A 72089-nucleotide genomic window follows, 5' to 3' on the forward strand; every position below is an offset into this window, starting at 1 on the left:
ATGTGACCTGTAAAACCAAATATAATTACACCCTTGTTTGTTTTTACTAGTAAATCAAATGCCTTCTTTTTCATTGAGTTCAGATGTTTCCTGCTGCATAGTAATGGCCTAAGATTTTATTTTATGTGGAGCAGGTGGCTCATACCGAAAAACCGCCCCTGCTTTCATGGTGGGAAAGATTTATTGCCTCCAAATCCCAGCTCTGAATGTTTGCAATCGACTAATAGCCACTGTTATAACCTCATTGAAAAATACAAAATCACAAGGAAGATCAACTATGTCAAAGAGGGGGAAACCAAACAGCTGAGCTCTGTGGGCTTATGAACTCATTCTTCTGAATATGGGACATCAGTTTCTATAGAAGAAGGTCAGGTTGTTTTTTGAATTAAATCCACCCATCTTTACCTTCAAAAATGTTGTCAAGAATGTCCTGACAGATACTTATTTCCTAGATCTAGAGTAGAAGGTGCTTCCTCATAATTGTTCTACATTTTTTTTTATTTTTAACAGCTTTATATATTATGCTTTTTATTGAACTGAAAAAAGTAGTCTAGAGTCTGTGAGACCATATGCCTTGTTAAGGATTTTATAACCTTCCAATTTCTAAAAACAATATAGATTATAGTGTGGCGATCAGTCGGTCATACCACATGGCATTTTAATTTAAATACCAGGTCAGGACCTCTACTGGTATAAATCAGCAGAACTTCATTGACTTTCATGGACTCAGGCAGACTTACATTGGGGAAGATCTTGCCCAAATAATATGAAAAATAATGGCAAAATGCTTTACTAAAAAGAGAGACTAGGGTTTGCTAGAAACAAAACAAATGCATTGCTAGTCTGTGAATATTATGATTCTTATTAAGGTCCTGCCACTCCACTACATGGAGTAATACATTAATTTCAGTGGGGATTCTTGGGGAATAAGGGGCTACTCAGTAGAGCTTATTGAAAAAAGAATTGGCAGAAGTTCCATTGAAAAATACTGTATTGTTGAAATCAAAACATTTTGCGTCAATGTGTCGATTTCAACTAAAATTTTAATGGGAAAATATTTAAAATAGTTTTGGCTTTTTAGTTTCATTCGGATAATATTGAAAAGTTTCATTTAGATAAGATAAAACATTTTGGTGTTGACTTTAGTTTTGTTTGGTTTTGGTTTTATTTTTATGTCAAATACTATATTTATCATATTTACTATGATATTACAATATAATGTTCCGACATTATCCAAATGAAATGTTTTGATGTTTCCAAATCCATTTTTAGAATTTTCATTCCACAGAAACTCATGAAATTTTGACTTATTCCAATTTGGAATGAAAACAAATTTCTAAATGTCAGAATTTCCTGTAGAATGGAAATTCCATTTCCCAACCAGATCTACCCCATAATGTAAGGAAGAAGGGAGGGGGCAAAATCTGCCCAGTACTGTACTTTTAAGGGAATAGCAATGCTAAGGGACCCATTTTATTGTAGAGCAACCTCTCTCAACTGTTTGTCACTCCCTACTTAAGGCTGTCACCCTGGTCAAACTTTTCTTTGCCCAGGACCTTGCTGAATACTTCAAGGAGAAAGCTGATAAGATCTGGCAGGATCTTTCCCCTTCTAAACTCTTCTTCTCTCCAGTCACTGTGGTTACTTGCTTGCCTTCTACTTTCAATCCCCCTAGCCAATTCCCTTCCAATTATTCACTTCCCTTATCTCAGCTCTCACCCCCTGCTTGCTCCACTCCTTCAACTTCTTGTCCTTTCATGCTTTTGTTTCTTCCATCCTTAAACTAAGATACCCTTAACTCCTCCTGTGTCCTCACCTACCATCATGATTCCCTCCTGTTTCTTCTTCACCTCTGAACTCATGGAGGAGGCTAATTAAATCCATTAGATTGATTTCCTCTCCTCTAACGTGCTCAAATGTAGTGTCTGCCCCATCCCTCAACTGATACTGTTCTTACCAAAATCTGCAACAATCTCGTTTTAGCCAATCCCATGGTCTGTCCTCCACCATTGTGCCCTTGACCTAGGATTGCCAGTTTTGGTTGGATGTATTCCTGGAGGTTCCATCACATAACATAATCTTTCATTAAAGATTAATCTTCAATTCCTGGAGACTCCAGAAGAATCCTGGAGGCTTGGAAACCCTACCTTAACCTCGCTGATGCCTTTGAAGCTATTGATTCAAGACAATGATATTTAAGCTACTTACATCCAATGCTGTGTTTTGCTAGTCCCTCTTGCATCTAGCTCAATCCCTCTGTGTTAACATCAATGCTGCTGTTCCACTGGGGACAACCCAAGACAAGAAGGAGGGGTGTAACAAATAGATTTTACGCTTTGACCTTTGTCTCCATCCTCCCTGTGCAATCACAGCTTGCATGCATGGATTGTCTTTTGGATGAAGATCCATTTCATGGTGTTAAAAAAAATCCGTTTTCTTTGAACAACCAAACACCAGGCAAAATGGTCAAAGTGCAGAGCGATTTGTGTCTTATTCTTCAATTCAGTGAAACATCCTAATCCACTGGTTCTGCTTTATGGGTTAAACATTTTGCACAGCTCTGCAAGCTTCAGGGGGTTGCCCTTGACAAAGGAGATATCATGTTGTCTCTCTGTTAGATCCATTTGGGGCTTCTGTTGAAGTACACAATGTGATACTTTCTCCACCCTCCCCCCAAATCAGACCAAAATGCCACCTTCCCCACTGTCTTTCTAATAATAACCTCAGACTTCAAATCATCAAGCTGTCATCCATGAGTATGAAATATATATCAAATACAGGGCATCTTCATGCCTGTGACAGTCCTGGTAGCATACTTCTTTGAAATGAAATCAAGCCAGCTACATACTCTTTACTTTTGTTTGGAAAGAATCTAGTTGATTCTAGAAAACTATTTTTATTTGACAATTTTTTACCTCCCTTGAACTTATATTTGAGGTTGCACCAGAATCGGAATAAACTCATTTATCTTGGTGTTTGGGTTTCTTTCCCCTCTCTCTGGCCTCAGTGAGCCATTTATGATGTTTGGCACACAAGTTTTGGAAGGAAAATAAACTCTCATACTCGAGGGTAGAATCCAATCTTTAAATATAGGAGAAAACATTCTCTGGGAACAGGTTAGCCCATTGCTACCTGATGTGAGATTTCTTGCATCTTCTTCTGAAACATCTGGCGCTGATCACTGATAGAGACATGATACTGGACTAGATGGATCGCAGGTCACTGGTCGGATCCAGTAGGTCCATTCCTATCTGTGCTGGTCTTCTGACACCATGGCCAGTCTTCAGGAACAGAAACACTGTGTATCCTGGGTACTTCGACAGCCCTCTTACCATAATATCTGAGCACATCATAATCTTTAATGTATTTATCCTCCCAGCACTCCTGTGAGGTTGGAAAGTTCTATTGTGGTGGCTGCCAACTTGGCTGACACACTCGGGATTGAACCAGGAAACCTGGGAGCTAAAAGCATGGGCTGTTACAGCTTTCTAGCTGGGGACTGTAATAGTTCATGTTCTCTGCAGATCGGGACATGTAGCACATGCTCACCAGTGGGTTACACTAGTATGCCCATTGTACAGGAAGTCTGTGGTAAAACTGAACCTTGGTCTCCTGAGTAGCACCCTAAGCACTGGACCATCCTTACTCATGGTATAGAGATATCTAGGCAATGAATTATTTTGGCTACATAAACAGCTTATTTCAATTGGTCTATTTTATAACATGTATCTAGTTGTGGACATAAGGACCAAAGACATTCTCTGATTGTAACAGAGTTATGCGAATGATGACTATCATCCATAGCGTTTGTGTATTTTTATAATCACATTTACTATGGCAAACTGAAATAGGAACAAACTGAGCTTGGGAAGGGGATGAGTGAAAATTCTGTGCAACTCAAGTGACTTAGGGCTTGTACATGCTACCACGTATGTCGATGTAACTTACATCGCTCGAGGATTTGAATAAGTCACACCGACCTAAATGTCACTCTGGACAGTGCTATGTAGGTGGAAGAACTGCTCCTTCCTCTCCCAAAGGTGGTTTTATTAGACTGATGGTAGAGCTCTCTCCCGCTGGCATAGAGCGACCTCACCGGATGTAAGCACTGTAGTGTAGCCAAAGCCTTTATTTAATTCCATCCCATAACTACATGTGCAAATGCAGGGCTTGATACAGAAATGGCTATTTGAGGTTCTGTGGTGTGTTAGGCAAAAGGTCAAATTAGATTATTGTAATGGTCCCTTCTCGCTTTAAAGTCTATGGATCTATGTCCCAGCTCTTTATACCCTGCTGTGCATAGAACAGTCTTGGCTTTTGCTCTCCCTTTACAAAGAGGGAACCCTTCACCACCAAGCTGAAGCAATACCAGTTGGTTCTCATTCTCTTCATGATTCAGTTAAAAAAAATGTCCTGTTTTTGTTTCTTAAACGCTCCCTAGATTTGTCCCACTTGCATTTTTCAATTACTTGTCCCTTTAAACTCCTCTTCTTAGTCAATTTGCTTATCTGGCACTAGTCCTTTTCCACAGTATGGTGAGTGCTGGTATTAGAGCCTTTCCCTCCTGCCATCTGGAACACATTTCCGGGCTTTTATCAGCTCTCCATTTCTTTTCTAGTCTCATCTGAAAACATATTTGCTCATCATTGCTGGACCTCTCAACTTCTCTCTTCTTCGTTGGGGCCTGATCCTGCATTCCTGGCATACCCAGAACCCCTCACTGACAACAATGAAGACAAGGAAAGGGTTTATTACACTCCTGGGCTCCTATCCTGCTTTGGAGCCATGTAAGTGAATCCTTGTGCTTGTGCACAGGCACAAAAGCTGCCCATGTAAATCTAGCTAGAGGACTGGGTACTTACCAATTATTTAATTCTCATTGTCTTTTAATTCTGTAAAGACTTCTGAATGGTGGCCCTAATGCACCATGGTACGTGCCTTAATTCCACAAATAGTCCCATGAAAATTAGGAGGGGGGCTGTTCGCATGATGAAATTTACACATGATTAAGTGTCTTGTTGAATGGTAACCAAAGCTTGCAAAAAAGACACTGCACAAAGCAGTGGTTGTACTGCGTAGTTTATTTTAGGGACATGATCTGAAGTTTTGAGGATGTGGGTCCATTTTCTAGTTCTACAAAGTAATATCTTCCCCATCTTCATCCATATTCCAACACTAATAAACAGATGGTCAAATTAAAGAGACCCTATCAGCCAGAAAATTAAATGAATTAGAAATTCACCAGAGATTAGTTCTCCAAACTATTCCTTCCTCCATTAAAATAAATAAAGCTACCTACACTCCTTACGCATCCCACCCTTTTCTTCCAAAAATACAATGTGATAAAATAATTAAGCTGATGGGAACTCTCCTGTTGGTATTAGATACAGCCTCTGTTGGGAAATAGAATAAGACAGCAGCTGCTTATTATAGAAAAAGATATTTCATTACATTAAATATATCTGTTTAAGGGGGGAAAAGTCAGACTTTGAACGTACTGGATCAATGATTACAATGGAATGAAACAGACTACAATAGAAAACTGCATTTTATATTGTGAGGAAAAAAAGAATCCAATGTTTTTTTTTCTTCTTGTTGTACAATATTTGGGTTATAATACAGTATACAAAGGAGAGAGGATAGCCTAGTAGTTAAAGCACAACACTACCAATCAGAAGAGAGCGTCTCCAATTGGGGCGGTGGAAGAGGGATTGTTATGTACATTTGCACCCCCTCAGTTCTGGCAGGCTGCATGTTAGCTCAGTTTCCCAGCATGTTACGACAGTCAGAGGAGTGCAGTTACTTTCACCTCTACCAAGGGTAGGGTGACCAGACAGCAAGTGTGAAAAATCTGGACGGGGGCGGGGGGATAATAGGAGTCTATATAAGAAAAAGACCCAAAAATCGGGACTGTCCCTATAAAATTGGGACATCCGATCACCCTAACCAAGGGCCCCAAGGAACTGATAAGGAAATTGAGGATCAGTGGGGTGCAAGGACCCCCTGACAGTGCCCCTTTCCACTAATTATTTCCCCTACACTCATCACAGGGCGTAGTGGTGATGTACAATATGCTAAACCAACTCTATGCTACTCTAGGATCCCCTCCCCCATTGCATGCAACCAGTCACTCCAGTGTTAGCGCTGCTTTGTGCCACGGGTCTGAAGCAAAGCAGCTGCACACAGTCCAGAATGTGGGTCACCGGTTCTATTTCTGGCTCTGAAACTGACCTGCTATATGACCTTAGTACTTGCCCTTTCTGTGTCTCAGTTTCCTCTTCTGCAGAATGAGGTAATGTGACTTACTTGCCACATACCTGGCTGATGTAAGGCTGAATTCATTAGTAGTTGCAAATTCTCTGAGGAAGATGCTTGCAATGGGAAGAACATAATTATTTATGTTGTGAAATAAACCGTCTGGATGTCTATCTGAGCCAAATGGAGTCTAAGAGTGAAATGCCTGCAAGCTGCATGGAAACTATTTAAAAACACTATGATAGAGGCGTTAACTAAATGTGTACCCCCCCCTCAAAAAAAAAAACAGTAAGAGGGCCAAAAAAAATGCCACCATGGCTAAACAACAGAGTAAAAGAAACGGCTAGATGCAAAAAGATATCCTTTAAATATTGGAAGTCAAATTTTACTGAGGAAAATAGAAAGGAACATAAATTCTGACAAGTCAAGTGTAAAACTATAATTAGGCAGGCCAAAAAAATGTGAAGAGCAATTAGCAAAAGAAATAAAACCTAACAGCATTTTTTAAAGTATATCACAATTGTTGTGAACTGGAATGTAGACAGTCTGGCCTAGTAGTCAGAGTAGGAGTTGGGTCTAGTGGGCAGAGCAGGCGTCCATTTTGGGGAACAAAGCCAAGGGTCAGCACCAGAGTCAACTGCCAGTTACGAGAGTCAGGGGTCGAACCAGAGTCAGAACCAGGAATCAAAGCTCAGGATCAGAGCGGAGCTCAGATACCAAATGACAAAGCCAAGGGTCAAGCCAGAGTCAGGATCAGAAGTCAGAGGCTGGGGTCAGAGTCAGATACCAGGATTAGAGATGAGGCGTAAAAGCAGGAGGAAAGGCAAGGATCAAACATGGAACAGGAGCATGGTGGGAACAGGAGCGAAGGTAAGGATGAGGCAGAAAAAGAGCAGGAATTGGGTTATAATTGGGTTTAGGAGGCAGGCACAAGTAGGATCCAGTGCAGCCACAACAGAAAACCACCTTCTTGCTCAGACAAACTTGCTGTTCCTTCTTCTGGCTTAAATAGCATAGATGGACCAATCTGTGGATCCAGGTGAATTTTCAATCAGAGCTCCTATGTGTGGTGCTTTGGCTGGGGTTATAGTCCTAGTGGCTTTTAACCCATCAGGTTTCAGTAGACATTAGGTAGAGGCCAGGATGCGGGGGCTGTCTGGAGACTCCCTAGCCTGGGTTCAAGACCTGGAACATTGCAGGAAGTCTGCCAAGCAATCTATGGGGCCATAGACAATCGAGGTGCTAAAGGAACACCCAGGGAAGACATGGCTGTTGCAGAGAAGCTAAATGAATTATTTGCATCAGTCTTCACTGCAGAGGATATGAGGGAGGTTCCCACACCCGAGCCATTCTTTTTAGGTAAAAATCAGAGGAATTGCCTCACATTGAGGTGTTAGTAGAAGAGGTTTTGGAACAAACTGATATATTAAAGAGTAATAAGTCACCAAGACCAGATGGTATTCACCCAAGAGTTCTGAAGAAACTCAAATATGAAATTACAGAACTTACTAATGGTGGTATGTAACCTATTGCTTAGATCACCCTCTCTACCAGATGACTGGAGGATAGCTAATGTAACACTGATTTTTAAAAAGGAGCTCCAGAGGTGATCCTGGCCATTACAATTCAGTATCAGGCAAACAATTTGAAACTATAGTAAAGAACAAGGTTATGATACGCATAGATGAACTTGATATGTTGAGGAAGAATCAACATGACTTTTTAAAAGAGAAATCATGCCTCACCAATCTATTAGAATTCTATGAGGGTGTCAACAAGCATGTGGACAAGGGTGCTTCAGTGGATATAATATATTTGGACTTTCAGAAAGTCTTTGAGAAGGTCTAAAACCAGAGGCTCTTAGGCAAAGTAAGCAAGTTATGGGATAAGAGGGAAGGTCCTTTTATGGATAGGTAACTAATTAAAAGATAGGAAACAAAGAGTAGGAATTAATGGTCAGTTTTCACAGTGGAGAGAGGTAAACAGTAGGGTTCTCCTAAGGAACTGTACTGAGACCAGTGCTGTCCAATGAATTAATAAATGATCTAGAAAAGGGGGTAAACAATGAGGTGGCAAAGTTTTCAGACAATATTCAAGCTAGTTAGGTCCTAAACTGACTTGAAATGGTACAAAGGGATCTCAGAAAACTGGGTGACTGGGCAACAAATTGGCAGATAAAATTCAATGTTGATAAATGCAAAGTATCGTACATTGGAAAACATAATCCCAACTATACATGCAAAACGATGGGGTCTAAATTATCTGTTACCACTCAAGAAAGAGATATTGGAGTCATCATGGATAGTTCTCTGAAAACTTCTGCTTAATGTACATCAGCAGTGAAAAAGCTAACAGAATGTTAGGAACCATTAAGGAAGGGATCGATAAGAAGACAGAAAATATAATGTCATTATATAAATCCATGGTCTGCTCACACCTTGAGTACTGCATGCAGTTCTGGTTGCCCCATCTCAAAAAAGATACATTAAAATTGGAAAAGGTACAAAGAAGGGCAACAAAAATTATTAGAGGTATGAAAAAGCTTCCATCTGAAGAGAGATTAAAAATACTGGAACTGTTCATTTTAGAAAATAGATGAGTAAGTGTGGCTATGACAAAGGTGTTTAAAATCATGAGTGGTGTGGAGAAAGTGAACAGGGAAATGTAATTTACACCTTCATATAACACAAGAACCAGGGATCACCAAAGGTGGGCCTGGACGACAGGGGATGGATCACTCGATAACTGCACTGTTCTGTTCATTCCCTCTGATGTATCTAGCATGGGCCACTGTCAGAAGACAGGATACTGGGCTAGGTGGATGATTGATCTGACCTAGTGTGGCCATTCTTGTGTTCTTAACTGGAGGCTTAGCTACAGCTATAGTAACTTCTTATGCTAGCGACTTTATGGGAGCTTGTTACTGTGCCTTCCCCATTTAAAGAAAATATATTTTACATGCTCTTTGAAGGAGGGATAGCTCAGTGCTTTGAGCATTGGCCTCCTAAACCCAGGGTTGTGAGTTCGATCCTTGAGAGGGCCATTTAGGGATATGGGGCAAAAATCTGTTGGATGATTTAATTGGGGATTGGTCTTCCTTTGAGCAGCGAGTTGGACTAGATGATCTCCTGAGGTCCCTTCTAACCCTGATATTCTATGAAATCTAACGGCAATTCTATAAGGATGTGCCTAGCCGTGTGCTTTTTCAAAAATGACAAATCCCAGGCCCACTATTTGACAGAACACCCTGTAGTATGATTGCTTCTGCCTTACTGTATTGTTTCTGCTTCACATAATCGTGGTTTCTAATGATTTCACGCGGAGCCAACCAAGAATGAGTTTTGGGCTTCATTCATAGAAGTTACTGTAGAGGTAACGGGCCTGATCTTGATCTCATTGAAATCAATATTAAACTTCCATTGTAACACTACCTGTATCATTACAAATTCAAAATTCAGGCCAGCTTCATCAAGGAATTGCAAATATTTCAGTGAACACAAGTCAAGAGATCTTGGGCACAATATTAAGCAAACTTTGCCAGATTTAGGATTTGGTATCTCCTGAGCCTGAATCAGAGTAAAACTTGGCAGTTTTGGTTGAGTTTCAGTTCGAGGTTGTAGAAGGGTAATGTTATGGAAACAGTTTATATTATTGGAGTTTTTATTTGGAGTTTCCACTAGAGGGCACTAATGTTTATAACTGCAGTACAGGAATTCTAACTTGTGTAATATCTATGTGTTTAATCCAGAACTGGGGTCTTTTCGTATTGATGGAGCATCTGATCAATAGCTCCTCAGTGAGAACAACCTTGAATTTATGAGATGAATCTCTTCTAGAAAAAAACAAGTGAGCACCTGCAGTAGGAAGCAAGACCATTCCCTGTAAACCCCCCCCCCCCCCCCCAGGAACTAATTTCTGCTTTTAATTTTCTTCAAACACGCATATAGAGATACATATATAGTATAACCATGATGCATTACATGCAACGTGGGTCAGTATCCACTGATTCCTGTTACATACAGTTCCATTTTTTTCCTCCAATGTGCTGTTCTTTGCCTTGTCACTCTAAAGGCTCTTAAAAACAAAAGCAGTACAAGAAATAAAACTAGCAGACTCTAACAGCCTTTATAAGGAATGGACAGAGGGACTGTGTTCAGCTTGTGAAAGAAGGGAATCCACCATATGGACAGAATGTATTATCTGCCCAGGGTCTACTGTACATGTCACGTAACAAGTCTAAGCTCTCTGAAGTATTTTGCCATATGATCCGATATGGATATTATGAACAAAGGGAAGGAGCTAGCTTTGTCCGCAGTGCAATAACAACAGAGACTTGGAGATAGTTTCTCAGAGCAATCAAGCGACATTAATCCAACAACATTTTCTTCATGTCAGCTGGGCAACACAGAAGTTGAAGCATGGTAAAGCCAAAGAAACAGACATGGGATATTTACTAGTTCTATTTATTATGGTTAACGTAGCATAATGATTGGGCCCCTGTTGCGCTAGGGGCTATACAGACATAGAGTAAGAGCCAGTCCCTGGTTCAAGACCTTACGATCTAAATAGACAAGACAGAAAGTATTATTACCCTCATTTTACAGATGGACAAAGATATTAAACAAACGTTGTTAAAGACCATATTGGAAACTTGGGGTAAAGCCTTTATTTGAACTCATATCTCTTGAGTTACAGGCCTGTGCTTTAACCACAAGACCATCCTTCTTATTTGCTGCAACTTCATTTGAATAGCATATCAACCTGCCACAGTTGCAACCTCTAGCGTGAACTACCAGCTTAGTATGTATATAGGAATGATTCATAATCTGATACAATCACTTATTCAGCAGAGGGCAGAATAACCAATTTATTAAAAAAAATGCATAGAACAGTTTATGGCATGGAGGACATGTAATGGCAAATCAGTGACAACCTTAATCTTGCATGATCTGTCTGATATACAACAGAAAATAAAATTATGCTAATATAGGAGCGGTTGCAGCTACATATGATTTCTATGAACCCACTGCAGATACATTTTCTTGGCATAAGTGAAATAAACAAATAGAAATGAAAAACTGGAATGCACTAAACTTGCTTTAAAAATGAGGAATCTGAGTTTTCTATTTTCAATAATATGTATTGAAAAGGACAGCCAAGGAAACAAATGGACAGGATCTCATTGTTAGTGTGTTTTGGAAGGGCTCATGTTGAATGGTACAAGTAGAGCTGTAGTTGGATAGAGTGATGCAAGTGCATTAGTGCATATCACCAAGTTCCAGGTACCGTTGTTTCCAATTGCCAGCAGAACATGATGTGCAAAATCATACACACAATGTTCCCTCTCATTTTTTACATCCAGGTGCAGAATGAGTTTTGTTATGTGCACCAATATGGAGGTGATATGTGGTGGGGGTGAGGACGAGGGGTTTGGAGTGTTAGAGGGGGCTCAGGGCTGGGGCAGAGGGTTGGGGTGTGAGGTGTGGGTGAGGGCTCTGGCTGGGGGTGCAGGCTCTGGGGTGGGGCTGGGCATGAGGGGTTTGGGGTCTGGGGCAGAGTTTTGAGGTGCAGGGGGGTGAGGGCTCTGGCTGTGGCTGCAGGCTCTGGGATGGGCCGGGGATGAGGAGTATGGGGTGCAGGCTGCCCTGGGGCTGTGGTAGGGAGAGAGGACTGCCCCTAGCCCTCTCCCTGGCTGCACCAGCTCAGGGCCTGGAGCCGGGGGAGAGGTGCCTCTCCCCTTCTGTGTGGCCCTTGATAGCTTGCTGCATGGCCACGCAGCTTAGAGGGAACTTAGCTGACCCCACCGCAGACAATGAGGTGGCTCCAGTGTTACATCAATGTGGGATCAGAATTCGGCCCTCTGTTTGCAGCTTTGCATTGCACTGGGTAGGGTGCTGCAGATGGCATCATTTCTGATGTAGAGATGTGGCCCAAAGATCCAAGACCCAGCATGGAATGCTACGGCTTGATTCATACAAAGCTAGTCAATATAGGGAGCAATGCATTGCATTCTGGGAGCTGTAGTCTCCTGGGTTATTAATGACAAAGGTTGTGGGGGAAGCAGGCTTTGGTAGAAAGTGGTCTTTCCTGCTTTGCATTTTTATGTTTCTGAAGAAAGTCAGGGGAAAATGCTCTTGGGAATCTGTTGGAATAAAAAAAAAAATCAAGGCCTTGTTCTCTCTCTGTAGAAAATGTGGGAATCTTTTGATACTATTTTAATGAACAATGTTTGACTCAGTTTACCCACTAAGTATAAAGAGGTTGATTCCTACTCTGGAGATAGGAGGAGTGAGGCATAGTTAGCTGTCGCCTAGACAAATGGGTCTGTCTGGGTGAAAACCAGAGACATTAACAAGAGCTGGCTGGAATTAACACCTTTAAATGGAAGATTCAATGACTGGACCATCAACTCCTAATGGCCCTCAGCAAAGAACAAGTTACTTGCTCCATCCTCTCTGGGGGGAATCAGAATGCAATGTCAAGTACAGAAGAACACAGGAATGAGGTGTGACCAGAATTTTTTTTTTATTTTTTTTTTTAAAGGTTGCTGTTGAGAGCACAGGGACAGACAGAGAGAGATGATGGATTCCAGGAGAGCCGGGGATATTGGAGCAGTTGCTTTTGTCTCTGTGTCTTAAGCTTCGTGTTTCCATCCTAACCTGACCTAAGGACTCTCAGATGCTGTATTCCAGTTGACTAATAAATGCTCCCTTGTTTTGAAAAGGCTGTGCTGTGTCACTGCAGAGACTTACTAGTTGCATTGCTCCCTGAAATTTCTAAGCAGGAGTCTGAACTTAGCTGGGCTCATTGTTGAGAGCACACGGAGAGAAACAGGAGTGCTGAGGCCACAAGGCCCAGTCTCGGAGTTGGAGTGCTGCAGAGTCTGAAAGGCAAACCTTTGGGCTTGCCAGAGAAAGAGGAGACCTCCCAAGAGACTGTATGAAGTCTGGGGCAGCACACACCTGCGGAACCGTGACACCCTTGCACTGACCTTACAGCACTGAAACTCCATTTAAGTTAATGAAAATGCATCAGCGTAAAACATGAGTAATGGAGAAGAGAGCTGGGCCTTAAACTTCTGTTACTAAAACAGAAGAACTGATGGCCATGAGTCCCCTCTTAGCCAGGATCAGGTGTGGCTCCACTGTAGTCAGTGTAATGATCACACTGGTATGAAACTGGTGCGAGTGGGAAGAGAATCAAAGCTGAAGTTTGCATTGCTATGCAGTTATAGGACATACTAATTCATTTTCTTATTGGTGGAGCTGCTCTCTCTTTAGCACAGAGCAGCATTGGTTAGCCCTAGGGCCCGAGCAAATTCACGGTCCATTTTGGTCAATTTCATGGTTATAGGATTGCAAAAATTGTAAATTTCATGATTTCAGGTATTTAAATCTGAAATTTTATGGTGTTGCAACTCTAGGGGTCCTGACCCAAAATAGGGCAGGGGGGGGGGTCACAAGATTATTGTAGGGAGGTCGTGGTATTGCCACTCTTACTTCTGCACTGCTGCCAGGGTGCGAAGGATTCCTACATAGATTAAGAACCCCAGCTGGCTGTCCCAGTCAGAGTTCCTTCTTTCCTAGTGCTGGGATACTATTAAAAGCAACTAAATATCGAGATCCTAAAATTGAGATACCCCCTCAAAATGCATTAATAGGAAAATTTATAATACATTTTCTTTGTAATGATTCACAAGCAAAACTGGACTTTGAACGAAAAACCCATGTTTAAAGAAGATAAGAAATGTTGACATCAAAGAATCATTGTGTGCTCTCCAAACTCTCCTCCCCAAATAGATGAAGGGAATAACATATACTGACTTAGAACATTAAAGTATAAAAATGAAGGACTGTTAAATGGTAAAATTATAAGTTTTGTTAATTATATTTTAACGAGCTGTAATTATGGATAGTGAGTACAAATGAGGTAACATTTAGGCCAAGGTCTTGCTGGCAAAAGTGTAGTTTTGCCAGTTCTTCTTTTACAAAGAATTGCTGATCTTAAAAATACAGAACAATGACAACATATTGTGCTGGAAGTTTTGAGGTAAAAACACACAAACCTGTAACAAAACAAACCCCTTTTTTTCTGGGCAAACCTAGGGCAGAGTGACATAAAAATGACACGATGCAGAAACTGCAAAACCATAAGGAAAAAAGCAGAAGCTGGGTAATTGAAGCTTGCACAGGTGTAATGCATGGCCTACCTAAACCCAAAGGGTTGATGTGCTAAAAGCAAATTGGATGCAGATTAAGTAATCTGTAATATAGAAATGTATAAGGGACCTAATGAACATGGGCCCAAACTGGAGAAACACTGGACCAGAAACTGAAGGATGTCACTGAAGGACCAGACCAAGGGAACAGAGAAGGTGGTGACTATCATGGAAAATGGAAGGACTTCCTGGTACTTTGGTAACAAGGGCCCATTTACCAATTTTGTCTTGTCTGTTATTATTTGTCTGGCATAAATGCATTTCCAGGCACTATAAGTGACCATAGTTCTGTCCGAAATTGTATAAATAAAGGCAAAAATTGATTAAGCCTAAATTGGGTGTGCTTGTGACTCAGTTTCCCAACTTTTACCCCCCAATACTAGCATCCATGATAAACCCATCAATACTCCTCTGGTGCAGCGTGTGTACAAATCCCATCATAGTCCCCCAGCTTCTCCTTCCTTCTGCTATTATTTAAGCATTCCAGGTTACAGTGCATTTGAAAGTTTCTATGCTGAAACAGCATTGCACCATCCCTCATGGCAGAGGGACTGGTTTACAAGCCAGTGACTGATGGGGCAACCATCTGGTGCGATTTCCTTATCTGTCATGTGTGTACTGTACAAGACAGTGTGGGATTTTTACACAGTTGAGTGGGCACGGAAGAGAAAAGCTAAAATAAAGGAAAATGTGGCTGATCAACCTACCTGGAAATTAATTAAACAATTAAAATTGAGACACTGTGGACTAAATAACCAAGGCTAATATCTACAGTGCACAGCATGAGATCTCAGCTCATTTAGTGCATTAAGAATCTCATTTAGACACGTAAATCACATCAAGCATGCACGGAATGAATGTTGCCCTATTCAGTAGGGATGGTAGTGGGAAAGACGGTGATGGAAACCTCTCTCCCTATCCTATGTGTCCACCATCCAGAAGCAGGACCTACACCCACCACTTTCTTTGAGAATTAAGGATCTGATTGTGCAAGGTGCTGAGCATTCTGCAATGGGAATTGAATATGCTCAGCACCTTATCAAAGGCAAAATTTGGGGAGCAAAACTTTTGGCTGCGACGTTTGGGGGCAAAAAACACAGATTAGGCGACACCAAAATATTTAGCAAATTTGTGTTGACTTTGCCAAATTGTTTCGGGGTGGTGAAGGGGTTTCTTTTCTACATTTATTTTTATTTTTTTGTTCAAAATGACTTTTTGTTTCAAAATTTCCTTTAATTTTTCTTTTAAAAATAATTTCTTTAAAAAACCGGTCAGGATCAAAATTTTAATTTTGTCAAAATGAAGTGCTTCATTTGACCCAAATCTTTTTTTTTTTATTTTATTTTAGCTGAAAATTTTGGAAATATCCAGTTTTGGTTTGCCCCAAAATGTTTTTTTCCTTACATTTTTTGGACTTGCCAAATCTGACGTTTGGGGCCTAGGCGATGGGCCTGTCTAACATGGCTACTGGTAGGCCACATCCCCCCAGAGTATGTGCTGTGCTAACATGAAGATGTAGGCTGCCCCCCCACATCCCCTTCTACTCATGAGAATTGATCCAAAGTCCATTGAAATTAGTCAATTGACTTCAATGGGCTTTGGATCAAGCCTCTACAATGTTGGCAAAGTGGCTATTTGTCTGAGCAACAGTAATGTTTTCTGCAGGCTGCTTTGCTCTCCTCCCTGCCACAAATGCACTGAACAGTCATGTCCTGCCCTGGCTTGGGGACCCTCCTCGTGTCTTGTTCCCCTTTTGTGCTGCCATGAGCAAGGGCAGGATGCTTTCCCAACACCACTTCTGTAGAACATAAGAACATAAGAATGGCCGTACTGGGTCAGACCAAAGGTCCATCTAGCCCAGTATCCTGTCTTCTGACAGTGGCCAATGCCAGGTGCCCCAGAGGGAGTGAACCTAACAGGTAATGATCAAGTGATCTCTCTCCTGCCATCCACCTCCAACCTCTGACAAACAGAGGCTAGGGACACCATTCCTTACCCATCCTGGCTAATAGCCATTAATGGACTTTACCTCCATGAATTTATCTAGTTCTCTTTTAATTCCAGTTATAGTCCTAGCCTTCACAACCTTCTCAGGCAAGGTGTTCCACAAGTTGACTGTGCGCTGTGTGAAGAAGAACCACTGTTAAGACAATCCCCTGAAAAACCACAGAAGGCTTCATTCAAAATCCCCCTGTCCCGAATGCAAGCCTGATGGCAAACAAACTTTAGCTACCATGGGAATAACTGAGCTTAGCTATGCCATTAACTGCTTATCCACTGTGTCAGTGTTTTTGGTGTGATCCTGCTAAAAGCATTCATCTTCCCCGGATTGCATTCTATAACATCACTTTCTAAATTGCAGCTTTGGAAAATTGAAATCATTAGATGTAAGGTGTATCCATGAAGCTCCTTCCACAAATTGACTGTAAATTGTGACTCGTTATCTGCAATATTATCTGTCTGCTGAACTGGAGATATCTTGGCTACTTAAAAAATAATAAAAAGAAGCCTTCTGTGGTTTTTCAGGGGATTGTCTTAAGAGTGGCCTTCCATGGAGACTTAACATATTTTCATGATTGTTTGAGTGTGTGATCAAACAAAAATTGGGACTCAGGAGATCTGGTTTCTCTCCCTAACTCTGCCACAGGCATTCTGCATCACCTTGAACAAGACACTAAAGTTTTCTGTGTCTCTGTTAGTTTGTGAAATAGTGATCATAGTGGTGGTGACAATCCGGATCCCTCAGTGGTTTTACAATACTTGGTGAATGTTTGTAAAGTATATTGAGCTCTTCAAAGGTAAAGTGCTAAAGTACATTAGGTCTGATCTGCAGCTGGTATAAAATCATGTAGCTCCCTTGAAGTCATTTATGTCACCAATTTACACCAACTGAGGATCTGGTCCATATATAACAGGTTTTAAAAATTGTCTAGTTGATCAAACCCGTTGTTTATGTAAAATCCCGAACTGCATCCCTATGCACGAATCAATAGACAGATTATGAATTAGTAACTGTCAGAACAGTAAAAGCTAAAACCAACTTTAAAATGACAGCATTTTCATGCAGTTAAGGTGCATACACGGTATAAAGGTCAAGAGTTTGGAGAAGATCATTAAAAAAGGAATAAAAAGCATCAGACATTACTTCTGAGTCATGCAGTTCATGTCTAATAGACTATTCATTTAGATGTGAGTCCTTTGTTCTCATTCTCAAATAATGTTTTTCTGAACGTTGTCGGAACTGAGCTTTGGAAAGTTCAGTCTGATGACTGCTGTTATATAATTCTGCCTTGCTGTTTCTTACCTTCCACCATCACTATCCCTCTGAGGTTCTCTACAGATCTGAGACCTGATGTAACATTGTGAATGATGTCCCCAAATTATTCTCCATTAACACCCTTTGCACACCTTAACATGCCACTTCCTGTCCTTCCAGCAAGGGAGGATTAAAAGCAGGCCAATTTAAGATAGACTTCCCCCAGTTTAAGGAGGATGTCCCATCTAGGAAGGCTGGAGATTGCCGCTAGGTTAAGGACACTGGGTTAAAGATCAGTTGAAAGGGGTCACTGTTAATGTAAGGTTTCAGAGTAGCAGCCGTGTTAGTCTGTATCCGCAAAAAGAACAGGAGTACTTGTGGCACCTTAGAGACTAACAAATTTATTATGCTCTAATAAATAAATTAAGTACTCATGTTCTTTTTACTGTTAATGTAAGGTGCTCCCAGGCTTTCTCTCTCTTAGGATTTTTTCTGAGGTGCCTCTTAATGTGGTATCAACCTGGGAATCACAGGAACTTCAGAGGAAGGTGTAAGTATCCCATAATAGGCAGTGTGATAGGCTGGATCACAGAAACCTCCTGGGAGCTGCCACCTGATGTGCCAAGACTACCTCTGCTCCTGTTTCCCCTGCCAGCTCAGGACTCCAGCACCCTGTCTTGCTGAGCCAGACACTTCTGTCTGCTCCAACAAAGACCCAGGGTCTGAATTACTTGCCCCAAAGCTGCAGGTTTACCTGAAAACAGCTCACAGAAGTGTGCTTGTCTTTAGCACTCAGATGCCCAACTCCCAATGGGGTCTAAACCCAAATAAATCCGTTTTACCCTGTGTAAAGCTTATGCAGGGTAAACTCATAAATTGTTCGCCCTCTATAACACTGATAGAGAGATATGCACAGTTGTTTGCTCCCCCAGGTATTAATACATACTCTGAGTTAATTAATAAGTAAAAAGTGATTTTATTAGATACAGAAAGTAGGATTTAAGTGGTTCCAAGTAGTAACAGACAGAACAAAGTAAGTCACCAAGCAAAATAAAATAAAATGCGCAAATCTATGTCTAATCAAACATGGCACAATGTCAACAAAGAATTCTACTGCTTTGGCAGCAACACTTTGATACCAGAGAGAGACAGATCTGATGGTTAACTCTGAGGCCTAGTAACCAGGAGTTCTGATTCTCTTCTGGTGCCTCCCTCTTAATGGATTAAAGCTTGTTCTTTATCTATATAATGAGATAACCAATACTTCCCTTCCTCACAGGAATTCTCAGAGTTGCTGAGGCTTAATTAATGAATGCTTGTAAAGCACTTTGATGACAAGCACTATATAAGTACTATCATTATTAGCAATAGAAACAATTTGAGTGATAAATCTAATACCTTTGTATTGAAATGGGACTCTAACTAAAAGAGCTGTTGTATGTTAAAATAATTCTTGAGAGAGGCAAGGTGGGCGAGGTAATATCTTTTATTGGACCAACTTCTGTTGGTGGAAGAGACAATCTTTTGAGCTCTAGTGAGCTCTTCTTCAAGTATCTTTCTCCAACAGATGTCAGTGCAATAAAATATATTATCTCATCTGCTTTGCCTCTCTCATATCCCCGGACCAACATGGCTACAACAGTGCTGTAAACAAACAAACAAAATAATGCTTGAAACCGATGATTGACTAGAGTGGTATATATGTGCCTATAACATAGAAGGTAAACTCTGTGGGGCAGGGAACTCCTTGTGTGTGTTTGTCCCATGCCCTCTATAATGGAATCCTGACTGAGTGCTCTGGTTACTGCTGTAATACAAATCATAAATAATAATATCTGGCACTGATATGTTTGTAATAATTCCTTTATAGTTATTTGACCCAGCATATATTTTCTAATCTAAATTAAATGCATGTTTAGTAAAAGCCACCTTAAAGTGTCACCACAGGATCTTTTTATTACACTGCACCCTGATTAATTATTGCTGTGTCTTTGACACAATGTAATTTTTCCGGGATTAATGGACTCTGCCCGTCGGTGTACTAGAGCTCCACCATATTTCAATAATGGCTAATATGTTAGTTACATTGAAGTTTCCCCAGAAGACTCAATTTAAAAAATAACATTGGGCATGTTTAGTCTTAAGAAAACAAAAATGAGGGAGGACCTGATAAGTCTTCAGATATATTAAGGTCTGTTATAATAAGGACTGTGATCAGTTGTTCTCCGTGTCCACTGAAGGTAGGACAAGAAGTAATGGTCTTAATCTTCCACAAGGAGATACAGGTTAGATATTAGGGAAAACTTTCAAAGTATAAGGATAGTTTGGTACTGGACTAGACTTCCAAAGGAGGTTGTGGAAACCCCACCATTGGAGATTTTTAAGAATAGATTTGATAAACACCTGTAAGGAATGGTCTAGGGTTACTTGGCAGGGCCTCAGCGCAGGGACCTGGACCTGAAGACTTTTTAAGATCCCTTCCAGCCCTACATTTCTTTGATTCCATGATGTTAACTTGCTTATCAGGCTTTATAATATTAAAATAGTCCATCTGAATATTTTGTTTTGAACTGATTGTTTCAATAAGATGAAAGGAGATTATTTGACACTTCATTTTAAAAGTAGGTAGATGGTGGGTTTCTGGTGGGCAGTAGGATAATGCAGATGCAAAAACCATCATGGTTTTAATTATTTATTTGCAGTAGCCCCCACTATGCGCTACGCGGTTTTCACACATTTTGGAAGGATGGTCCCTGTTCTGGGTAGCCTTATTTCCCACAATGCTTTGCCCATGCTGTCTGAGAACTGCATTTTGCAAATGGATCTAATGAAGGCCTCATACTGAAATATTGCCAAGTGCATCGAATTTTCGCCAACCTTAAAATGGGCACCATGTAAAAAGAGTAGCATTATGCAGTGACAGCCACCAATCAGCTTTCATTTGCAGAGTGCTTCCTCTACCATCTGTAGAATAATATGCATAACAGGGTACCGAGTAGAAATTGGAAGTAGATACTGCTGTCTCCCCCCAACAGGCTATAACTTTATAGGCAGCAATAACTTCCCTGACGCACGAAATGTATTATATCACCTGTATTTTATGGAATTTGGCCCAACTGGTTTGTAATTTAAATGCATGGGCTTACCATCAAAATGGCTTCTAAACCAATGAAATGCCAACAGAGGAATAAATCCAACACATAGCCATTGATTCACAGCCTTGCAGCACTATAAACAAGCTGCAGAAAGTCTAATAGGATAACATATGAAAAGACCAATTCAGGGAGTCGCTACTCACATACCTAGCAAAGTGTCTCTCGTAAAGATAAAAAAGGCATGTTTTCTGAGTTGTAAACAATTAAAGAAAGAGTAATAGTTGTTTCTGTTTATATACCACTTTGAGCTCAGTAGTAAACTGGCCTACATCCCCAAGCAGGTGAGTACAGCCACCCACAAAAGCCCCCTTACCTTTCATAGAATATCAGGATTAGAAGGGACCTCAGGAGGTCATCTAGTCCAACCCCCTGCTCAAAGGGGGACCAATCCCCAGATTTTTGCCCCAGATCCTTTGGCCTCCTCAAGGATTGAACTCACAACTCTAGGTTTAGTAGGCCAATGCTCAAATCACTGAGCTATCCCTCCCCCCCTTTATGGGTTGTCTGCGTTGCTGATTGCAACATGGGTGGAAGAGCTGACAAAGAGATATTACTCTCCCACCTAGAAGATAGGGACAGGACATGAGCAGGGCTTCAATTCCACAACCTCCTAAGCACCAGCCATTGCAGCTGATCCATTGTGGGCTAGTCCACTAAAAAGCTGATCTGCTCCCGTGCCAGTGTAGCTGCATGCTGCCCCTTACTCAGGCTGGACTGCAAAGTTGCCAGAGTAGCCCCTTATAATGTGGATTCTTAAACCCTTGTCAAGGCTGCTTCCCCACTCTGAACTTTAGGGTACAAATGTGGGGGCCTGCATGAAAACTTCTAAGCTTGACTACCAGCTTAGATCTGGTCCGCTGCCACCACTCCCAAAGTGCTAATTCCCTTCCCTTGGTAGCCTTGAGAGACTCTTCACCAATTCCCTAGTGAATACAGATCCAAACCCCTTGGATCTTAAAACAAGGAGAAATTAACCATTCCCCTCCTTTCTCCCACCAACTCCTGGTGGATCAAGATCCAACCCCCTTGGATCTAAAAACAAGGAAAAATCAATCAGGTTCTTAAAAAGAAGGCTTTTAATTAAAGAAAAAGGTAAAAATCATCTCTGTAAAATCAGGATGGAAAATAACTTTACAGGGTAATCAAACTTAAAGAGCTCAGAGGACCCCCCTCTAGCCTTAGGTTCAAAGTACAGCAAACAGAGATAAACACTCTAGCAACAAGGTACATTTACAAGTTGAGAAAACAAAGATAAAAACTGACATGCCTTGCCTGGCTGTTTATTTACAAGTTTGAAATATGAGAGACTTGTTCAGAAAGCTTTGGAGAGCCTGGATTGATGTCTGGTCCCTCTCAGTCCCAAGAGCGAACAACCCCCAAAACAAAGAGCACAAACAAAAGCCTTCCCCCCACCAAGATTTGAAAGTATCATGTCCCCTTATTGGTCCTTTGGGTCAGGTGTCAGCCAGGTTACCTGAGCTTCTTAACCCTTTACAGGTAAAAGGATTTTTGGAGTCCCTGGCCAGGAGGGATTTTATAGTATTGTACCCAGGAGGGCTGTTACCCTTCCCTTTATAGTTATGACAACCCTCTAAAAACATTCCTGTATGTAAACCCTGGGTAAACGAGGCAGCAGTGGAGCCCAGGAGCCCTGATTTCCAGTAAAGTTGCTATATACATGAAGATATATTGCTTTCCTGGCCTCTAATTGTGTGTGCTGAGATCTTTTGGAAACTCTGGTCTTAGGTCCAGCTTTAGTAGCTCATGCTTTAGTTGTTCATGTTCAGGATTCAGTCTCTGACAGCAACCAAGCTGACGGTAGTTACCCCATACTTAAGCTTAACTCTGGTTTTACACAGACTGCTGGTATCACAAAAGATATTAGCAGTTTGGCATCGAAGAGCATACAAAATAATAATAATGACCCATCCATCAAGGGCAGCACAGCAAAACGTAGTTTGGCATGATACCGATAATTAATCTTATAAATACCTTGGTGTATGAGATGCCCATCAGCAAAATGACAAATTGATCAAAGAGAAGGTTACTCGGGAATGCAAATAAAGAAGGCTCTCAGTCTTTGTCGAGTGCTGCTTCTTGCCTACTGATAGCTGAATAGAAAGGAAATGAAAGAAATATTCTTTTGACTATAGGATCAAAACCACAAAGAATCAAAAACTATATGGCAAAAGAACCTGGAGTGAGCATCTCTGGCACTCTCTGATACACATGCAATGTACAAGGACGCCACTAATTAAAGGAGAAGAATCTCTGGGGAAGGTTTATTGTTAAACTTAATTAGATGTGGAGTATGAATGGGTTGACACAGGGATGAATCCAGCACAGCATACGAAGGGCATAGTGATGCCAGACTGGATCATCTACCCTGGAAACAGCTGTGAAATGGGACTGGATGGTCTTGTGGCTTAGATGCTGGCCTAGGTTTTAGGAGATGTGCGTATAGTTCTCGGCTCTACTCACAGCTTAATTTGTGGCAGGGCTTGCCTCTTCTGTCAGTGGCATTTAGTAAGGCAAGCAATTCTTCACTTGCAGGCAAGGCAAGACCTCACACGTACCAGATGTGTGAGGTCACACCGTATGAAGGATGCCATTTTGTAGAACAAAATGTTGTCCTCCATGTGACATGACCTCTCACATACAATGCATGCAAGATAACGCTGTGTGGAGGACACCACTTCATTCTAGAAACGGGATTATCTTTGTTGCTTGAGGCCCTGCTCCTCTTTCTTTACAAAGGAAGCACTGGGTCTAGTATAAACTTCCTGTTTGACCTTTATCACTTAATTTCTCTGTGCCTTGATTTCCCCATCTGAAAAAATAAACTCCTGACTTCACAGGGGTAGTGAGGATAAATTCCCTCACTGAGATTTTCAAAGCAGTGTAGCAGATTTAGTCACATATCTTCCATTAACTTCAAGGTGTGGCTGTATGAAGGTGTTTGACATATTCTCTCTATCCCTTCCTACTGCTAATTCATAAAACTGGTCGAGAATTTTCCTTCAAAAATGCAACATCAAAATTCAAATTTTCTGATTTTTTTTCAATCTTCTATCAGAAACGTAAAAACAAAACATTTTATTTGGGTAGGGTCGACCCCATGCTAAACATTTCAGTTTGTTGAACCAAATCAAAGTATTTTTGCATCCGGTTAGTTTGCTGCTGCTGTGCTTCATAGGAGTTGTAATTTGGGTGCCTCACGCTCTAATTCTCCTTCATGGGCTGAGGTTCCTGGGAGGACTACATCTCCGATGATCCAATATAGCCTACCTAATAGTTGACATGACTCTGTGCAGCATAGCAATCATGTGAACACAGTCCACCATAGGGGATGTAGTCAGGCCAAGGAGCCCAGCCCATAGAAGAGAAAGGAGACATGAGTCTCCTGAGCTATGGTTCCCAGGAGGCACCACAGCAGTTCATGGGACAAGGATTAAAGGAGTAAAGTCAAGCACAGCCAAAACACAATGTTTCCGTTTGGGAATAGGGAGCGATGAGTACTTCCCCAGGTGGGAGACCCAGTATCCAGTCCCCTTGCTTCAACTTTTTAAACTGATTTCTCCAGAGTCACTCAACAGCAGAGATTGAGCAAGCCCCCTGTCAGAAAATGATAGTCCACTGACTAAGGCACTCACCTGAAAGGTGTCAGAGCCTAGGTCAGATCCCATCTGCTCCACAGGGAATGCGGGGGGAGGGAATTGAATCCGGATCTCCCCCATCCCAGCTGAGTACCAGAACCCCTGGGCTAAAGTTATAAAGGAGCGTCTCCTCCACCGACACTGTTTTGTGTACGCTCGTCTGTAGGGGCCCGATCCCATAGGTGAAGTCTGAACGCACTTACAGAATCAGGCCCTGCAGGAGAGTTAGGCAGAGAAATTCCTTTCTTTGGACCCTGCCCATCACTGGGGCAGAGGATCACACTGGGGTTTAGGCATGTCTGGCACGGGGCTGCAATGCATATGCTCAGAGGCAGAAACATAGGCACCCAGGGAACTTTTGCTGCAGAAGTGTTGGCACCGAGTGAGTTTAGGCAGCCGAGCGGGAGCACTGTGAATCCCAACAGGGCCCTATTCTGGGATTTAGGTGCCTAAAGTGGCAGTTAGACAACTTAATCCTTTTGTGAATCTATCCTGAAATGACTTGGCTTAAGGAGGTTCCAGTACTGAGGGGCTTTCCAAATGGCCCTTGTTAGTTTAGCCGTGAGGGGGAAGAGTAAGAGACAAAATTCAGATGCGTGAGCCGATCATTGAATTGTGTTATGTGGAAAGAAAATATCTTAGCACCCTAGGGACTTTTGACAATGAACTGGCCTTGAACAAGGGAGAAGAATTTTATTCTACAGAAAAAGACAAGCTAGGAAACACTACACAGTGAGAATCTAAATATAGGACATACTCGTTTAGCCATAAAAAAGATCTTATCAACATGTTGGCACAAAGACAGTCCGATAGCTGAGCAGAGAGCAACAAATGCCTCCAACCCCAAACTATTGAAGGAGCTACATTGCTAGACTCGTTATGTCATCTCTGCCAACGGGAACTTGAATCAGTCGGACATCTCATTTCTATCTCTTCTGCATTTGGCAAGCCAGGCTGCGCTGGCTAACGAGCATATGAGTTAAGACTCTATTACAACATTTTGAAAAGGGGATGGAGCTTGATCTTGAACCCCACCGTCAAGGACACTGCAATGGCCTAAGGAATTTCCTTTCCTTGTAAATGCCCCTGAAAATGATACAACTGCTGTGTTGATACAGCCAGTACAGATGGAACTGAATGCATGGAATTACTGGGACTGGTCCAAACACCACTGAAGCTGCTGAATCAGACCCTATGTTTTACAATATGAAACTGCAACACCATTCTGGTAATTGTTGTGCTGACTTCACTTCATTCTACAGTGGCTAAAGCAAATCCTCCCAATGTTTTACTACAGAGAAAATCCCACCCCTCTTCCATGGTTGTGGGGTTGTAGTTTATACTTGGTGCCCAATGAAAACAAGATTTGGGAACTTGTTTACTGTGTGTGGACCCCTTGTGTGGTGCAGGGAGGTGGGGTGGGATTTAGAAGATGACGGTGAGATTTTCAAAGGGCTCACAGGAGTGAAGTACCCAAATCGCTGTTAAATTTGGGTTCCTAACTGCCTTAGGCTCCTTTGACCCTTTTACACACCTTCATGGACTGCAGTTGTTCCTTCTACTTCAGCCCTCCAGATGCCATAGCCCATGATCCATCCAGCTGAGCACCAGTCCATCAGCAGGCAATCCAAGGTGCCAGACTTCGTCATCAACAGCTAATTGATTCGTCCACCATTTTTTCCCCCAATTCACTTGCTTTAATACCAACATTCAGATTTACATGCCTGCCCTAACTCACCATCTACTCTGATTCCTTCCTCCTCATTCATACCTCTGTGGCCTTGTCTTCATTAGAAAAACAAAAATTTGTTCTTACCATGTTTTATCTAACACCAGGTAACTAACCTAATGCTGTCCCCTAGTCTTTACTGTGACCGGCTAACATGTGTGAAAACAACTGCCTCGTCTTCACTAGGATTTTGCTACATGTTAGTTACCATGTGTTAGCTGACAACCATACACTCTTTTCCTCGGTATGGATGTACTACTGACCTTTCCTCTTTCCCTTGGCTTTCCCATTCTTATCCTCAACTCCTACACAAAGGGGGATATAATAGAGGTATATAAAATCATGAGTGGTGTGGAGAAAGTGGATAAGGAAAAGTTATTTACTTGTTCCCATAATATAAGAACTAGGGGCCACCAAATTAAATTAATGGGCAGCAGGTTTAAAACAAATAAAAGGAAGTTCTTCTTTACACAGTGCAGTCAACCCGTGGAACTCCTTGCCTGAGGAGGCTGTGAAGGCTAGGACTATAACAGGGTTTAAAAGAACTAGATAAATTCATGGAGGTTAAGTCCATTAATGGCTATTAGCCAGGATGGGTAAGGAATGGTGTCCCTAGCCTCTGTTTGTCAGAGGGTGGAGATGGATGGCAGGAGAGAGATCACTTGATCATTACCTGTTAGGTTCACTCCCTCTGGGGCTCCTGGCATTAGCCACTGTCAGTAGACAGGATACTGGGCTGGATGGACCTTTGGTCTGACCCAGTATGGCCATTCTTATGTTCTTATGAGTAAGGAGGTGTATAGATCCCTTTACTTCCTAGCATGGTCTATTTGCATTTGGGTACAACCATAGCAGGGTCATCACTAAACCTCCCATGCAGGTGAGTGTGGAATGGGCAGGGGTGGGGGAAGGGCTGGAGCCTTGATTCGGCTTCTGCAGTGCACCAGCCAGCTCAGGAGATGAGTGAATCTGTGCCAGGCATAGGGTTTTTTTGAGTAAAGCAAAACTTTGCCGTTGAAGAGTAAATTTGCCAAAAAAATTAATTTTGGGCAACAAACTATTTACACATTAGGGTTGAATTTGGCAAATAGTTTCAGCCAAATAAAAAAACAACAGCAACAAAATCAAATGAAAAGAGTCAAAATGGTTTGTTTTGATGTGTTTTCCCCCCTAAAAGAACCATTGTGACCAAGTGCCTGGATGGCCACATTGAGGATATAATACTCAGGGCCGACTGCAAGGAATAGGGTACACAATCCCCAAAACAGGTTGTTCTATAATTAGATTCACCAAGCCAGTAACAAAACAGCTTCTGCAATGCCACACTGGTTACCAAAAAGCCAAATACATTCCCCTTTAAACATCCCAACCCTTGACCCCCATCTAGATATCCAAGTCTCATACAGTGAGTGGTTACTGCAAACCAGATTCACCATATGTTAGGTCAACCAGTCCCAAAGGACTGGACACTCATCCCCAGGTCAATATAAGTTTCAGATCTTACCCAATAATTACACAGATGCCAATCCTTTAGTAACTAAAACTAACGGTTTTAATAATAAAAGGAAAAAAAGGAAGAGAATTGCAGTGGTTAAGAGATCAATATACATATAGATATGTGAAAAGTCCTTAGGTCAGTTTTGTAGCAGAGATGGTCAGGCTGCTGATTTGTAAAAGTCTGTCCAATAAGCTGTCCAGGTGTAGAGTTTGTTCAAATTCTTCCATGAGATTTCCAGAGTAAACTTCGTGACCTCAGGATTGTGGCTTAGACCTTCCCTGTCAAAGTTTAAGTAGACCTGACATAAAAAGGATCAGACCAGGGGCTTTTTCTTTATAGTCTTCTAGCAAGCTGATAAGCCTCTTGACAGCAATTGTCACAGTAGGACCTTCCCCAGATGCAGAACAGGCAGTGTAGATTGTTGCTTTGAAGCTAATCTTCTATTTCCTGTGCATACACAGATAACCTAGCTGCATCCATTCACATAAGGCAATTAGCCATTCAAACTATCAAGGTCGTTCATTATAGCACAGATAATTAAGCTGAAGACAATGTAAATAATATTATTAGTTCCTGTAGTAGCTTATATCTTTGATCTTTGAGTGAATAGAATCCAGTAAAGAAGCATTATCAGACAGGAACAGGATTTTAGCACTGCAGACTAATTAGATCATATTGTTAAACTTCTAACCAGATACATGTAAACACAGACAAATACACTTAGCCTCTACCCTTGATCTCTATTAATACAAATAAATAGGTTAATTGTTGCTGGTCTAGTATGTTTCTTTGAAATGTACTAGATTACTTGATTTACTAAAAACAACGAAGAGTCCTTGTGGCACCTTAGAGACTAACAAATTTATTTGGGCATAAGCTTTCGTCAGATGCATGGAGTGGAAAATACAGGAGCAGGTATAAATACATGAAAGGATGGGAGTTGCCTTACCAAGTGTGAGGTCAGTCTAATGAGACAATTCAGTTAACAGCAGGATACCAAGGAAGGAAAAATAACTTTTTAAGTGGTAATGAGAGTGGCCCATTTCAGACAGTTGACAAGAAGGTGTGAGTAACAGTAGGGGGAAATTAGTATTGGGGAAATTAGGTTTAGGTTTTGTAATGACCCAACTCCCAGTCTTTATTCAGGCCTAATCTGATGGTGTCCAATTTGCAAATTAATTCCAGTTCTTCAGTTTCATGTTGGAGTCTGGTTTTGAAGTTTTTGTTGTTGAAGAATTGCCACTTTTAGGCCTGTTATTGAGTGACCAGAAAGATTGAAGTGTTCTCCTACTGGTTTTTGAATGTTATGATTCCTGATGTCAGCTTTGTGTCCATTTATTCTTTTGCATAGAGACTGTCCAGTTTGGCCAATGTACATGGCAGGGGGCATTGCTGGCACATGATGGCATATATCACATTGGTAGATGTGCAGGTGAACGAGCCTGATGGTGTGGCTGATGTGGTTAGGTCCTATGATGGTGTCCCTTGAATAGATATTTGGACAGAGTTGGCACCGGGGTTTGTTTCAGGGTTGGTGTTTTTGTTGTGTGGTGTGTAGTTGCTGGTGAGTATTTGCTTCAGGTTGACAGAGCCAGAAGGGTACCCCAGAAGTCACCTACTACAAGACTGGCCCAACATAGAAAGTAACAGAATGCCACTAGCCATCACCTTCAGCCCCCAACTAAAACCTCTCCAGCGCATCATCAAGGATCTACAACCTATCCTGAAGGACTATCCGTCACTCTCACAGACCTTGGAAGACAGGCCAGTCCTCGCTTACAGACAGCCCCCCAACCTGAAGCAAATACTCACCAGCAACTACACACCACACAACAAAAACACCAACTGTTGTTCTTCTGGAGAAGTTGAGCTCATTGCTGCCCCTTGTTCAGGGTTGATGGCAAAGCCACAATTTGCACCAGATTAAAGTACTACTCTGCATGGATATGGATGACAGAATCTGAACCACTGATTCCAATGGGACCAGCTACTCCCGTGAGTAAGTGCTCTCCCACCTGAATAAGGGTACTATAATAGGTCCCTTGGGACAGATTGTGATCACCTAACTCATGCTGAGTGGCACCTTATTCATATGATAGTCCCATTGGTTTAAATGGAATAAGGTGCTACTAACTAGTGTGATTAGGATCAGGATGACCCTTTGTTCTTAATAGGATGACCAGATAGCAAGTGTGAAAAATTGGGACAGGGCTGGGAGTAATAGGGGCCTATATAAGAAAAAGCCCCAAATATTGGGACTGTCCCTATAAAATCGGGACATCGGGTCACCCTAGTTCTTAGGCCTGGTCCACATCTAAAACTTAGGTCAACCTAGCTATATCACAGAGGTAGAAGCCTGAGAGAAGGAGTTAAATTGACCTAAGCCCTTGTACAGACATCACTAGATTGACAGAAGAACTATTACATCAACCTCACTACTGCCTCTGAAGGAGGTGGATTGACTACAGCAGTGGGGATAAAACCCTTCCATCACTGTAGCAAGTGTCTACACTACAGTGGGACAGAACTGTAGCTGTACTGCGGTTCCATCTGTAGTGTAGACATAACCTCAGTTTCTTTGGGAGGTTGGCCACGGATTACAGGATTGGGTGCAAATTGCTTGGCATGATGTATTATACTGCTGGAAAATGCCAAATATCTTAGCCCTGGAGCACACGGCAAGTTACAATTAAGGCTTTATCTTGCATTATGTTTTTAAAACCTTTAAAGGAAATCCCTCTCAAAAACCCCTCCTGTATAATTTCATGACAAAATTCAGGTTTTATGCATAAATAGCAAAATGCACTAATATAAATTCCAAACTTCTACTGTATGGTTCACAGAGAGACAGTTTAATTTATCACATTAATAATGCAATTAAAACGTGGGGGGGAAGGGGTGGTTTAATTGAAAAAAGACAGTGTTTATTTGTTCACACAGGTATTTTACATCCTTGTAAATTTGTCAAATGAAGACAACGTTTGCAGAACTATAATTGGAGGATCTAATTAATTCTTTTTTTAACTACTTGCAAATATATAAAAGTTGTTTGTTTATTCATGCCGCAATTTCCTTCTTTGCACAAGGTAAGAAGTGCAACAAAGTTAACTCTTGTCAAAATTTGTATGGGGGAATCATACATCTGCTGCTATAATTGTGCCATAAAGTAACATTTTTTTATTATAATTCTCAAAGAAAATCTTATCTGCAAACCATATGTTTCATGATGACTTTATGCAAATTGTTATTTTTATCTGACAATATTTAGAGAGACATTTTTTTCCTCGATGGAAAAAACACAAAACGGTGCACTTATTCTGCTCATCAATTTCATCTTACATATTAAAAAGCTATATTGACTGATAATAAGCTGCATGAACTTTAGTGAGATGAGGGTGACCTTTCAGCTTCATTATTGTTCAATTTATTTTACTTAGCTTCCCTATTACTATTCTCCATATACTAATCACTCTGACATTACCTTACAGTCTTGGTCTTTAATTATTTTCAGATGTACATCAAAAGAAAAATCACTAAGGAAATGAAATTAGCAACTTTTAAAAAAATCTTCGCTGGTGATGTTAAAACATTGTTAAGGGGCTTGGTGATGAAAGGTGCTGGGTGAGTTACTCAACAGTGTGGAGAATCCCCTATATGGCCCCAATCCTGTAAAACCACATGTGAACAAGTAACTTGAAGCATCTGAGCGCAACTCAGTGGGACTAGTCAGCTGTGCAAAGGGACTTACATGAGTAAATGTTTCCAGGATCAGTGCTTAATACAGCACTAATTGGGAAAAGCCCTTACTCAGCTACAAAGGGAAGTAATGTTTCCTAAACTCTGCTACTTGGCCCTGCTAACATTGTGACTGACTGTAATGGGGAAAGTAGGAGGAGCCCTGGTAAAGATTGATACCTAAATTGACTAATCAGCTGAAACAGCAATAGCAAATCCTGTTCCACTTCTCTTTCTCCCTTTCCTTGATCCTTGAATGTATAAAGAGGGGAACAGGAAGTAGAAGTAAGGAAGTGGTTTTACCTTTATATGCCGCATTGGTGAGACAGATAATAGAATACTGTGTCCAGTTCTGATGTTCAACAAGGATGTGGAAAAATTGGAGAGGGTGCAGAAAAGAGCCACAAAAATGATTCAATAAGGCTGTGTCTACACTACAATCTTAAATCAATGTATGTTAGGTTGACTTACAACCACTGCATTAATTACTGCGTTGACTGATGTTCATGCAATCCTACTTCTGTTGGTGATGTGTGCCCTCACCAGGAGCACTTCCACCGACTGAAGAGAGGCAGTATGGGGGACTGAGAGCCAGGGCTCTCAGCTCCATGCAGCTCCCCACCAGGAGTCCAGCTTCTCGCCTCCCTTTTCCCAGCTGGGTCAGGAGGCAGCCGCTCAGGGCTTCTCTCCCCTGTGCTGCCAGCTGGGAGGGGCGGGGGGAGCCACCTGGAGCTTCTCACCTCTGGCGGGAGATTCACACATGGAGTCCAGTCAGCTGCTGTGCTCCTGGCAGGGAGCGGGGAGCCGGGACCCCGTGGGGCAGCAAGGCTCCCAACACGGAATGGGGAACCCAGTTGGCAGCCCAAGCCAGGGGTCTGGGTGGCAGCCCGGCTTGGGAGCCGGCTTTCTTGTCAATTTCATGAATGACAGCCAACAGCCGATGTAAGGAACACTCTAACTAACTATGCCTCTCGTTGAGGTGGTTTTCTTATGTTGGCATAGCAGTGGAGTTACATTGGCAGGAGGAGCACTTCAGTGTGTACACCTACACTGTTTTGTTGACAAAAGCTGACTTTTGTCAACAAAACTGTGTAGTCTAGACAAAGCCTAAGAGGCTTAAAGAACTCAATCTCTGGTTATCAGAAAGAAAATCAAGAAGTGGCTTTATTTGTGTATAAGTACCTTTATAGAAGAGCTGGTCAGGAACTGAAATTTCTCTTCTGTAGAAAATTTCAACATTTTTTAGAAAAGAAAAATAAATTGGACCAAAAGCTGAAATTTTTGAAATTTCCTACAAAATAAAAATAAAATGATTTGTGACCATCAGAATGTTTCATTTCTACTTTGTTTACATTCATTTTGTTTCAACTTTTATATATTATGTAAAAAAGTTTAAATGAAATTAATCAAATTGATAAAAGTCAAAATGTTTTCTTTCAACTTCAAGAAAACTGCATTTTTGAGAGAAAATTGTTCCATTGACATTTTTTTGATCATCTTTGCTTAATAGAGAGAAATTACCAAATACTCTTTAATCTGGTAGAGAAAGGCCTAACAAGAATGAATGGCTGGAAGCTGAAGCCAAAGGGTGATTAACCATTGGAACAAACTTCCTGGGAAGTGGTAGATTCTCCATCTCTTGATTGCTTCAAATCAAGACCGAATGCCTTTCTGGAAGATATCTTGTATCCAAACACAAGTTACGCTTTAGTCAAACACAAGTGATTGGTCTCGGTACAGGGGTTACTGCATAAAATTTAATGGCCTAAGATATTGGGAGGTCAAATTAGATGATTTAATCATAGAACCATAAAATGCAGGGCTGGAAGGGACCTTGAAAGGTCATCTAGTACATCCCACAACACTGAGGCAGGACCAAGCAAATCTAGACCATCCCTGACAGGTGTTTGTCTAATCCAGGGGTTCCCAAACTTGGTTCGCGGCTTGTTCAGGGTAAGCCTCTGGCGGGCTGCAAAATGCTTTCTTTACCTGAGTGTCCACAGGTACAGCCGCTCGCAGCTCCCAGTGGCCGAGGTTCACCATTCCTGGACAATAGGAGCTGTGGGAAGCGGTGGCCTGGCCCATGCCGCTTCCCGCAGCTCCCATTGGCCGGGAACAGCGAACCGCGGCCACTGGGAGCTGCGAGTGGCCGTACCTGTGAACACTCAGGTAAACAAAGCATTTCACGACCCGCCAGGGGCTTACCCTGAACAAGCCACGAACCAAGTTTGGGAACCCCTGGATTAGACAAACATCTAATCTGTTCTTAAAAACCTCCAATGACAGGGATTTCCTAATATCTAACTACATCTCCATTGCTACAGATTAAGTTGATTACTTCTCATCCTACCTTCAGCGGACATGGAGAACAACTGATCACCAACCTCTTTATAACAGCCCATCAATATGTAAAGACTATTAATCTGGTCCCCCTTCAGTCCTCTTTTCTTAAGACTAAACATACCCAGTTTTTTTTAACTTTTCCTCATAGGTCAGGTTTTCTAAACCTCTGATCATTTTTGTATCTCTCCTCTGGACTTTCTCCAATTTATCCACATCTTTCTTAAAGTGTGGCACACAGAACTGGACACAGTACTCCAGCTGAGGTCTCAGTTACCTCCCATGTCTTATGATATGATATGATACTCCTGTTAATATACCTCAAAATGATATGTCGATTGTGCAACGGCATCACATTGTTGGCTCATACTCAATATGTGATCCACTATAACCCTCAGAACCTTTTCAGCAGCATGACCACTTAGCCAGTTATTCCCAATTTTGTATTTGTGCATTTGATTTTTCCTTCCTAAGTGTAGTACTTTGCACTTTCATCTTATTTATTTCAGAACAGTTCTCTAATGTAGCAAGGTCATTTTGAATTCTAATCCTGGTACTGTAAATGGTTTCTTCTGGCCCTAAAACTGTGTGAATTTGAATCAATGAAACAATTCTAATCTTGTTGCATTGTGAGTGCAGCTGACCCTTAAACCACCCAGCAATATTGTTAATCTTTCCAGCTATACTCTTAGCCCAGCAGAAGAGTCTGTCCTATCTCGGGGCCTCTCCTTTTGTCCCTCCAGACCCACGAACATGATACAGTTCTGCGGTGACCTAGAATCCTACTTTCGACGTCTCCGACTCAAAGAATATTTCCAACATACCTCTGAACAGCATACTAACCCACAGAATCCCCCCTACCAGCACTACAAAAAAAAGGATTCTGCGTGGACTCCTCCGGACGGTCGAAACAACAGACTGGATTTCTACATAGATTGCTTCCGTCAACGTGCAAAGGCTGAAATTGTGGAAAAGCAACATCACTTGCCCCATAACCTCAGCCATGCTGAACACAACGCCATCTACAGCCTCAGAAACAACCCTGACATCATTATCAAAAAGGTGACAAAGGAGGTGCTGTCGTCATCATGAATAAATTGGTATATGACCAAGAGGCTGCTAGACAGCTCTCTAACACCACATTCTACAGGCCATTATCCTCTGATCCCACTGAGGATTACCTAAAGAAACTACACCATCTGCTAAAAAAACTCCCTGACAAAGCACAGGAACAAATCTATACAGACACATGCCTAGAACCCCGACCAGGGACATTCTATTTGCTACCCAAGATCTATAAACCTGGAAATCCTGGACGCCCCATCATCTCAGGCATTGGCACCCTAACATCAGGCTTGTCTGGTTATGTGGACTCTCTCCTCAGACCCTACGCTACCAGCACTCCTAGCTATCTTCGAGACACCACTGACTTCCTGAGGAAACTACAATCCATCGGTGATCTTCCAGAAAACACCATCCTGGCCACTATGGACGTAGAAGCCCTCTACACCAATATTCCACACAAAGATGGACTACAAGCTATCAGGAACAGTATCCCCGATAATGTCACAGCTAACCTGGTGGCTGAACTCTGTGACTTTGTCCTCACCCACAACTATTTCACATTTGGGGACAACATATACCTTCAAGTCAGCGGCACTGCTATGGGTACCCGCATGGCCCCACAGTATGCCAACATTTTTATGGCTGACTTAGAACAACGCTTCCTTAGCTCTCGTCCCCTAACGCCCCTACTCTACTTGCGCTACATTGATGACATCTTCATCATCTGGACCCATGGAAAAGAAGCCCTTGAGGAATTCCACCATGATTTCAATAATTTCCATCCCACCATCAACCTCAGCCTAGATCAATCCACACAAGCGGTCCATTTCCTGGACACTACTGTGCTAATAAGCGATGGTCACATAAATACCACCCTATACCGGAAACCTACTGACCGCTACACTTACCTACATGCCTCCAGCTTCCATCCAGGACACACCACACGATCCATTGTCTATAGCCAAGCTCTAAGATATAACCGCCTTTGCTCCAATCCCTCAGATAGAGACAAGCACCTACAAGATCTCTATGAAGCATTCTTAAAACAACAATACCCACCTGCTGAAGTGAAAAAACAGATTGACAGAGCCAGACGAGTACCCAGAAGTCACCTCCTACAAGACAGGGCCAACAAAGAAAATAACAGAACACCACTAGCTGTCACCTTCAGCCCCCAACTAAAACCTCTCCAGCGCATCATCAGCGATCTACAACCTATCCTGAAAGATGATCCTTTACTCTCACAGATCTTGGGAGACAGACCTGTCCTCGCTTACAGACAACCCCCCAACCTAAAGCAAATACTCACCAGCAACCACACATCACTGAACAAAAACACTGACCCAGGAACCTATCCTTGTAACAAAGCCCGATGCCAACTCTGTCCACATATCTATTCAAGTGACATCATCATAGGGCCTAATCACATCAGCCATACCATCAGGGGCTCGTTCACCTGCACATCTACCAATGTGATATATGCCATCATGTGCCAGCAATGCCCCTCTGCCATGTACATTGGCCAAACCGGACAGTCTCTATGCAAAAGAATTAATGGACACAAATCTGACATCAGGAATCATAATATTCAAAAACCAGTGGGAGAACACTTTAACCTGTCTGGCCATTCTATGACAGACCTGCGGGTGGCTATCTTAAAACAGAAAAACTTCAAAAACAGACTCCAACGAGAGACTGCTGAGCTGGAATTGATATGCAAACTAGACACAATCAGCTCAGGATTAAATAAAGATTGGGAATGGCTGAGCCATTACAAACATTGAATCTATCTCCCCTTGTAAGTATTTTCACACTTGCTTCTTATCAAACTGTCTGTACTGAGCTAGCTTGATTATCACTTCAAAAGTTTTTTTTTCCCCCCCCCCTCTTACTTAATTGGCCTCTCAGAGTTGGTAAGACAAGTCCCACCTGTTCATGCTCTCTGTATGTGTGTATATATATCTCCTCAATATATGTTTCACTCTATATGCATCCGAAGAAGTGGGTTGTAGCCCACGAAAGCTTATGCTCTAATAAATTTGTTAGTCTCTAAGGTGCCACAAGTACTCCTGTTCTTGTTCTCTGACAATTCTTTTCTATTATTTATTTATTTATTTATTTATTATAAGGATTATAAGCCACCTATCATCATTGACTTTAGTGAGCTATGGATCAGGCCCTTCATTGACTGTTGTTGTTATTTATTTGTATTATGGGAGTACCTGGAGGACCCAACCAAGATTGGTGCCCAATTGTGCCTGGTGCTGTACAAGCACCTATGAATTGATAGTCTGTGTCTTGAAGAGCTTACAGTCTAAACAGACAGACAAAGGATGAGAAGAAAAGTAAAGTCAACTTTTGCAATGTTGCCAAATGTGTTGGTGGAAGGGCCTAGCCTAGATTCCAGATCTGCGACCTCATCATCCAGTTTCATATTAATTAGACTATGCTGCCTCTATCAAACTATACTACTTCTGCTGTGTTATAGCATCATCACCACAAAATATTCCTCCCTGTTTTCCTCATCAGTTTTATGCTGAGACAACCAAAACAGTTCAGCATTAAAGGTTCGTTTGGGCAAACATCCCACTAAGGCAGGCTCTGAATTTGGCCCCAGATCTTAAAACATATGGACCTCCCTGAACGGTTTAAATCTGCAAACTTGATGGGAAATCTCACAGGAACAGGCTTTGTTTGCAAGATGCCTCATTCCCATTCGTAATTAGGAATGCAGCAAGAAAAGCTTTTCTCCAGGCATTTTCCCCACTCGGATTCCTGTCCCAGCTGGGAACTGAAAATCTCAACCCATTTTTCTTCTCAAACATTACACAACTTCAAAAAAGAGTCAGTTCAAGTTCAGTCCTAAAAACAGGGAACGATTCAGTGATATTCCAATTTGAGCTGAACTGTTTCGCCCAGGTGGGAATTAGGCAATTGCCAAGGAAAATACACGGGCAATGATATTATCGCATAAATGAAAGGATGCCACAAGTGAATGCATTTTCAAATGATTCCTGTAGTGAAAATGTTTGCAAACAGACAAGTGGCAATTGGTTTACGACATCTCTGTTGGGAAAGGTTGTGCAATTACAATCAGCATCTCTGCCCCTTATTATTGTTCTAACTTTGGTTGGAAGATAGACTGCAAATGCTTTTTTAATGGGGTTGGATGTGTATTATCCCTTTGTTATCGGACCATAACAGCAACAAGAACAACATTCTCACTTAACTCAATCTGCCAAAGTGTCCTTTGCACCAGATGGTTTTGGCTTCATTGAGCTAAATTTAAATCATGAAATGATTGCACTGTATTCCCCATTATTGTCTCTACAGAATTGGCAGCTACAAGTTGGTTTCCGTCACTCTGTTTCGGTCCAAGGCAAAAACTCAGTCAACAGGGAATGATTTAAGTTCATGATGTTATTTACTTTGTTGGCACATTTTTTTCCAGATTGAAAAATCACATTCATATTCCTAAAAAAACTTGTTCAGGCCTCCTACAGGGCATGATTGATGATTATTGGTTTTACTGGGCACAGAAGCCCTGGTATTGTCAAGACATGGGGTCAATAAAAAAATTGTAGAGAGCCTTTTTTTCAGTTTGTTCTTGCATGCCTTAATCTTTCCCAGAGCGATGTCACCTGAGGAAATAATTCAACTGAGCAACCGATTAAGGTGTTTAGGAAGACGATGGGTGTAATGAAATTCCAGGCATTTGACAAATTTGAGCGGAACATCAATAATGAGCAAATGCAATTGCAGTGCACAATGTAATATTCTAAATACTATAATGAGGCCCCCTGTTAATAGAAACTATTGGAAAATATTAAAGGCACCTCATCATCATAAAAGTGAGTGATTTCAAGTCATTTTCATCTGTTTGCTGTGCCATGTTAATTACTCTTTTTCACAAAAATTATCATAGGAAATAGGTTTAAAAAGAATACAGGCCCTACAATCTTATTTTCATCCTTCTTTTCTTTTCATTTAGTCCTTCATTATGTCTAAATGAAATATTTCATAGCTGTTCATTTTTAGCACTATTTTAGGAAGATTGAGCAACAAAGCATTAAAAATCCCCAGCCCATGTGAGGTGTCATTAATTCAGAAATCAATTACAGGGTTGCCAAGGATGAAACTGTGGCAACGTGTGCATACAGTTGTGTAGCCCTATTTATTTCCACCAGTGCAAAGATTTAAAGGAACAGCAGATTCAGTGGAACAATATTTTACCTGCCTGTTAACATTTACTATTAGATCTGGATTTTCTGTTTCATGGGAAATTCTGCAATTTTGATTTTTCCCATTCCAAAATGGAGCAAAACCAACAAAATAAACATAAAAAAAGCTTCAGGTCAAATGAACCATTTCATTTCAAGAAAAACAAAATGTTTCATTCCAGTTTTGACTTTTTTAAATTTTATAATATAAATTAAAAAGCATTGAAATGAAAAGTCATTCTGAAATGGAAAATCCAAATGCTCCATTCCGAAACAGTCAAAAAGGAACATTTTGACCTTATCAGAAGGATTCATTCCAATTTTTAAATAACATTTCATCAAAATCAACACTTTTCCATGGAATGTTTTACTTCTGAGAAAACTGGCAATTTCTGATGGAAAACGTTCAACCAAGTCAACTTATGACTCATAATGGATGAAATTCTGTTACAGTATTTCGAACCCCAAGCACTCAAAAACCATGAGTTAGGCCCCCTACAATCATGAGCTTTTTTAAAAAATAAAACAAGTCAGATTTGGGTTCTTTATATTTGACTTCCTGTTTCCTCACATTTTTCAAGTTTTTTTCCACCATCATATGGACTAGGAAAGCTGATTCTTACCCAATCACATCATTCCATGCGCCGGTGCTTGAAGGAAAAACACCAAATACCATGAGTCTCACAATAAAATCAAGAGATGTAACAATACTGCAATTCAGGTCAGCTAATGAAATTGAATGTTGTGCAGAGGTCTGGAACAAGGCCTAACCACCACTTAATTCCTGTTTTGGGTAACTCATATGAAGTGGGTTTTAGCCCATGAAAGCTTATGCCCAGATAAATTTGTTAGTCTCTAAGGTGCCACAAGGACTCCTCGTTGTTTTTGCTGATACAGACTAATACGGCTACCACTCTGAAACCTGTCATATGCGTTGGGCTGGTCTTCTGCAAAGGGCTGGATTGCTACTGTTGAGTCTAATAGAAGTGGATACTCAGGATAATGATCCAGCCTAGAATCTGAAGGGTTGTCAACATGTATGTTAGCTTGGACTTTTATTATCTGCCACAGTGAAGTCTCTTTAATACATTGGATAATTCATAGTTCAGATGACCTCAACATTATCCTTAGCACATGGATTATGTATATGTTTGTATTTGTGTATACCACGTGCTTTAAATGAGCTAAACTGCTGGGACAAATAAACATACCTGCAGCTATTTGGGTTTATAAAAACAAAAGCCAATGAATACAAATTCTGTCCATGTTTTCCTATCTGTGTATAATACTAGAGACAACATCTGTTATTTATACAGCATTGTAAAGGCTCAGCTGTGCCAAATGTTGAGCATTCAGACCAGGATCCAGCACAGTACTTAGGCACATGCTTATCTTTAAGCATATGATGAGCCCTATTGCAGTGAGCATGTTTACAGTTCAGCAGGTGCTTAAATGCTGCACTGGATCAGGGCCAGGGTACTCATAGCCTTGTACAATCAAGCCCTACATGTGCTGTAAAATACTGAACAATGGCAACTTACATCAAATAGACACCTGGGCTATCTAATCTCTGTGTTGGTATTGATATATATTTATATAGGAGGTCTAACATATATGGGTGCTATTTTGGCCGCTAACATCACATATTGAAACTGAAAGGAAATTGTATCTACCTAAGGTAATTATATGCCCCCCATTGTGTAGAATCCAAACATCTCACAATCTTTATTGTATCCCTCCCATTGCCCCTTTGAGATAGGGAAGGGCTATTCTCACCTTTTACAGATAGGGAACTGAGCACAGAGAGGCTAACATGCCTAAGGTCCCACTGGAAGTCTGTCCTGGAGCAGGGAACTGAATCCAGGTTTGTCAAGTCCTAGGCCAGTGCCTCGCTACTAGGCCACCCTGCCTTTTTGAAATACACAGCCATCTAGATCTCATTAAAAAGGGGTGTTGGTTTCAAACAAGAAATGACATTTTTCACTCTTCCATTCAGGCAATCTCTTCAGTTCTCCTTTCCAAAATAGCAGCGAACAGAGGGAGTTTGCTGGGAGTTTGCTTGGGGGGAGTTCCCACAGAGGTGGGGGTTTTTTTTGGCCTTTCAGGCTTCTGTGAGCAGTAAATACAATATCTGAAGAGGCTCTTAGAAGGAAGACATTATGGATCAGGGGTCAGCAACGTTTGGCACGCGGCTCGCCAGGGTAAGCACCCTGGCAGGCCGGGCCAGTTTTATTTACCTGCTGACGTGGCAGGTTCGGCCGATCGCAGCCCCCACTGGCCGCGGTTCGCTGTCCCGGGCCAATGGGGGCGGCGAGAAGCGGCGCGGGCGAGCGATGTGCTGGCTGCGGCTTCTCGCCACCCCCATTGGCCCGGGACGGCGAACCACGGCCAGTGGGGGCCGTGATCGGCCGAACCTGCCGCGTCAGCAGGTAAATAAAACTGGCCCGGCCCGCCAGGGTGCTTACCCTGGCGAGCCGCGTGCCAAACGTTGCCGACCCCTGTTATGGATAGTGAGCGATCAGCTGTTGCAACCTGCAGAGGATGTGCCATGCTTGTCTTTCTCCCAGAGGATAGAAGCGACTTTATCTACACGAAGTGCAAGCTAGTCTGCATATTGAAAGAGAAGGTTAAAAGACTAGAGATCCAACTATCAACCCTGCGTTGTATCAGAGAAGGATTGCTAGGAAGAGATGGAATCCACCTAACGAAGAGAGGGAAGAGCATCTTCGCAGGCAGGCTTGCTAACCTAGTGAGGAGGGCTTTAAACTAGGTTCACCGGGGGATGGTGACCTAAGCCCGGAGGTAAGTGGGGAAGTGGGATACCGGGAGGAAACACAAGGAGGAGGATGCAACAGGGGAGGCCTCATGATTCATACTGAGAAAGAAGGGCAATCGGCTAGTTATCTTAGGTGCCTGTACACGAATGCAAGAAGGGAAACAAGCAGGAAGAATTGGAAGTCCTGGCACAGTCAAGGAACTATGATGTGATTGGAATAACAGAGACTTGGTGGGGTAACTCACATGACTGGAGCACTGTCATGGATGGGTATAAACTGTTTAGGAAGGATAGGAGGGGAAGAAAAGGTGGAGGAGTTGCACTGTATGTAAGGGAGAAGTATGATTGCTCAGAGCTCCAGTATGAAACTGGAGAAAAGCCTGTTGAGAGTCTTTGGGTTAAGTTTAAAGGCGAGAGCAACAAGGGTGATGTCGTGGTGGGTGTCTGCCATAGATCACCAGACCAGGAGGATGAGATAGACAATGCTTTCTTTGGACAACTAACAGAGGTTTCCAGATCACTGGTTTTCACGGGGGACTTCAGTCACCCTGACATCTGATGGGAGAGCAATACAGCCGTGCACAGACAATCCAGGAAGCTTTTGGAGAGTGTTAGGGACAACTTCCTGGTGCAAGTGCTGGAGAAAGCAACAAGCCACCGTGCTCCTATTGACCTGCTGCTCACAAACAGGGAAGAATTGGTAGGGGAAGTAGAAGTGGGTGGCAACCTGGGAAGCAGTGACCATGAGATGGTTGAGTTAAGGATCCCGACAAAAGAAAGAAAGAGAGCAGCAGAATACGGACCCTGGACTTCAGAAAAGCAGACTTTGACTCCCTTAGGGAGCTGATGGGCAGGATCCCTTGGGAGGCTAATATGGCGGGGGAAAGGAGTCCAGGAGAGCTGGCTGTATTTTAAAGAATCCTTATTGAGGGCATAGGAACAAACCATTCCGATGTGCAGAAAGAATAGCAAATATGGCAGGCGACCAGCTTGGCGTAACAGAGAAATCTTCAGGGAGCTTAAACATAAAATGGAAGCTTACAAGAAGTGGAAACTTGGACAGATGACTAGGGAGGAGTATAAACATATTGCTCGAGCATGCATGGGTGTAATCAGGAAAGCCAAAGCACAGCTTTGGAGTTGCAGCTAGCAAGGGATGTGAAGGGTGACAAGAAGGTTTCTACAGACACGTTGCCAGACAGCGCTGCCGATCTGCTCGGCAGGAGCGCGCAGCGGCGTGGCTGCGGGGAAGGAATGGACAGCGGGGGAGGAGCCGGGGGCTAGCCTCTGTGGCCAGGACCTCAGGGACTGGGCAGGATGGTCCCGCGGGCCGGATGTGGCCCGCGGGCCATAGTTTGCCCACCTCTGCTCTAGGTACTACCATAAAGAAATAATATAACAAATGGGACCAGTTTCCACTTCACAATGGAATGCAAAAATGCTTATATTGTTGTTAATATTCTGCACCCTTTAGATCTGAACCAAGCAAGGAAATGTAGGACAAAGAACCACCAATCTAAGCAAGAAATTACCCACAATCCCCTTTCTCTGCTATTAGCCCACTGCCTGTTTGAGTTAGAATTCTTATTTTTACAACCATGCCATAAAAATCAAGGTTCCAGTATCTAACTAAAGAGTTAAAATTTAACATTCTCTAGTCTGTGCCTTTAAATCAACATTTCTCATGATCACTGTAGGTCTAATGTGAAAGCTGATTTAGCTCATGATAGCTAAGTAACAAACACGCAAGGTAAGGAAGGCAAATATAATGAGAGAGGGAAGGAAAATGAAAGCACTGAGAAGCAAGCCTTTCTCGTTATCAAATCTGCATCATATTCCTGTTCATTCCCTAGTTAATAACTCGCATGTCCCCCCTTCACGGCATGTGGCCATATGTTTAACAATTACATTGGTGCAGCTTCTGTACAATTTTTATTGCCCTTATGTCACTCCTAGGCTGTCTTTTGCATAAAATTAGTCAAAAATCTGTGGAAAAGGAAATTATGCTTTTAAATGCTAATTCCAGCTCTGTGATCAATATTCCAAATATGTGGGACTATAATATCAAGAGCCATCGTAGGAATAACATTTATATTCAGCCGTTCGTCTGACAGATTTTTTGCCTCAGCACATAGCCCAATAAGAAAAAGAAGACAAACAGTGAAAAAAATCTCATTCTGGCAACACACAGTGTGATCAGGAGAACAATGTAGAAATCAAAGATGTCCCCGAGGGACATATATGCTAGAGTCAGTTCAAAACCCTTTAAACCAACCTTTCAAAAGAACACGATGCTCTTACTCATTCTGTTTTGCAGCCATGTTCTGACTGGTGCTTGAACAAATTTTTAAGAAAATGGTAAAGGAGATTGCTTTAAAAAAAAAAAAAAGAAAGAAAAAAATGTTATGTTTGCTGGACACACAAAGGGCTGGTCCACACTAACCCCCCAGTTTGAACTAAGATACGCAACTTCAGCTACGTGAATAACGTAGCTGAAGTCGAAGTATCTTAGTTCGAACTACAAGGTACTTACCACGGGTCCACACGCGGCAGGCAGGCTCCCCCGTCGACTCCGCGTACTCCTCTCGCGGAGCAGGAGTACCGGTGTCGACGGCGAGCACTTCTGGGATCGATTTATCGCGTCTAGACAAGACGCGATAAATCGATCCCAGAAGATCGATTGCTTACCGCTGAACCCGGAGGTAAGTATAGACGTACCCAAACTGACTAAGCTTAGACTGAGGTTGAAGAAGTGGGCTGTAGCCCACGAAAGCTTATGCTCTAATAAATTTGTTAGTCTCTAAGGTGCCACAAGTATTCCTGTTCTTTTTGCGGATACAGACTAACACGGCTGCTACTCTGAAACAGAAACCTTGGAGCAAGAAGACAAATGTAATAATAATAAGGTTCATGCTTATGCCTGTCATGACACCCTGCTGGATAGAATCAGAACTGGGTGTCACTGGTCCCATATTGCTAACAACTCGCAGAGATTCATCGTTAACTGAAGTTGTAAGGAACTGCGGTTTTGGAATGGGAGTCTTATGATCTTTTCTGCTGCCAGATACCATGGTGATTAATTGATATAAAAACCTCAGTAGAACAGTGTGCAGAAGAACAAATCTTAGCTAGCCTCAGACGTGTTAACAATAGTTTGGGGCTTTCTCTCTGAAGATTCTTCTTCCCAACTCAAGATATTGCAAATACTTCTCCTTGGAAATTAGTGTTATTTGAGGTTTTCATGCCAGGTCCTGGCAATTTGCTTCTTTTTTTCTTATCCTGAGCAATTTCACTGTAAGCAACAAGATTCAAGAAACAACTTTTGTTTTGCATCAGCAGGAAGGGGAAAAGAAGGAACAGAAATAAAATGCAATTCTTTGAATAATCTCGGTGTCTATCTGAATAACAGGCAACACACATTGCCCTGGAATACTTATCTACTTCAGACGGAGATGTCATGCAGGTATTCTTGGACGCAAATGGCAGCAGCCTAAATAAGTCTCCTTTCTTAAAAGATAATGAGTGTGAAAGACCATAGTGAAGGAGAGCAGAGTTTCCCACATAATTATTAGCTTTCATTCCTAAGAAGCTGACAAAAGAAGGTATCAGGCAATCTCAGCATGAAAATAAGAGACTCTTTTTAGTTTGTGTGGAAGTGAGGAAAGTTACCAGGGTGTGGAATGAGAGGGGGAGCTGTAGGAAAAGTCAGCTAGAGGTTTCCCCTGAAAAAGGTGGGTAGCAGGGTTAACTTTGTGTAATCCACACTCACGCAATGTAGTGCCCTATCCCACCACTAGTGTCTGTACAGGTATATGAGTGAGCTAAAGCCATTCCGTAATCATACATGGGTCATCTACCTTGGGAAGTACATGCTTCCCTTTTTAGATCCAGAGCTCCTAGGTTCAATCCCCATCAAAGACCTCACCGGGGTGTCCCATGAAACAGTGATGGCCCAGTCAGGGATTTGATGTGGGTGGACTTCTGCAACTTGGCACTAGCTTCCCCAGCCAGGAGTGTGTAAATCACACTTACACAGTATGGTGCTCAGTTGCGACTGATCGAAATAGAGGCTTATGAGTCTGCCTGTGGCGTCCAGCTAAGAGAATCAGGCTTTTAGCTCAGGTTAAGTAGAAATTCATGTTTTGAGATCTAGAAGTATTAGGTTCAATTGCACTAACATGGGTGACAGAGCAAGGGCAGAGGAAATGGACTTTGCTAATGCACACCTCTGCCTCCAATATCTGAGTGCAACTTACTCCTCTGCACTTAGGGCATCTCTGTCTGGCCTCTGGGGCAGTGAGCCGCAGTTAGAAGAAGAACGGGAAGACATGAATGCCAATGTTATGGTTGTGCTAATTGAACTTATTTTAAACATGATTTAGACTCATAGACTCATAGACTTTAAGGTCAGAAGGGACCATTATGATCATCTAGTCTGACCTCCCGCATGATGCAGGCCACAAAAGCTGACCCACCCACTCCTGGAATAATTCTCTCCCTTGACTCAGCTGTTGAAGTCCCCAAATCATGATTTAAAGACTTCAAGTCGCAGAGAATCCTCCAGCAAGTGACCCCTGCCCCATGCTGCGGAGGAAGGCGAAAAACCTCCAGGGCCTCTGCCAATCTACCCTGGAGGAAAATTCCTTCCCGACCCCAAATATGGCGATCAGCTCAACCCCGAGCATGCGGGCAAGATTCTCCAGCCAGACCCTCCGGAAAAAGTTCTCTGTAGTAACTTTTAATATCCCATCATTGACCATTGTTACTAATTACCAGCGATGGCACGTTATTGACCTATTGACTAAAATCACGTTATCCCATCAAACCATCCCCTCCATAAACTTATCAAGCTTAATCTTAAAGCCAGAGAGGTCTTTCGCCCCCATTGTTTCCCTCGGAAGGCTGTTCCAGAACTTCACCCCTCTGATGGTTAGAAACCTTCGTCTAATTTCAAGCCTAAACTTCCCGACGGCCAGTTTATATCCATTTGTTCTCGTGTCCACATTAGTACTGAGCTGAAATAATTCCTCTCCCTCCCTGGTATTTATCCCTCTGATATATTTAAAGAGAGCAATCATATCCCCCCTCAGCCTTCTTTTGGTTAAGGTAAACAAACCGAGCTCCTCGAGTCTCCTTTCATACGACAGGTTTTCCATTCCTCGGATCATCCTAGTGGCCCTTCTCTGTACCCGTTTCAGTTTGAATTCATCCTTTTTAAACATGGGAGACCAGAACTGCACACAGTACTCCAAATGAGGTCTCACCAGTGCCTTGTATAACGGAACCAGCACCTCCTTATCCCTACTAGAAATACCTCGCCTAATGCATCCCAAGACCGCATTAGCTTTTTTCACGGCCACGTCACATTGCCGACTCATAGTCATCCTGCGATCAACCAGGACTCCGAGGTTCTTCTCCTCTTCCGTTACTTCCAACCAATGCGTCCCCAGCTTATAACTAAAATTCTTGTTAGTCATCCCTAAATGCATAACCTTACACTTCTCACTATTAAATTTCATCCTATTACTATTACTCCAGTTTACAAGGTCATCCAAATCTCCCTGCAGGATATCCCGATCCTTCTCCGAATTGGCAATACCTCCCAACTTTGTGTCATCCGCAAACTTTATCAGCCCACTCCTACATTTGGTTCCGAGGTCAGTAATAAATAGATTAAATAAAATCTGACCCAAAACCGAACCTTGAGGAACTCCACTGGTAACCTCCCTCCAACCTGACAGTTCACCTTTCAGTACGACCCGCTGCAGTCTACCCTTTAACCAGTTCTTTATCCACCTCTGGATTTTCATATCGATCCCCATCTTTTCCAATGTAACCAATAATTCCTCATGCGGTACCGTATCAAACGCTTTACTGAAATCGAGGTATATTAGATCCACCGCATTTCCTTTATCTAAAAAATCTGTTACTTTCTCAAAAAAGGAGATCAGGTTGGTTTGGCACGATCTACCTTTCGTAAAACCATGTTGTAATTTGTCCCAATTGCCATTCACTTCAAGGTCCTTAACTACTTTCTCCTTCAAATTTTTTTTCCAAGACCTTGCATATTACAGATGTTAAACTAACAGGCCTGTAGTTACCCGGGTCACTATTTTTCCCCTTCTTGAAAATAGGAACCACATTAGCTATTCTCCAGTCAATCGGTACCACCCCCGAGTTTACAGATTCATTAAAAATTATCGCTAACGGGCTTGCAATTTCTCGCGCCAGTTCCTTTAATATTCTCGGATGAAGATCATCCGGTCCTCCCGATTAAGTCCCGTTAAGCTGTTCGAGTTTGGCTTCTACCTCGGATACGGTAATGTCAACCCCCCCTCCTTTATTCCCCTCTGTCCTGCTCCCTCTATTCCTAAGCCCTTCATTAGCCTTATTAAAGACCGATGCAAATATTCGTTTAGATATTGTGCCATGCCTAGATTATCCTTAATCTCCACTCCATCTACAGTTTTAAGCGGTCCCACTTCTTCTTTCTTTGTTTTCTTCCTATTTATATGGCTATAAAACCTCTTACTATTGGTTTTAATTCCCCTCGCAAGGTCCAACTCTACACGGCTTTTGGCCTTTCTCACTCCATCTCTACATGCTCCGACCTCAATAAGGTAGGTTTCTTTGCTGATCCCTCCCATCTTCCACTCCTTGTACGCTTTCTGTTTTTTCTTAATCACCCCTCTGAGACGCTCGCTCATCCAGCTCGGTCTAAATCTCCTGTCTACGAACTGCAACTTCAACTTGAAATAATCCCAGGCGCCTTCCGCCTTTAGATCCATAAATATGTTAGTCCAATCCACTTCCCTAACTAGTCGCCTTAATTTATTAAAGTTAGCCCTTTTGAAATCGTAAACCTTAGTCTCTGATTTAATTCTGTTAATCCTTCCATTTAGTTTAAACCGAATTAGCTCATGATCACTCGAGCCAAGGTTGTCCCCTACAACCATTTCCTCAACAAGGTCCTCACTACTCACCAAAACCAAATCTAAAATGGCATCCCCCCTCGTTGGTTCAGCAACTACTTGATGAAGGAATTTATCAGCTATCACGTCTAGGAAAATCTGAGCCCTATTATTGTTACTAGCATTTGTTCCCCAATCTATATCCGGGAAGTTAAAGTCTCCCATGATTACACAGTTCCTATTAGTATTTACTTCCCTAAAAACATTAAAGAGTTCTCTATCCATATCCAGGCTAGATCCCGGCGGTCTATAGCACACCTCAAGCACTATCCGAGGGCAGGCTCTAGTAGTTCTTTTACCCAATGTGAGTATTGCCCATACAGACTCCGTCTTATCCATTCCATCACTTATTATTTCTTTACAGTTTACCTCATTATTGACATACAATGCTACTCCCCCACCTTTACCTTTGTTCCGGTCTTTCCTAAACAGCACATACCCTTCCATACCTGTACTCCAGTCATGACTACCGTTCCACCACTTTTCGGTTATTCCTACGATATCCGGTTTCATTTCTCGGACCAGGAGCTCCAATTCCTCCATTTTGTTACCTAGGCTTCTTGCATTGGTGTATAAACATCTTAATTTATGCCGTTTAGCCTCTCTCACATTCGTTATCCAATTTGATACGGACACCGTACCGCCAGTATGACCTATTAGTCTAGTATCCATCCCCCCCTCCTCCTTATGTCCAATCTCTTCCCCCCGGCTATATCCGTTCTTATCTCGTCGTCCTCCCTCTCAATGTTATAATCTAGTGTGGAGATTAACTGGACATCTCCCAACTGTCTCCCCCAAATTCCTAGTTTAAAGCTCTTTTGATGAGATAAGCCAGCCTCCCTCCCAGAAGTCTATTTCCTTTCCTACTTAGGTGAAGTCCATCCCGTGAGAACAGTTTTCTGTCCCCGAAAGCCTCCCAGTGGCCATACATCCCAAAGCCCTCCTTATAGCACCACTTCCTTAGCCAACTATTTATCATCACAATCCTGTCACCCCTTTGCTGCCCTTCTCTAGGAACAGGCAGAATCCCACTGAAGATGATCTAAGCCTTGATTTCCTTAAGCGTCTTCCCCAGCCTGGCATAATCTCCCTTGATTCTCTCCAGCGAGAACCTAGCCGTGTCATTCGTTCCTACGTGAAGGATGATCAAGGGGTTCTTACCTGCTCCTTTTAGGATCCTTTTCAACCGCAGGTCCACATCCCGTATCTTAGCGCCCGGTAGACAGCACACCCTTCTGTTCTCTGGGTCCGCCCTGGTCACAGGCCTGTCTAACCTCCTCAGTAAGGAGTCCCCAATCACGTAAACCTGCCTTTGCCTGGTGACAGTGCGATCTACTAATCTATCTCCTGTTCCCTCTAGTTGCAATCCCTGTCCATTCCCATTTTCCCTTATAATCCCCCTTATGCCATCCTGTATCCTCCCAGAGCCCAGATTTGGTGCTGTCTCCATCAACTCCTCCCCTCTTTCTATGGGACTAGCTGCTCTTCTCTTCTTCCTCACCCTCCCACCTTCAGTTACCACCTGCTGCATCCCTTCCTCGTTTTCCAAACACCCAAACCTATTCCTGAGCTCTATTTCTCCTTCACTGGCCCTCCTTTTCCTTGGCCTGCTTCTCACGGTCACATGCTTCCACTGCCCTTGTTCTCCCCCCGGCATGCCCCCCTCACAGGCCTTTGCCCCTGCTTCCACCTGTACCCCTGAGCATTCCCCTTCAGCCACTCCTTGCCTTTGCTCCATCAGCTGCTCGAACCCCCTTCTAAACTCTACCAGGGTATCTACCTGCATCTCCAAACCTCGGATCTTTTCTTCCAGCAGCTCTATTAGGCGGCACTTCATGCAGACATACCACTGTTCAGGCACCCCCGCTAGGACCATGTACATACCGCAGCTGCCGCATGCAATCATCTGCATTGTGTCCCCTGCTGCTTGGCTCATGGGGGAAGCATGGTTTAGTGGTTAGAGCACAGGATGGGGATACAGGACGTCTGGGTTTTATTCCTGGCCCTGTCATTGTCTCATCTGGGGAAGTCACTTTACCTCAGCTTCTCTCTCTGTTAAATGGGGATAATATTAACCTATTGTACTTCAGTCGCATGCTGTAAGACTTAAACCATTGATGTTTATAAAGCACTTTGGAGCTCCCTGATTAAATTTATTAGTGCAGAGTATTTTATTATTAATTATCATTATTATGCATAATTCAAACCCAGACATGAATCTCAACCTCTTGAACTAGTTTTTGGATTTCCAGAATTAGCTCATGTTTAAATTTTGTTTCTCTGTAATTTAAAGCCAGGTGCTTTTGTGAGGGTGATTCAGTTTAACCCACCTCGAAAACACATCCATCACAAACTCCCTGTTTTTTCTTGTTAAAGTGAAAACTTGTGCTCTGGATAAAACAAAAGTCCAACCTGCAAAAAGAAGTAGACCAAATGGGTGTCATGTATATGTTATTATACTACTGTCCTGTATTTATTTTTCCATTGGAATTTTTCTCTTCTCCTTTTTTCACATTTCCTTAGTGGTACATGAACCCAATAATATTTGAGTTTGAGTCAAATTTTCAAACACACACATAAGGTGCATAAGAAGAGGCAGACATTGCTGCTGAGAGGTTTATCGTATTGCCTGAAATTGGTGGAATATTAATAAGTTATGCTTATAACTTATTCATCACTTCTTTTGCTTGTGGAGTATAGAATTAGTCGAAAATTGTACAGGTCGGGATTTGATTTTGAAATTACAGGCTGGTTTGGTGCACATGATCATGTCTCCCTCCACTGGGACCTCCCTTGGTCCCAGTAATGATAACAACACAATATTTCCTCACACTGAAAGGAATTTTCTTTTAGCTCCATTGCTAGAGGCCTCAGATTTTCCAGCTCAGGAAAATTCCAGCTTCCTCACTGACAACTGTAGTGTTTACAAGTGTTGCAAGAGTGCTCTCTACATGAGATATGTATGTATCTATGGTAAAAGTTAATAGAGAGCCATCTACTGGCCCATAAGAATATGTAATAGTGTCTATAAATTAGGTTCAATAAAGTTGTTGTTATGTCCTGTAAATGATTACCAAAGTGCATAATGAGTGTGTGTCCATGGGCACAGATGCACACTTTGGCTTTGCCTTGAGTGAAGTTTGACATCTCTAATATTCTAATTAAATACTATTCTGATGCTTGAAGGTTTCTTTGTCACGTGAATGTTCCTGGAACCCAAGAATGTCTGAACCCTGCTGCTGTATATTTGAGTTTGGGTTAATCGTCCAAAATTTCAATTAATTCCCATAACCCCCCCTTGCAGGAATAATTTATTCCAGCTGTTCTTTCCACATAATATTTATGTAGGGGTTTTGGCAGCTCTGCAAAACACTTGTCAGTCATAAGCAAGATGGCGGCCAGGAGAAGCAGGAGTCCCTGAAATGTCAATTTTAATTAAAACCTTCACTTTCAAATGCAGCTTTCTGTGTTTACATGATGGGATTTGTTTTTTTTTTTTTTTCTGCAACACTGGCCTAGAAAAGTGAATGCGGATCTTTTTAAAGGGAAGACTGTTTCCTTGTGCAATGAGGTGATGCGTTTAATAACCACACAGCACATAATCTCCAAAACGGTGGGGAACAACTTCAGCATTTGGGAAACTGACCGTTAGTAAAGTTAGGGGAACCAGCTTTGATGTCCGCCCTTAGTTGCCTGAACTCCAAAGCAAAGACTTCAAAGCCAGTTGCTCTGTCTCTCCTGATTTTAATGCTTCCTGCTCATCGTCCAATTTCTGCTCCAGGCTCTCTAACCCCAGATGGCAGTGAAAATTAAGCTCTTTGGATAAAATAAGCAGACTTCATGTTCACCATCCTGTGATGAGGATCCCAGGGCACAATACATCCTCAGGTGACACTAAAATGCTTTGGTTAAAAGGAGTTTCAGCAAAAAACAGGTTTCTATTGTGCATTACACTTATAAGCTAGCCAATTTCAGGAGGCTTTGTTCATTTCCGAATTGAAATCCCAGTTACATTTAGACTAGGCTTTGGGTTTGCAGCTGAACTAAGTCTAAAATTCAAGTTCTGATTCAAAGGTGCTGAAATCTCACTGATTTTCAAAGATTTCCTCTACAAATATTGGGAGATCAGCTGTTCTTGTATGATATCTGCTATCCCACGGCAAGCACCCAAAATGGAAGCCAAATGTAGGCCCTTTCCTGTTTTACATCTGAGACTAGGAACCAAACTGTAAAGGCAAATTGAATCTGAGGTTTTGAAGCCGACCTTTCCCTCCCTCAAAATATTCTAAGGGTATGTCTTCACTAGTGGCCGGATTGGCGGACAGCGATCGATCCAGCGGGGATTGATTTATCGTGTCTAGTCTAGACACGATAAATCGACCCCCGAGCGCTCTCCCGTCGACTCCTGTACTCCAGCTCGGCGAGAGGCACAGGCAGAGTCAACGGGAGAGCAGCAGCAGTCGACTCACCACTGTGAAGACACCACGGTAAGTCGATCTAAGTACTTCGACTTCAGCTACGTTATTCACGTAGCTGAAGTTGCGTAACTTAGATTGATTCCCTCCACCCACCTCCCAGTGTAGACCAGGCTAAGAGATTCAGCTTTGGGGGTCTTGTTTTGGCCCATCTCTAATATATACAACCAAGAAGAAGGGGTCCAAAGTGCTTTACAAACTATTAGTGGTCACTGTGAGTTTTGCCTGGGCAACGACTGCAGCACTAGGACAGATCTGACTAAATTCGTTATTTCACCCACTCCCTAGGTAGAAGGCAGCAGACAGATGAAGGAGCAGCCCACTGTACAGCAATATGGAGATGACAGATTTTGAACAAGAACAGGATAAAACCACACTCTTATAAACAGTGCCACAGGAATTCCTCTGTCTATGCACATTTGACAGGACTGTGATCTTCGAAAGGTCTCATCTGAAAGATACTCACAGAACTGCATGGGGTTATGAAGGACTGTATCAAACATGCCAATCTAGATACTTCAATCCTGTTACTTGGTCCTGTACGCCATCCCATTCCTTTCAGCTGTTTCCAACTTTGCTAGGGGGCTGGGGCAAAAAAACCCTCCTGTCTCATAGTTGGCAATATCTCCCAAATATTATCTACTTTAACTCAGAATATTTTGTGTTATAAAAGAATCCTCTGAATCTTTAGTGTTCTCTCAAATCAGATTAACCCAGCATAAAGTTTAATAATGAATTCCACTCAGCATGCCAGCAGAACAGAAAAATTCTTTTGTCTGATCTCAGACAAGTTCTCTAATAGGTAAAAATGAGGTCCAGGGGGCAGAATATGCTAATATTATATGAAAGGAATTTATTAGAATTTCTGAAACCTATTTTACTTATCTCATGGGGCATTTATTGAAGAGATTCCTGATTATCAGCACCGTTCAGCGTGTTGAATTAGAAATGCATGCTGAGTTGATGAAAACATTTGCAAAACTTTTTAATTTCACAACATGCCATTCTTCTAAAATTATCACCACTGCTTGGCTTTTCCCTGCTCTGAATTTTCATTCACTAGGGGTGATTGAGTCTATTTTTAAATAATCCACAAACAAAATCCCTGTATCCAAAAACCTTGGGGAAGTCCAGCTCCAGCTCTGAATTTTCTGGCTAGCAACTATCACTGTAATGAGTTGAACAAAAACCTTCCGTCTAAATACTCTTAAACTTTTAGCTCCAGCTCCAGACTTTTCAGGCCTGTAATACTTAGTAACATACCCCGGAATCTGGTGGTGGGAAGAGAAAGTATAGGATGGATCCTTAGGGAGATCTGCTCTCTGGTTTGTATTGGAGAGGAATGACTGTAGACATTACATCCATCTATGCCTGCTGTGTCAGTATAAGTGAGTCAGCAGCACTTTGTGATTGATATTATCTGTGATAAATGAAAAGAGGGGGGGAGAGCTCCTGTGTATAGGCACCCAGCCAGCCAGTTAGCTATAAAGTCCCTCTTGGTGGCTGCTTGCTTTACCTGTAAAGGGTTAAAAAGTCCCCCAGGTTTAAAAAAAAAAAGGAAGTGAGCACCTGACCAAAAGAGCCAATGGGAAGGCTAGAACATTTTAAAATGGGGGGGGGGAAACTTTCCCTTTGTCTCTGTTGTTCTCTCTGGGTTGAAGAGATGGGGGCAGCTGACATGCTGTGTAAAGTTTGGATCACATCTGAAATTCATCATCCATACCTAGAAGGATTCATTGGGACAGGGAATGTTTAGAAAGATGTGATTAGGGTTATTTCTCTTTATTTCTTGGCTTGTGGACTCCTCTGTGCTAATCCCAGATGCTTTTGTTTGCTTGTAACCTTTAAGCTGAACCCCCAAGAAAGCTATTTTGGGTGCTTAATTTTTGGAATTGCTCTTTTAAAATCTAGCAAAAGCCTATGTTCCAAATGTATTTCCTTTCTTTTTGTTTTTAATAAATTTTACCTTTTTTAAGAACAGGATTGGATTTTTGTGTCCCTAAGAGGTTTGTGCATATGTTGTTTAATTAGCTGGTGGCAACAGCTGATTTTCTTTCTTTTTTTCCTCAGCTCTTTCCAGGGTGGTGGTGGTGAAAGGGCTTGAGGGTACTTCACAGGAAAGAATTCCCAAGTGTTCCATCCTGGGTTCTCAAAAGGGGAGGGTCTTTTTCACTTGGGTGATGGCAGCATTTACCTATCCAAGGTCAGTGAGAAGCTGTGACCTTGGGAGTTTAATACAAGCCTGGAGTGGCCAGTATTAACTTTAAAATCCTTGCGAGCCCCCATCTTCTGCACTCAAAGTGCAAGGGTGGGGAATCAGCCTTGACAGCATCAAAGGCTGCAGAGAAGTTGAAAATTATGAGCACTGAGGTGTCACCCTATCCCTGGACATAAGAGGTATGTCTACACTGCAGAGCCAGACGAGTACCCAGAAGCCACCTCCTACAAGACAGGACCAACAAAGAAAATAACAGAACACCACTAGCTGTCACCTTCAGCCCCCAACTAAAACCTCTCCAGCGCATCATCAGAGATCTACAACCTATCCTGAAAGATGATCCTTTACTCTCACAGATCTTGGGAGACAGACCTGTCCTCGCTTACAGACAACCCCCCAACCTAAAGCAAATACTCACCAGCAACCACACATCACTGAACAAAAACACTGACCCACGAACCTATCCTTGTAACAAAGCCCGATGCCAACTCTGTCCACATATATATTCAAGTGACATCATCATAGGGCCTAATCACATCAGCCATACCATCAGGGGCTTGTTCACCTGCACATCTACCAATGTGATATATGCCATCATGTGCCAGCAATGCCCCTCTGCCATGTACATTGGCCAAACCGGACAGTCTCTACGCAAAAGAATTAATGGACACAAATCTGACATCAGGAATCATAATACTCAAAAACCAGTGGGAGAACACTTTAACCTGTCTGGCCATTCTATGACAGACCTGCGGGTGGCTATCTTAAAACAGAAAAACTTCAAAAACAGACTCCAACGAGAGACTGCTGAGCTGGAATTGATATGCAAACTAGACACAATCAACTCAGGATTAAATAAAGACTGGGAATGGCTGAGCCATTACAAACATTGAATCTATCTCCCCTTGTAAGTATTTTCACACTTGCTTCTTATCAAACTGTCTGTACTGAGCTATCTTGATTATCACTTCAAAAGTTTTTTTTCTCTTACTTAATTGGCCTCTCAGAGTTGGTAAGACAACTCCCACCTGTTCATGCTCTCTGTATGTGTGTATATATATCTCCTCAATATATGTTTCACTCTATATGCATCCGAAGAAGTGGGTTGTAGCCCACGAAAGCTTATGCTCTAATAAATTTGTTAGTCTCTAAGGTGCCACAAGTACTCCTGTTCTTTTTGCGGATACAGACTAACACGGCTGCTACTCTGAAAACTGCAATTAAAAAAATACCCATAACACCAAGTCTCAGAACCCGTGTCAATAGACTCAGGGTGTGGGGCTAAACATTGCAGTGTAGACATTCAGGTTCAGGCTGGAGTCCAGGATTTGAGACCCTCCCTACCCTGAGGGGTTCCTGAGCATGGGCTCCAGCCGGACCCAAATGTCTATGCTACAATTATTAGTCCAGCACTCTGAGTTGGTTGACCCAGGCTAGCTGCAGCCATGCCACGTTTTTTTTATTGCAGTATAAACATACCCAAGGAGGTTATCCATAGTGTTAATAGGGCTGCTTAAGTGTCATGACCTAGGTTAAATCTTGAATGTAAGGAATCCTAGATTTTTAAGGAAGCTAGTACATTATCTTCTCTGAAGGAGGCATTCATGATTTTGATTCATAGAGGATTTGATTATTCGTTATTGGCTTCCATCAGCTAAGGAGGGAAAATATCTATATTGTAGCTAGCAGCTCTCACAATACTGAGTAGTTCAACACATCATAGTTGCAACAGGTTTAAAGGGCTGTGGGGTGGTTGTGACTTCTTGGTCTAGGTTAGAATGGCTTGTCCTGAGCCCATCCTGTGTAGAGTTGATTTTTTCTGCAAACTATGCCAAGGAACTCTTCCCAACAGTATGTGCTCGGGACGGATGTCTGTTCGTTGTGATGTAGATTGATTAGACTCTCCACTATTTGGAATAGCTCCACTGGCTACCATTTCACAGCTGCAATGGCAGAGGGAAAGAAACATCTTTATTGCTTCTGGAATGACTATGGTATAGACCTACGAGAAATCCTTCTGTTGTTCGCAGATGGAATTGGAGAAGGTTTTGTGCCACAGCCATGCTGGGCTGCTTCCAGCGTACTTCATCAGCTGTAGTGCAGTGAACCCTGGGAACCGGAAGGGTCCCTGAGATTGAAGATGGGTATCTTGGCAGTTCTGCCTAGAGCTGGTCAGAAAAAATCCACTGGAATGAAATTTTGAAAATAGAATGGAAACAAGTTTTATAATTTTTACTTCCAGTTTTCTGAGCAGATGTTGTTGTAGCTAGATCATGTAGTTCTAGCATGCTGCTCTTCTAGTGGGATAGAGTGCTCCCTTAAGTCATTATAGAGTCACAATATTTAGATCTGGAGCAAATCTTCACCAGAATTTGATTTGGTGGTTCAGATGCAGAGGGCGAGATTCTGATCTCTGTTACTCTGGAATGACATGAATCATCATAGAATCATAGAATATCAGGGTTGGAAGGGACCTGAGGAGGTCATTTAGTCCAACCCCCTGCTCAAAGCAGGACCAATTCCCAACTAAATCATCCCAGCCAGGGCTTTGTCAAGCCTAACCTTAAAAACCTCTAAGGAAGGAGATTCCATCACCCCCCTAGAAAACCCATTCCAGTGCTTCACCACCCTCCTAGTGAAAAAGTTTTTCCTAATATCCAACCTAAACCTCCCCCACTGCAACTTGAGACCATTACTCCTTGTTCTGTCATCAGGTATCACTGAGAACAGTCTAGATCCATCCTCTTTGGAACCCCCTTTCAGGTAGTTGAAAGCAGCTATCAAATCCCCCCTCATTCTTCTCTTCTGCAGACTAAACAATCCCAGTTCCCTCAGCCTCTCCTCATAACTCATGTGCTCCAGCCCCCTAATCATTTTTGTTACCCTCCGCTGGACTCTTTCCAATTTTTCCACATCCTTCTTGTAGTGTGGGGCCCAAAACTGGACACAGTACTCCAGATGAGGCCTCACCAATGTCGAATAGAGGGGAATGATCACGTCCCTCGATCTGCTGGCAATGCCCCTACTTATACAGCCCAAAATGCCGTTAGCCTTCTTGAACATAACTGAGATCAGAATCTGGATCAGTATTACAGTCTGGGCTCTCTAGTAATTATAGTCTGCCTACTTAAAGCTCACCCTCTTATAAGTGGATATAGAATTCTACATTATTTTTGGTTTGGTATATGCTGTGAAACACCACACCACAGAGGCAATTGCAATTCAGTGGCAAGATCACATGGCTCATATCTGTGTGCTATAAGCCCAAAATCAGAGATGAAGCTAAGTAAGGCTAAAGCTGGACAAGACTTAGATTCACACCTCTGCAGCAATGTGTAATTTACATGCATCCTCTCATTAGATGTGGCCTTCTCGGTTTGGGCCATAGTTTATATAGCTATCAGGATGAACTGTGCTATTGTAGTGTATAGGGATAGGACAATATTAAATAGTTTCTGAGCCATCTAGTAGATCTCACTAAGTTTTAGAAGCCACCAGAAACCAGCCAGAGCAAGAGTGTGTATGCAGACCCAGTGTGTTTTTTAACTAGGCCTGGCATGTTTGTATTTAGCTAATGTGGTTATTTGGGACCCATATTATTTTTGTTGTTTAATGAGTAAAAGACAACAGCAATATAAATCACTGTCAAAATCCCCTCGTACTGTACTGAACAATCCTGCAATTGCCAGAGTGAGGGCAATGTAGATGAATATATCTATATCTAATCTCTCTATATATCTCTTTTCCATCTCTTACTGCTATGATTCAAAACTGTAGGTGGGGAAAAAGAAAGGATTTAACTCATTTAGAGCCTGATCATGCTCCCATTAATGTCAATGTAAACAATGCTGTTAGAGTGGGAGCAGACTGTATTCTAAAATCCCTACACCAATCCCTTACCCCTTGGTTTTACTCGAACTGGAAAGTGCCCTGCCTGTTAATCTGAGAGCCTTTGACACTTCTTAAAATAACAATACAACAAAAACCAAAACCAGCAGCAAATCCCCAGAAACAGTCCAGGAAAATTCTAACCTCAACAAACCCAAGAGGTGGGACTTTCTCCATCAAATCTCCACCCACCATAAAGCAATTATCCCCAATGCCTTCAACTCCCTGGGCAAACATCGGGGTCATGCAGCATGCTCTGGATGTAATTCAAGCTATCAAGTAATTCAGTCAGACGTTCAAACAGAAGTTATAGGCTTGATCTAGAAATTACTGGGTGAGGTTCTATGGCCTGGGTTATGCAGAATGTCAGACTAGATGAGCTTGGTGTTCCCTTCTGAATCAGAGCTGAGGAATAATTGATGAAGCCAAAAAGAAAAGGGGAGGAGGATGCAGAGAATTATAGAATCATAGGATGGCAGGGAACTCAAGGGATCATCTAGTCCAGGGGTTCTCAACCTTTTTCTTTTTGAGCCCCCCACCCCCGCAACATGCTATAAAAACTCCATGGCCCACCTGTGCCACAGCACCTGCTTTTCTACATATTCAGTAGATTAAAAGCCAGGGCTAGCATTAGGGGACAGCAAGCAGGGCAGGGGCCACAGGGGACCCCAGCTGCTCGGGCTTCAGCTTCAGCCTCGCATGGCGGGGCTTGGGCTTGGGCTTTCTGCCCTGGGCTCCTGCGAGTCTAACACTGGCTTTGCTCTCTGAGGTGAAAGTAAGTTGGTATGGTGCCGGACCAGACCGGCTTCCCCAGGCTAGTGCTTTAAAGGGCCAGGGGCTCCCTGCAGTGGCTGGAGCCCTGGGCCCTTTAAATCGCCTCCCGAGCCCTGCCGCCGCAACCCTGGGGCTCAGGCAGCCAGGCTCGGGCGGTGATTTAAAGGGCTCAGGGCTCCTTCTGCTGCGGGGAGCCCTGACCCTGTAAAGCACCCCCCGAGCCCTACCGCCGCTACCCTGGGACTCAGGCAGCGGGGCTCGGGCGGTGCTTTAAAGAGCCCCGGGCTCCTGCCGCTGTGGGGAGCCCTGGCCCTTTAAAGTGCCGCCCGAGCCCGGCTGCCGGAGCCCCGGGGTAGCGGGGGCAGGGCTCCATCAGTGATTTAAAGGGCCCAGAGCTCCACTGCGGTAGTGGCGGCCAGAGCCCTGGGCCCTTTAAATCGTCCCTTAGCCCAGGGCTCCCAGCCACCTCTGCAGCTAGTAGCTCTGGGGGTGATTTAAAGGCCCCGGGGCTCGCAGCCACAGCCGGAGCGGGGCCTTTAAATCTTGATTTAAAGGCCCAGCCTCTTCCGGTTGAGGCCACACCTCTGCTCTGGACTCCAGCGTACTGGTAAGTCCTTTAAGTTACTTTCACCCCTGCCTGGAGCACACATGGAGTCGGCGCCTATGCTTTCTCCTATTTGTCCACATCTTTCCTGAAATGTGGTGCCTACAACTGGACACAGTACTCCAGCTGAGGCCTAATCAATGCAGAGTAGAGTGGAAGAATTACTTATCATGTCTTGCTTACAATACTCCTGCTAATACAACCCAGAATAATGTATGCTTTTTTTTTCTTCCCAACTGTGTTACACTATTGACTCCTATTTAGCTTATGATTCTCTATGACCTCCAGATCCCTTTCCGCAGTACTCCTTCCTAGGCAGTCATTTCCCATTTTGTATGTGCACAACTGATTGTTCCTTCCTAAGTGGAGTACTTTGCATTCATCCTTATTGAATTTCATTCTACTTACCTCAAACCATTTCTCCAGTTTGTCCAGATCATTTTGAATTTAATCCTATCCTCCAAAGCACTTGCAACCTCTCCCAGCTTGGTATCATCTGCAAACTTTATAAGTGTACTCTCTATACCATTATCTAAATCATTGATGAAGATATTGAACAGAACCGGACCCAGAACTGATCCCTGCATGACCCAACTTGATATGCCCTTCCAGCTTGACTGTGAACACTGATAACTACAATCTGGGAATGGTTTTCCAACTATTTATGCACCCACCTTATAGTAGCTCCACCTAGGTTGTATTTCCCTAGTTTTGTTATTTGAAGGTCATGTGAGACAGTATCAAAAGCCTTACTGAATTCAAGATATACCACATCTATCACTTCCCCCCATCCACAAGGCTTGTTATCCTCTCAAAGAAAGGTATTAGGTTGGTTTGACATTATTTGTTCTTGACAAACCCATGCTGAGTGTTATTTATCACCTTATTATCTTCTAGGTGTTTGTAAACTAATTGCTGAGTTATTTGCTCCATTATCTTTCTGTGTACTGAAGTTAAGCTGACAACCCCAGGTTGTCCTTATTTCTCTTTTTATAGATGGGCACTATATTTGCCCTTTTCCAGTCCTCTGGAATCTCTCCTGTCTTCCACGACTTTTCGAAGATAATCACTAATGGCTCAGATACCTCCTCAATCAGCTCCTTAAGTATTCTAGGATGTATTTCATCAGGCCCTGATGACTTGAAGACATCTAACTTGTCTAAGTAATTTTTAACTTGTTCTTCCCCCATTTTAACCTCTGATCCTACCTCATTTCCACTGGCATTCACTATGTTTGATGCCCAATCGCTACTAACCTTTTTGGTGAAAACTGAAACAAAATTATTTAACACACCTGCTATTTCCATATTTTCTGTTATTGTGCTTTGGCCTTTCTAATTGTGTCCCTACATACTTGTGTTATTTGCTTATATACATCCTTTTTAATTTGACCTAGTTTACACTTTTTGTAGGACTCTTTTTTGAGTTTAAGATCATTGAAGTTCTCCTGGTTAAGGCAGGGTGGTCTCTTGCCATGCTTCCTAGCTTTCCTACGGAGTGGGATAGTTTATCTTGTGACCTTAATAATGTCTCTTTGAAAAACTGCCAACACTCTTGAACTGTTTTTTTCCCTTAGACTTGCTTCCCTGGGGATCTTACCTACAAACTCCCTGAGTTTGCTAAGGTCTGCCTTCTTGAAATCTATCTTTATTGTGCTGTTTCCCCTCCTACCATTACTTAGAATCATGAACTCTACCATTTCATGATCACTTTTACACAGGCTGCCTTCCACTTTCAAATTCTGAACAAGTTCCTCCCTATTTGTCAAAATCAAATCAAGAATAGCCTTCCCTGTAGTAGCTTTCTCCACTTTCTGAAATAAAAAATGGTCTCCAATACCTTCCAAGAAGAAATCTAAGAAAAAAGAGAAATAATGAATAAATAAAGGAAACATAATTAATAATTCAGATAAATAATTATTGTGCAAACATGAGCTCTCACATCCGAGTACTAAAAAATGGATCTATTTCCATATCTTTGTCACTCTTTGTTGCCTGAGGAAATTCTGCTTTCACAAATATTATCACATCTTCAGCTGGAGTTTGCCTTTATAGTGACTTTATTACCATGCTAGAGAGTGGCTGTGTTATACGATTTTTTTTCTACTTTGCAGTATGTGTATATATATAAAAAATTTAAAACTAGAACTGAAACTAGGAACTTGCCAGAGGAAAAATCAGAATATATGTTAATACAGTGTGAAAGCTAATGGATTTAAGAGACTCTGCTGTTTTAAGGCAGTTATAGTAGCTTGAAAAATGAAGCATTTGAAAACATTTTAGGATTCATCTCCATCCCTACATCCTTTCCGGAGAGAGCAATGAACTCTCTTTCAATAGTTGGATAACTAGTCAGCAGTTTGAAATCCCAAGTAATATTTTTTGAAGAAAACTGATAGTCTCATTATTTTCAAATCCATGCAGACTACCTAGAAGCTTCAAGTTGCTTCATTGAGAACTATTCTCCAGATCACTGTGTCATTTCTTTAATTTGCCCAGTGCTTTTCCCATAATACTAGTTATTTTACTTTTGAAAGAACAAAAGTTTGTTACTTGACTAGCTTTTATTCTGTGGTTTCAGACCCAGTGGTCCATGTGATAGTTGTCACTACAGATAGGCTATAGGCCACCACTCCTGGATTCTATCCCTTGTCACTATGTGTCCCTCCATCTCTAGGGGTGAAACCCCAGCCCCACTGAAGTCAATCTGGCACAATGCAACTCTCTATAATAAGGGAAGGAGATAGAACTTTCTCGGGGGCTGGTCTGAACTTGTGGAATGAACTCCCTCAGGAACTAAGGGCCATCAGAAAACTCACCGCCTTCTGCTGCAACTGCATGGCACATGTCTTTGGCTTTCATTTTCTAAGATAAATACATAGTACCATGTAGATTAAACCCTCCTCTCCCCCATAAACCTACCAAAACAAGACACTCAGTTGCAGACATTTCTCCATCTTGGGAGAGGATGAGAGAATGCACAACACATTACAGCTGTGTGGTCACATTGCTTAATGCACTACTGGAAGGCGCTCAGATACCACAATGAAGAACACAGTAAAAGAAGCTATATAGAATAGAATACAATAGCAAAACTTCAACTGACTTCAGTGGGGCCAAGAAACTATCCGTGTTTCAGTGCATCCATCTGCAAAAAGCAGAGATGGATGCCCACTTCAGATCTTTCGTTTATTTAGCTTTACAACACCCCTGTGAGGTAAGTATGTGCTGTTATCCCCATTTTACAGATGAGGAATTGAGTCACAGAGCATCTAAATGACTTTCCCAAGGTCCTACAGGAAGTCCATGTCAGAAAGGGAAATCAAACCAAGGTCTCCCAAGGCAGTGCCATAACCACTAGACCATCTTTCCTTCATTTTAGCTCATGTTTGTTGATTCTAAAACTATCCCTCCCTTATTCTGGTTCTTATACCACATTCATATAATGGTATCCAGCCCATGGTATTTCATTTTCAGTGGACTGAATTTACCATTCATGTAGAGTGGCAATGTTTATAAGGACATTGTCAATTTTGATAACAGGATATAAATAGGCCTTTAAACCATTACTACCTTTACGCCCCAGTTCTGAACAGGCCAACACTTCCGATTTATGAGCTGGGAAGAGTCCCTGACAATGTTATACAGTCTCGAAGTTCACATCTGAGCTCTGATAAGAATTAACATGGAAAAACAGCTGGAGATCAATTTAGAGCCACCAGGCAGCAGGCGAAGAGGAGGAAAGAAAAAGTAAAAACACATTCAGAACTCACATTATCCTTAATGAGTGCCTCCTCTGGTTTCTATTGGAGGTAGCTCTGTTCTCTGCCAAAGGTTGAGCTTTTCTGGGAGTCTTCTATGAAATACAGCCATATTTTGCAGCTGTTTTCAAGCACTAAAACCACAGGACTAAAGTACCTAGCTATCCGACCTAATCAGCGATAATGATGAACAAATAATGGTAATGACTCTATTCCACTCATCTCCTTTTCCCAGTAGGAATCCAGGTACGCCAAGAAGGACGCACATGCTCTGACTTTTCTTTACTTGTTGTACTAGCCTGGGGTATTTCCCATATGAATACTTGCTGCAGAATCCTCACAACATGCTGTAACTTTAGTCTGCTATGTAATGTATAGAAGGTACAGTAAAAACTCTCATCCACGCTGTTATCATCTCCGGTCTTACTCAATGTATGCCCCTCCCCGCCACACACACACACTTCCCTAGCCCCCAGAACACCCACGTTGCCCCATTCTTGTCACAAACTTCCCTTTTCTGGATGTTCAACATGAGTCACTGGGTCGCCATTGCAGCCTTTTTACTCCCTAATCTTCTTCTCAGGGTGATCTTGGCTGCTTTTCTTAACTCAATTTCAAGAGCCCTGCAGATATCTCAAACCCACCAATTGATGATGCCTCCAACTGCAGGGTTTGACAAAATACTCTTTACTCTTATTTAACCTGAGTAAACATAACACAAACTAAACAATAACCTTCAGGAAGCTTCCTGCTTCTTACTCGAGTAGGGACAGCCTACCAATATAAGAGTCCATCAGTGCTCCCTTTCCTCCTAGGAGTCAACCAACGAATCTGCTCCCCTTTCCCCCAGGAGCCAACCGATGGATCCTTCACATTCAAAACTGCTGAAGTCCTGAATGAGCAGTCTAGGTAGAGTGTCCATCCAGGAGTCCAATCCTCTGTCTCCCCACACACCCAGTGGCATATGTTTTTGTTGGTCTTCAACCCACAACATAGCCCATCATACAGTTTTGCTTAACATTTGTCCTGTGATGGCATCTCATAGCAAATAATTTTCTTATCAACATAGTTCCTTCTCTCCACAACCCAAGAAGCCTCTATCACCCTTTGTAACAAAGGGTTATCCTTGTAACAAAGCCCGATGCCAACTCTGTCCACATATCTATTCAAGTGACACCATCATAGGGCCTAATCACATCAGCTATACTATCAGTGGCTCGTTCACCTGCACATCTACCAATGTGATATATGCCATCATGTGCCAGCAATGCCCCTCTGCCATGTACATTGGCCAAACCGGACAGTCTCTACGCAAAAGAATTAATGGACACAAATCTGACATCAGGAATCATAATACTCAAAAACCAGTGGGAGAACACTTTAACCTGTCTGGCCATTCTTTGACAGACCTGCGGGTGGCTATCTTAAAACAGAAAAACTTCAAAAACAGACTCCAACGAGAGACTGCTGAGCTAGAATTGATATGCAAACTAGACACAATCAACTCAGGGCTAAATAGGGATTGGGAATGGCTGAGCCATTACAAACATTGAATCTATCTCCCCTTGTAAGTATTTTCACACTTGCTTCTTATCAAACTGTCTGTACTGAACCATCTTGATTATCACTTCAAAAGTTTTTTTTCTCTTACTTAATTGGCCTCTCAGAGTTGGTAAGACAACTCCCACCTGTTCATGCTCTCTGTATGTGTGTGTATATATATCTCCTCAATATATGGTTCACTCTATATGCATCCGAAGAAGTGGGTTGTAGCCCACGAAAGCTTATGCTCTAATAAATTTGTTAGTCTCTAAGGTGCCACAAGTACTCCTGTTATTTTTGCGGATACAGACTAACACGGCTGCTACTCTGAAACCTATCACCCTTGTACAGTTGTGCAAGGGCCTCTCACAACAACAGGCAGTGCTTCGGGATGGACACTTCAGCTTACTTCTGCTATCCCTGGGGACTCTGAAAAGGGGGTACAGAGAGGCAGGGCCCCACTCCGTGCTAGCCCACAGAGCAGGGCTGATTGCTAAACCACTGTGTGCGAAGGGCAGCCTTAGAGGAGATTTTCCTTGTGCGATTTCTCCAGTGCTCCTCCCAGACCAGTGAGGCTGCCGTGTAACAGTTGCAGTCTTTCCCTTACTTCAGTATCAACCGTGCAGTGCCAAATCTCTGGTGCCTTCCAAGGGGCCACTTTCTGCCTTCCAAGGGGCCACTGTGCTGCAGAATCACATTAGTCATTAGTTACATGCAAATCTTTTTACATACCCTATTTTGGTCGCCTGGGTGAATGAGATCTCCGTTCACACCTCATACAGAAAGCCTTTTCCATAGATCACTAGAGCAAGAGGAGAGTTTCTGTGGGAGAGAGATTTGCCAGGTCACTTAATCTTTGTTGTACCACTCCATAATGTTAGATCTCCTTGAAGATTTCCATTCTTGCAGGCTAACCTTTGGGTTTCCAGGCTGATTCAAATAAGGTGATTTATTTTTTGGAGTTTCTGGTGAGGTGGAATTGAGGTGTACAATCCAATGAACCTCCTGTCATGCTTATCATAAATGCTGAGAAACTGAAGCTAAATGCTTGGCCCCAGTGCCATCTCATTAAGCATTGAGGAGTACAAACTCAAACTCCTAAGCTCATTTTAGATAAGCTTTCAAAAATTTAATACTTATATGAATCTTATCCAAAGCATATGAACCATTTCAACCTGCTAAACTGAATTGATAATCACATGAGAACAGGCTTTGGGGAAAGATTTTTCTTGCCTCTAGTCAGGTTGTTAAGACTATAAGAATAGCCTCTCATGTTATTTTGATCCCTGAATTTCTGGGTCTAAATCCCATTGGCTGTATTCACGTGAGTGATCTCAGTGGGACTGTTCAAGGGAGTCAAGCAGGGAGTACGGCCTCGGGTACCAAGAAATACTGAGGTACACAAAAAGAAAAAAAATGGGGAAATGAGCTATCAGAAAATATTTGAACTTCAGCAAAAGTTCAGTTTGAGTTTCAAGTTAAGGATCTCTTTAGTCCTTATGGTATCTGAACTGGTTTACCTGTCCTTAATCTCAAACCAACAGAGGCTCTTTCAGACTTTACCCACAGCTCCTTTCATGTGTCCGAACCATGAGCTCAATGGCGCAAAAGCAAAATATGAACCGCTGTCAGATTTCTCATTTGTAAATAGCACTGCTGAATTTTGGCTCAAAAAGGGGGTTACACAAACATTAGAACTGGAAACAAATCTTAGCTCTTGGTTCACCAAATGACAGGTAGAAAACAAGGAAAAACTGGTAGTTCTTACAGTGCAATTATACTATGCCTTAAACTCTCATCAGGAAAATAGGCTTTAACAGCTTTCATATGCGTTGCCTTCATCAAATCTTTGGAATCTCCTGGAGGGATAGAGTCACCAACACTGAGGAACTCAAGCAGGCCAGCATACCCAGCATGCAAACACACCTCAAACAGAGATGCCTCCACTAGCTTGGGCATGTGTGCCAAATGAATGATGGGCGCATCCCAAAGGACATCCACTACGGCGTATTGGAAAAAGACCCAAAGGATGCCCCAAGTTGCGTTTCAAGGATGTATGCAAGCGAGACCTCAAAGAAATGGACATGGATGTGGACGAATGGGAAGATCACACTCAGGACCACAGCCTTTGGAAACCACAGCTTAACAAAGGTCTCTGGAGTTACGCAGGGAAACCGTCCAGCTTAGCAGAGGAGAAAAGAGCTTGCAGAAAACAGAACCCAAAGGGTTGAAACATCACTTTTAAATGTGACAGATGCGGCAGAAATTGTGTCTCTTGAGTGGGTCTCTTCACCCAGAGCCATGTTCGCAGCTGCCATAAAACCAATTGAGTAAATTCTTTACCTCTCAAGGGCACATATCCATGGTCTCTCGAGACTGATGGATGCCTACTAGTACTACAGAGCCGTTTTAAACCCATGCCACATTTCTCCCGCCTCTGACATTCATCTACACAGTGATATCTCTGAGCGTCTACTTTAGGGCTGGACAACTAATTGCTTAAATACCTATGCCTGTCTTCACTTCAGGTGGAGCAGAACTAAACTCAGTACCAGGACTGGTCAGAACTATTCCATCTAAACTGTTTTTGACATAAAACTGGGTTTTGACAAACTGATTTTTTTTTTTTTTGCAAAAAGTGTCTGCTTTCCGTGGGACAAGGTAATAATAATGAAAGCATCTGGTTTTGGGGTCTGATACAAAACCCACTGAAGTCAATGGAAAGCCTTCCATTTGCTTTGGAGCATGCCTGTTATTGGCATAGTGTGTGTGCTTGTGTAACCCACACACCTCCTGGGTGTGGTGTTCTGTCCCATCTAGTGGCACCAAGACCACTTAGAGAGAGATAATGAGTCTGCTCTACAGCCTTAGCTAATAGCCAGTTGGCTTTTAGCTCATGCAGTAGAGGCTCATGCACTAAGCTCCAGAGGTCCCAGGTTTAGTCCCACCTGCCAACGACAGGGGTCTGTCAGTGTTACACTTGTGCACAGATTAGATATAGATATACACATACACATGCATGCATAGCTTTCAAGGGACTGGAGATGGGGGAAGAAGGTTAGTTTAAACTGTGTTTTGTGCTGACCCCAAGTGGTTTGTGCCTCTTGCTAGAAGGGGCATTCAGCGCATAAAAATGCATTTGCTTCGTTTTTGTGCAAGTATTTGCAGGTCACCTTTCCACTCAATGAAGGAATGGAAACTTTTTCCAGTAGCGTTCCATCTATCACATTGTTCGTTTAGGGCTGGCAGAGAGGCGGGAGCCGAAGTGTCATACACAGAAAATGAGAGACAGAACAAAGAGAAATAGGCCCCCGAAGGAAAGAAAGAGAGAGGTTCTGAAAGCAGAAATAGAAAGAGAAAGAGATAAGGGACCTTAAAATAGAGATAAATCAACAGAGAATCAAGTGCCTTGAAACAGAAGGGAAAGAATGCCCTAAAGAGAGAAAGCCAAGGACAAAAATGCATCATCATATGAGCCAAGCCTGGGAGATCTGTCCATCAAAAGGGCTGCAAGTCTCCAAGCATTTTAATACCATATTGTTATTCCTGCCACAAGATGGAAACTTGTCTATATCCTTCATAGATGTTTTACTAATCATGCATGTTAAGTGTGACATTTAATACTGATTGGGGAAGAACAAGCCCTCTTTTCCATCTCCTTGGCCTAATTGTTCACTGCCTATTTGTGAGAAGAATACAGGAGGCCTCAACAGGAGATGCAGTGTGGTCTAGTAGATAGGGAGCTATACTGGCCCTCAGGATACCTGGCTTCTATTCCTGTCTATCACTGACCTACTGTGTGACTCTGGGCAAATCACTTTGTGCCTGTTTCCTTTCCTAGTCTTTGCCTGTCTTCAATTTTTCAACTATAAACTCTTCAGGCTAGAATCTATCTTTTGCCATGTGATGTAGGGTGCCTACCCCATTGGAGCTATGGTGTTGGTTGGGGATTCTAGACACTATTGTAATCAAATAATAATGAGGCTCAAAGAATGACGTATAAAATGGGTTACTGTACTCAAATACAGCACCAGTCAAAAATAAATGTATGTGTATATCAGTTCTGTAGTGCTGGTAATTTAAACATTATTGACAACATACAAATAATAATGAAATAATGCCTCTGTAAAGAGTTCTAGTTGTAGTAGAAAGAGATACCCTGGAGCACTGCACAGTCAGTAAAGCCAGGCCATGTTATAAGCAAAAGTCAGGCCCTGGCATAAAGCAGACACTTGCTCATGAGTTCACAGTCTGGTACATAGAATCATAGAATCATAGAATATCAGGGTTGGAAGGGACCTCAGGAGGTCATCTAGTCCAACCTGAACTTGGCAAAGGTACGGCAAGTGTTGCTAAAACACAAGCACTCCTAAGTACTAGGTATTGGAGTAAGACAAGGATGGGAGGACAGAATAATGAATGGAGATGTTTTGTTAGATGGTACAAGGGTTGGTAACTAACGAAGTCAGGAGTGTAATATGCAGCTTGCTTGTATCACTGTATAGAAAGAGAAAACATAGGAGGGGAACCTTTGATTGGCCTAGGGGGCAGCAGAAAGTCCTGCCGCTGACTGAGCTGGTCCATTGCGAGAGGCATACATGTGCTAGTACCATGCTTCGTTGACAATAAACCTGTCCGAGCACCTTCGCCCTCAAACAGAGTCTGTGGTTTTTCTGGGCAATATTATTGAGGTCTGCTGAGCCGACTAGGTGCACAAAGCTGGGACGTTACACAGTGAGAACACACACACATGCCAACTGATAACACTAGACATCGAATGGTCATTGATCAACAGGTTCAACTGAAGGAAGAATGGAGACCTATTATACACCATCTCTGTGGCAACTGTGCCCAGTTTAGATGGTGGATGGAGACCAACCATGAATGTCACTGAAAAAAAAAACATAGACACTTGACTCTTCATTCTGGTGATCCAGCACTTCAAACATGTGGTACGTCAGGCTTCATTAGCTCAGGGAGGCTTGACCAAACTTCACTTCTCACCTGCTTCTTCTTCCAGATGAACAGTTGATGCCATTTGGCTGTGATCAGTGTTACAGCGCTGGGCCTCAGACAAAAAATGTGAGTCAGCGCTTTCCTAGAGTTTAGGGAGGATCAGAATATTACTCAATCTATTCAAGTACAGTGCAAACACATGGAGGTGGGGGTAAAAATAGAATTGCTTGTGGTCATTAGGGTGTTGAAGAGCATTATTAATTTGAATATAATAACAGAAATATAGGACCTGATATGTCATCTGGTTCAGGTCCCTGCAATGAGGTAGGACTAAGAATTATATCTTTGATCTTTTAAAACTGTAGCCCCGGTGTTCTGCAAATCTTTTCCTTTACCTTTTCCTTCCTTTATTTATATTAAAGGGGATTTTTTTCCTTCTGTTCAGGAAATGGCTGTGGAGCAGATACATTGATTTAGGAGGCCTTTTAATGGCTTAAATGTCTATTGTATTTTACCACATTGGTGAATGGGGTTTATTTAATCACATCTTGAGTTTTAAAGCTTTCAGTGTTGATAAAATCTCTGAAGACAGGTGTGAAGTAAATTTTGTTCATTTAATAGGATGACATCAGAGAACAAAGTGTGAGGACAGGTCCACCACTAGCTCCCATGTCTCCTAAATTGATTTAACCCCTTTGAGGATGTGTCTGCTTACAATCTGTTCACCAGATTGTCATTAGGATGGAAAAAGCCTCTCCTCAATCTTTGGACATTATTTCCACTCTCCCCACCTACCCATTATTGAAAATATTTGGTTAGCATTTCTGGGAATCTCAGATTTATACTCTGAGGTAATTCTGCCATGAGGAAAATAAACTAACATGGATAGACTGCTCTCATTATTCTTTTCTCCCCTCCCCCCACCTTTCTTTTTCTTCTCACACATGCTCTCTTTGTTTCCCTTCATTCCATCTCATTCTTTTTAAAAATATTTTGTT

Source organism: Emys orbicularis, chromosome 5, assembly GCF_028017835.1.
Source record: "Emys orbicularis isolate rEmyOrb1 chromosome 5, rEmyOrb1.hap1, whole genome shotgun sequence".
NCBI lineage: Eukaryota > Metazoa > Chordata > Testudines > Emydidae > Emys > Emys orbicularis.